Source organism: Solenopsis invicta, chromosome 3, assembly GCF_016802725.1.
Source record: "Solenopsis invicta isolate M01_SB chromosome 3, UNIL_Sinv_3.0, whole genome shotgun sequence".
NCBI classification, from domain to species: Eukaryota; Metazoa; Arthropoda; class Insecta; order Hymenoptera; family Formicidae; genus Solenopsis; species Solenopsis invicta.
The window spans coordinates 9,187,102-9,259,190 of record NC_052666.1 but is presented as its reverse complement, the minus strand read 5'-3'; the positions used below and the strand labels follow the sequence as shown (position 1 = coordinate 9,259,190).

The 72,089-nt window shown below is 37.5% G+C and overlaps 1 protein-coding gene and 1 pseudogene across 1 annotated transcript; one reads left to right on the top strand and one right to left on the bottom strand.

The window, feature by feature from the left end:
* Positions 1–26,404: 26,404 nt before the first annotated feature.
* LOC120357130 lies at positions 26,405–31,436 on the top strand. Its single transcript, XM_039446882.1, has 5 exons — positions 26,405–29,120; positions 29,215–29,341; positions 29,910–30,408; positions 30,506–30,619; positions 30,695–31,436. The coding sequence occupies exons 2-5, from the start codon at positions 29,248–29,250 to the stop codon at positions 30,960–30,962; spliced, it is 975 nt and encodes a 324-aa protein (XP_039302816.1). The 5' UTR covers positions 26,405–29,120; positions 29,215–29,247; the 3' UTR covers positions 30,963–31,436.
* Positions 31,437–32,447: 1,011 nt separating this feature from the next.
* LOC113002661 lies at positions 32,448–34,015 on the bottom strand (annotated as a pseudogene).
* Between the last annotated feature and the right edge of the window lie 38,074 nt (positions 34,016–72,089).

Here is a 72,089-nt window from a genome sequence, read left to right as displayed (position 1 = left end):
CCTATCGGGAAATGTCGCGCGCCGCATTCGTCAATTTGACAACTCCAGATCTAAAATCACATACAGCTGTTACTGTTGCTGTAACATGATTGCGAATCTCGAAATTCTTCAATGTAATTCTGGCGACGTCATTAAGAATCGGTTATTTTTCTGCAAGCTTTTAAGTAATGTATAATTTACTCGCACTAACTTAATACAGCAATTAAAACATGTTAATATATTTAACTCCACTCTTGGCCACCATGCGCGTTTTTTATTTATATGTAAAAATAAATATCTGTCAAGTTACAAAAAATTATGTTCACTTTTTTTAATGAAATAAATATCGACTATTACTGAAATTATTTTTTTCTATGTATTACCTGTTTCATTTATTTTATTTACACAAAACGTACATAGTGTTGCTCAACGGAAACCGCGAGAAGCTGGTGGTCTCTTCCGTCAGGAGGAAAATGTACAAAATTCTTATCTATTTGAAAGTAATAATCATAAGAATTGAAATTAATATTTAATCAGCTATGTTGTTTTACAATATTAACTAGTCACATAAGAAATGGAATTAGATAATATTGCAAAATAATGTAACTGATTAAATATCACTTTCAAAATAAATTTTTTACATTTTCCTCAGTGTGTGTGTGTGTGTGTGTGTGTGTGTGTGTGTGTTTGCGTGTTTAAATTTATCAATTTAAAACAAAAATGTTTTCACTCTTTTTGGGCGATGTCCTTACGGACCAAAATAAGAGGACAGTAATATATATTTTAATACTATTTATTTATTTATTTAATATATATATATAATTTATGTGTCCTCCATCCCTTCCTCTTCCTCCTTCTCCCCTTCCCCTTCCTTCTTCGCCCCTTCCTCTTCCTCGTACCCTGCCTCTTTCTCCTTCTCTTCTTGCTCCTCTTATTTCTCCTCTTCCTCTTCCACCTTCATCTCTTCCTCTTCCGCCTCTACCCCTGTATGGCTGGTACAGGCCTCTCTGCCTGTACCAGCGGGCACGCGCACGCCCATGCCCTAGTCCATTACGCCGGACTGAAAATAAATATAAATAAATATAAAAACATTTTATACATATATACATATATACATATATACATATAGACATAGATACATATAAATATTGTAATGAATATTATTGTTACTTTGCTGACGCTCCTGTTGCGGTTGCAACTGTTGCTCCTGCTGCTGCTGCAGTTGCTCCTGCTGCTGCTGCGGTTGCTCCTGCTGCTGCTGCTGCGGTTGCTCCTGCTGCTGCTGCGGTTGCTCCTGCTGCTGCTGCTGTTGCCCCTGCTGCTGCTGCAGCTGCAGGTGTTGCTGCATTTGCTGCCAGCCTTGCACCAGCATGTTTAAGGTCCCCTCCAATCGATCGAGTCTTTGCTGGACCGATGTTGGTCTTTGTCTGTTAAGACTCACGGGTTTTCTGTTTTGTTCATCTGAAAAATACGTAAATAATAATAATAATTAACGAATATATATAAATATATTATGTACTAATACTAAGAGCAAGGTTGGCGTAAAATATAAAAAATTTCGTTTAAATAATTTACTTATTATGCAAATAGATAATGCAAGCTATGTAAATTGTTATAAATTAAATAACAGTACAGAAAGTTATAACGGACTAAAATTATTAATATATCCCAGAGAGAAATGACTTGTCAAATCGATGTCGAATGGACATGGATTCAATATAAAAATCATCGTTTTAACGTTTATTTCATTAGTTCGCTGAGATTTTGATAGTGATGAAATAGAAATATATAACATGCCAAAGAACTCAAAAAGAATTAAAAAAATATATTTATGTCAATTTTCAGTTTATTTTACGATGTAAAAAGATTTTTGTTTTGGACTGCTTAGAAAAATAAATCTTTTTGCATTTCAGAATAAAGTCAGAAATGATGACATAAACTTGTTTTTTCTTAATTCTTTTTAAATTCACTGACAGAAGATTTGTATTTATTATATATAAAAATCACATTTCAGCAAGAAGAAACAATAAACTCGATGTCAAAACGAAAATTTGTACATCAAATCGATGTCCATTAGACATCGTTGAATTCCAGTTATTTCTCTCTGGCAAAATATTAATAACTTTAATTCGTCATAACTTTCTGTATTGTTATTCAATTTATAAAAATTTACATAACTTGATACTATCTATTTGTAAAAGATTTGTTTGACATGTACAGGTATACATAACCCCTCTTGATTTATTTTCCTATTCTTTAAATTATTGTACGGCACAACCTTGTCTACAAGAAGTACTTATCAATATAGATTGAACGTATCTAATTGTATTGATGTTCAATTGTTAAATAATATAATAAAATATTTATAACTAACCTGCCATATCGCTGTTTATTCTTGTCTGTCGTTGTCGCAGAAACTTAAACAATGATAGTGGAGACGCGGATCATCGATAAACGCGCGGTCCGCACGTGTTTTTACCAACGTAACAGTGAGACGCGGCCTAAATGTGGCATCATTGCTCTGAAATATTGTTCTTCAATTGTTTTTTTATGCGCGATGGTCATTCTTATCTGTTTGGTCGCAACATCTTGCTGTTGATCAGAGCTGTCTTCAGCTGGCAAATAGATATTTGCGGCCAAAAAGGTACTTTCGATTTTTACACAACACACACAACACACACTCCCTCATACACATACATATTCGGAAAGAGAAAAGGCTTTAGTCGATAAATACTGTGGGAGTGACGAACCACAGGATCCTGATCTCTTTCTGTGACATACACCTTCAATATTTATATATATTATTTTTTTATATATATTATTTATATATATTATTTATATATATTATTTATCTCTATTGGAAATGTCCGACAAATCGATCAAAAAAGGGAAGAGAAGCTTCTCAGAAGCTTGGCTTTCTGATGATCGATATAAATTTTGGATACGCGAAGTTCCGTCCGACAGTTCTCTCTACCATTGCACTATATGCAATAAAAATTTGTCATGCAATTCAGCACATGTTTCAAGACATGCAGATTCTGTGGGTCATAAAAATAAACTTAAAAGAAATTTATTAGATAATAATAATGATAAATTACAACTAACGTGTAGAACATTTCAGCCAAAATGGTTAGAAATTGATGAATATAAATGTTGGTTACGCGAAGTGGCACATGATAAAAGTTTATTTTTATGTTCAATTTGCGATACATATGGAAGTATATCAGGTGGATTATCGCATATTGAATGACACGCAGAATCAAAAACTCATTTAAATAAATGTAAAGATTTGGAAAAGAATAAATCCGATAAAGAATCATGTATATTAAATAATGAATTACCATTCGAACAACGTATAAAAGAAGCTGAAATGAAATATGCAGCATTAATCGCTAATCTAAATATTCCTTTTTCTAATGCAAAACACATTCTCGAATTTTTCCAAAAGTTATCAGATGATCCACATGTGTTGAAACAAATGACAATGGGTCGTACAAAATGCAAAAATGTTGTTACAAATGCACTATACCCAATGATGAGAGAACGTGTCGTGAACAGCATTCAGAATCAGAAATTTAGCATATACATAGATGAAACGTTTGACATTACAAATGAGAAATGGATGACTTTCCTCGTAAGATACGTAGATTTTGAGACATTAGATGTTCGTACGCAACTAGTAACATTAATTGATATAGATGCCAAAGATTCCAGCGCGGAAAAGTTAACTAACGCATTCAAATGTGAAATGTGGCGATTAAAAATACCATTTTTAAATATTGTTGCCTTGTCATGCGACAATGCGTCTGTCATGACTGGGAAACAGAAATCGTTCAAAACAAAATTGGAAGAATTGTGTCCAAATTTATTAACATTTTCGTGTCCTTGCCATTCCGCAGCGTTAGCAGCTCGTGCTGCATGTAAAATGATACCCGATTATTGCGACGATTTTATAAAAGGAATTGCTAAATATGTTAACAGCAGTCCAAAACGTACGGGTATTTTCCGCGAATTTTGTCTGAACTTTGAAAATAAATATATAAAATTAAAAAAATTATGTGAAACACGCTGGCTTTCCCATTATCAATGCGTAGATAGACTTTTGGAATCTTGGCATACAATTGAACTTTTCCTAGTTGAACAAATTTTCAGTGAGAAAAGTAAAACTGGAGAAGAATTATTAGCCATAATGGGCAAAGTAGATGCAAAAGCTTATTTTTTATTTTTAAAATATATTTTACATGAATTTAATGCTTTCAATGCATTCTTTCAAGCAGTAGAGACGCGAATACATGTATTGCAATCAAAATCGATCCAATTTCTTTTTAAAATATGTAAAAATTTTTTGAAAGATGAACTTATGAAATCTTTTACAGAAAACCTTATGAACATAATATTTTCTGAAAAAGAAAATCATAAAGTTTTTGATGAAATAACTTTTGGACCTGATTGCGATGAGTACCTTAACGAAATAACAATGCAGGGTCACGAAAACGATGTTGCAACAGTTCGTAAGAACTGTTTGTCGTTTTATGTGACTGCTGCAGAAGAAATTCGGAAAAGGTTACCAGTAAACAATATATTTTTATCAAAGTTAAATGTCTTCAGACCATATGTAACTTTATTTAATACAGAAAGAGAAACATCATTCAAAGATGTTTCTTTCATAGCAAAAACTATTGGTGGTTTTGAAGAAGATGGTTTAAAGAAAGAATGGATTGCATTATCATTAGATTTTACGAATGAGGAAAAACATACTCTTTCAACAGAAACATTTGACGAAATGTGGAAAAAAATTTTGCAATGTCAGGACTCGAACAATAAAGCTAAATATCCAAATTTAAAAAGTGTTCTGAATGCTGTTCGGTGTCTTCCAAATTCAAATGCCAATGCAGAGAGAATGTTTTCTTTTTTAACTGTCGTGAAAACGAATATTCGTAACAAACTTTCACCGGCAACCGTTAATGCCATTTGCGTTATTAAATCGGCATTAAAAGCAAGAAACGAAACTTGCATAAAAATGAATATAAAGGAAAGAGATTTATCTCTTATGTCGCCAGACAAATTATATGCAAGCAGCATTAAAAAAAACCAGAATACTTCATCATTACATGTAATGAATGTTAATGATAATGCTGGTCCATCGTGGGCAGATTGAAATTAAATGTAACAGTTAAAATATCAAAACTTTGATACTTTTAATTTCATATTTACGTAATTAAATTGCATATCATGTCCGTAAGGACATCGCTCGAAAAGAGTGCAAATATTTTTTTTTGGTCCGCAAGGACATCGCTCGAAAAGAGTGCAAATATTTTTTTTTGGTCCGCAAGGACATCGCTCGAAAAGAGTGCAAATACTTTTTTTTCGTCCGCAAGGACATCGCTCGAAAAGAGTGCAAATATTTTTTTTTGTCCGCAAGGACATCGCTCGAAAAGAGTGCAAATATTTTTTTTTGGTCCGCAAGGACATCGCTCGAAAAGAGTGCAAATATTTTTTTTTGTCCGCAAGGACATCGCTCGAAAAGAGTGCAAATATTTTTTTTTGGTCCGCAAGGACATCGCTCGAAAAGAGTGCAAATATTTTTTTTTGGTCCGCAAGGACATCGCTCGAAAAGAGTGCAAATATTTTTTTTTGGTCCGCAAGGACATCGCTCGAAAAGAGTGCAAATATTTTTTTGCACACACACACACACACACACACACTGAGGAAAATGTAAAAAATTCATTTTGAAAGTGATATTTAATCAGTTACATTATTTTGCAATATTATCTAATTCCATTTCTTATGTGACTAGTTAATATTGTAAAACAACATAGCTGATTAAATATTAATTTCAATTCTTATGATTATTACTTTCAAATAGATAAGAATTTTGTACATTTTCCTCCTGACGGAAGAGACCACCACCTTCTCGCGGTTTCCGTTGAGCAACACTATGTACGTTTTGTGTAAATAAAATAAATGAAACAGGTAATACATAGAAAAAAATAATTTCAGTAATAGTCGATATTTATTTCATTAAAAAAAGTGAACATAATTTTTTGTAACTTGACAGATATTTATTTTTACATATAAATAAAAAACGCGCATGGTGGCCAAGAGTGGAGTTAAATATATTAACATGTTTTAATTGCTGTATTAAGTTAGTGCGAGTAAATTATACATTACTTAAAAGCTTGCAGAAAAATAACCGATTCTTAATGACGTCGCCAGAATTACATTGAAGAATTTCGAGATTCGCAATCATGTTACAGCAACAGTAACAGCTGTATGTGATTTTAGATCTGGAGTTGTCAAATTGACGAATGCGGCGCGCGACATTTCCCGATAGGATAATATTTATTAAATTACAAGACGGAATCTTGCATAAATATTGTAATGAGCAATTATGTAGTTGACCTTTTATAAAATAGATAATTGTTCAATTAATTTCAAAACAGTACCTCTACATCTGTTTTTGTAAATGGACTTATATAATTGCTTATTAAAATTTTTATGCAAGATTTCGTCATATAATTTAATAAATGTGTTTTAATGAGATTTTCCTAATAACTTATATATATATTGTCACGTATTTTTATCCCACGCCGGAGAGCAGCGGCGGAATACGCGATCAAACACCGGAATTACGCGCGAGACACGCGTGAGCGACGATATAACCAATAGATACCACCAATCGCGAATTTGGGCGCCAGACGCGATTATACCGGTCGCGTCGCCGGGTACACTATTTAACGCTAGACGCGGATGCACACCACGCGATAGCTTCTCAGAACGAAACACGAAATCGTCGCTCGCACGCGGCCAGCTAGCTCCTCTAACCGGTAGAGGGGCGGGGTAGCGGAGACAGGGACGAAGCGGCTCTCTTACTGGAGGAGACGGGTAGGCGAGAAATCAAGCAAGATCAGGCCGATATAACAGACAGAAATAACATGTTTTGTAGCATATGACAGAGACAGAGTAGAGCCAAGCGCGAAGAAATTATCAGTCGAAGCAAGCGAAGAACGGAAAAGATGAAGAGAGTTGACGAAAACGAATAAGCGGAACGCGAAAATTTTCTTAAGTACTACAACGCTTACGCTAGCAGCGCGAACAACGGCGGTTGGTCCCGCGCGGAACGAGACAGCCAATCACGCGCGCTCGGAACAGCGCGGCGAAAACACACTCGTCGAACTTTCGCTAACGGACAGTAATTAACTCAAACGCAATACAATCAAAGATACCCGGTGACGGCAATACCGTCGTCGCGGTCACAATGCACAATTCTCTCGAAGACGCGCGACACGACAACGCACCGATAACGCGGACGGTCGTGTGATCACGGCCGTAACACGACTCGCGCACGTGCGCGAGGGCTTTGCGGCTTCCCGGGAAGCCGGTCGTCCGCGTGCTTCTACGGCGGGACAGCCAACGTACACGCGGCAGCCGACAGCTGGGTGCCTCTACAAGGTCTCACGCTTGAGGTGGAGGGCCGACCAAACACTAAAAAGCAAGGTGCGTTCAATCGCCACGCGGCGGACGCACTCGCACACAAACCTAAGGGCTCCACCTCAGAACGCGAGCCGGTCGACACCGACAGCTCGTGGCTTTACACGAAGGTTAAAGGGTCACCTCGACGCAGACTCTGGTCCTCCTCCGGGTCCCTCGGGTCCTTTGGGGGATCCTCCACGGGAGGCTCTCGCCAGGCCGGACACTCTCGCCAATCTTCCCGATAGCCACCGCCGATAGCTGTGGCCGATAGCTCGCACTCGCTCGCTCTCCAACGCAACGTACCGCAGGGATCGCCGGGTCGCACGCAAAAGCCGAGAGGATCGCGCTCGATGCGCGATCGATGAGCGCTACCCCTCCTACAGGGTGCGCGATATCCTTGCGCCTAGCGGCGCGGCCTATCAGCGGCCGCCCTTATCTAGCCGTGACGTCACGGCAGCGCAGTATCGGGTCTCCGCAGGTGTCGTGCGGTCCCCGTCGGCATCCGACATCCTCGTCGTTCTCGTCGTCCCTGCGGACGACAGCCGCAGAATTTTCCCAGCGACGACTCTTCGCCGCTACACTCCTTGATGGACAGCCGGCATTCGACGGCCCTCGTCCTGGCCGTTCGTCCGCCCCAGCCTGTCCACCAGCTGTGCCACTTGCGAGCCTCCCTTGCGTGGCGCTTAGCTGTCGCCACGTCTCATCTCCTCCTCTCCGTCGGCGTTTTCCGGTGCGCCGGCCCTGGACGATCGCCCTCTCCTTTCCCGGCCGCTGTCCGTCTCCCTCGCCGCGGCTGGTCCTTCGGCAGCGCTTGTCGAGATGCCCGCGGTTACATAAAAGAAGCCGCGAATAAATAAAGGAAATAACACGCAACGCAGTCCCGCCGGAGATTTCGCTCTCTCGATGAGTGCCCGACCCGGTCTTACGCGCCTCCTTGCGCTATGCTCAGGCGGAGGACGAAGTGGCGAGGCAGATAAAACTGCCACGTCACAACCCCCCCATGCCAAGCGGGACCGTGCCGGTCCAGATGCCCCTCTGCAGCCACGAGCTACCGAGGAAGGCGCCTCAGAGCGACCGAAATCTCCAGCATGTCGGCTGCGATATCACCAAAAAAAAAGAACAGACGGCACAACACCAAAAAAAATATTCTTACCGATTCACAAAGAAAAGAAAATGGTTAACCAACCCAAAACGGTCCAGATGACCATACCAAACAACAAAAAAGATCGTAACTGTTAGGACGCGACCAGGGAGACATGGTCATCCCCTGGCTACTCGCTCTCTCATCTCGCGTTCCCGCCGCTTCCGGTCCCGGACGATCGGCTCCCACGCGCTCCCAAGTCTAGCGTGCGCTTTCGCGTCGGCGACTGGATGGGATATGGGAAACGGAGACGGAGCAGGGCGCCTCTTCACCAAAACCCAAGACAGCAACGTATACAAAATAAGCGTTTATTAAGCCCCTCGCCAATCAACAAAACAAAAGAAAGGAACACCCATGGAAAGCAAAAACAACAAAACAAAAAAAAACTAATACCCACTTGGGTACGGGTGGCCGATAGCCGCGACAAGAGAATGGGAGGGGTCGGTCTTGCCTTCCCCCAAACACAAAAAGTTAGGCGCTACGGGTCCGGCATCCTACGGAGTCCTCCGCTTGGGCTCCCCGGGGGCTCCCCCGCTGTACCGGGGCGCTTCCCGCCCGTCGTGGCTCCCGTCCGGCCGTATCGGGCCCTGGGCCAGCCACCCCTCGCGGCAGCGGGGACACTCGTTGACGCCGGTCCCCGGCGTCCGCACCGGAAGCAATATCGGCGGCCCCGCGGTCTCGGGCACCGCCACGCAAAATGGTCGAGGGCGTCGCAGTTCCAGCACCTCTCCCGGTCTGGACTCGGCGCCCTCCGATGCGCCTCGGCGTTCCTCCGTTCGGCGTCCGGACTCCGCGACGTTGGGCGCGCGACCTCCCCGCACCCGCACAGGCGCACCTGCAGGCCGACGTTGCGCCGGTAAGGGTCGGTGCTGGTGCCGACGTCCCTCCGGCTCGGCCCCACTTGCAGGCCGATATCCCGGTGGTGTGGGCCCACCTGCAGTCCCACGTCGCGCTGCTGGGGTTCGACCTGGACCCCGATATCGCGTGGTGGCAGCAGTTGCCGCACCACAATGCCGCACGGCGTCGGACGCCGCCTGCGCTCCTCCACATAACGGGCCAGGTCCTCCCAAAATCCCGGGTGTTGGCGGGAGATCCAATCGAACAGCGGGGCCCACCGCCACTCGAAGTCCGCGTCCGCCTGCTCATCCATCCTCCTAGGCATCCAAAGGCTCATGGTAAGGCTTGAGGTCCCTTACGTGGACCTTGCCAACAATCCCACCCGTTAGATCAGCCAACTCGTAGACCACTGGTGAGAGAATTCTTCGAACAATGAACGGGCCATGGAACTTCTTGGCCAGCTTCGCTGAGAAGTGCTGTGCGCCGGCCGATAACACGTGGTACCTCTTGAGTACCTGTTCGCCTACATTAAATGTGACTTCGCGCCTGTGCCGATTATAATACTTAGATTGCCGCTCTTGCGCGGCTTCCAAGTTTTCAGCGACCCACTCCCGTAACGCTCCCATCTTTCCCATATGTTCGCGCCACTCGGCGGGGTTCGCTTCCTCTATCTCGACCCCGGCGTCGTCCGGTTCGCGATGCAAGCCGACCGGTAGCGGTTCTCGACCGTAATTAAGGAAGGCGGGAGTAGCTTGCAGTGACGTATGGTGTGCGGAACTGTACGCAAATCGAAACTCGTTAATGTGCTCGTCCCACTCGCGGTGATCTCGCTCCACAAAAGCGGTGATCATGGTTTTCAAAATGCGGTTCACCCGTTCGACTGGGTTCGCCTGCGGGTGATAAGGCGGCACCGTCGTATGGTAGATCCCATACTGTTCCGACATTGCGCGCAAATCCCGATTTAGGAACTCTGTCCCGTTGTCAGTTAGTAAAACGCGCGGCGCGCCCCAACGAAATATCACCATCTCCTCGATCGCCTCCCTAATCTTGCGACCGGTAGCTTTGCGAAGTGGACAGCACTCTATCCACTTCGTGAATAAATCCTGTACGACGAGCAAATACGCGTGACCGGACTTACTCGTCGGCAACGGTCCCATAATGTCCGCGGCGACCACCGTCCACGGCGACTCTATCACGCGCTGCCCCATCAATCCAGCCGGTACGTCCTGTTCAACCTTGACTCTCTGGCACACTCCGCAGCGCCTCACGTAATCCGCGATGTCCCTAAGCATGCGCGGCCAATAGTACCGTGTCGCGATACGCTGATAGGTTTTTTCTACCCCCAAGTGACCGGCATGCGGTGGATCGTGATTTTCCCGAATGACGGCGCGGCGCGATTCCCGAGGCAACACGCGTTTCCATCTATCTCGATCTTCCACGACCTCCGACATCAAGCGCGATTTTCTAAAGTACATTTCGCCGTTAAGTATTCGCCATTCCGGGTAACGTCGCGGGTGGCGCGTTATTTCCTCGACCCTCGAGTTATACCACGCGTCATTCGTCACGATAGCGGCGCAAAAGTCGGTGTCCTCATCCTCGTAAAGTCGTGACAGCGCGTCCGGTACATGGTGCATCGCACCCTTTCTATGTTCGATCACGTAATCATACTCGAGGAGCTCGAGTGCCCACCGCGCTAGACGACCAGTCGGGTTTTTTAAATTGTGTAGCCACCGGAGACTACTATGATCTGTTATAATCGTAAACCGATATCCTTCTAAATAGGGACGAAACTTTTTGACAGCCCACATGATAGCCAGACATTCCAATTCCGTGGTGGAATATTTTCTTTCCGCGTCCGATAATGCGCGGCTTGCGTAGGCAATTACATGTTCCGCGTCCCCGTTTTTCTGCGCCAATACCGCGCCTAATCCTACTGAACTTGCATCTGTTTGCAGCAAAAATGGTAAATCGAAATCCGGACACGATAGCGTGGGTGGGGTGGTCAAACAGAATTTAATTGACTCAAAAGCTTGCTTTTGAGTCTCCCCCTACACCCAAGAGCGATTCTTCTTCAAAAGACTCGTAAGCGGTTCCATCCGCGTCGCGCACTGCGGTATAAAGCGCCTATACCAGGACGCCATTCCTATGAAACGACGTAATTGTTTAACGTTTCGCGGCGGAGGATACTGAACAATAGCGGCGGTCTTCTCTGGATCGACCGTTAACCCTTCGCTTTGCACGAGAAAACCCAGATACTTTACTTGAGATCGACAGAATTTACTTTTCTCCGGGTTAATCGTGAGCCCCGCGTCTCTAATACGCGCAAATACTTTGCCCAACCACGTAAGATGTTCTTCAAAAGTCCGCGTCACGACAACGACATCGTCGAGATACGCGAAGGCGTGCGGTTCCATCTCCGGACCTATTAAACGATCTAAAAGCCTCTGAAACGTTGCGGGCGCTCCCGTTAGGCCATACGGCATCCGCGTAAATTGAAAAAGTCCCTTACCCGGTACCGTAAACGCGGTGTACTCTTTACTATCTTTCTCTAACGGAATCTGTAAGTAAGCTTGGCTAAGGTCGATGGTCGAAATGTAACCGGCCGGTCGAAGTTTATCCAAAATCGCGTTCATATATGGTAAGGGGTACGCGTCTTTCTTCGATACCTCGTTTAACCGGCGAAAATCCAAACAAAAGCGGTACGTGTTGTTCGGTTTCTTAATCATGACGATGGGCGTCGACCATGCGCTATTCGAGGGCTCGATAATACCGGACTCAAGCATCGAATCGACCTCCGCATAGATCGCTTCTTGTACCCTAGGCGACACGGTATAATAACGCTGTTTAATGGGCGCGTGCCCGCCGACATCTATACGGTGTTCCGTCAGCGACGTCGCTCCGAGTTTCGCGGGCACCCCCGGTATCTCCGACGCTAAAAATTCCGATAACCGCGCGCTCTCCTCGGCCGATAGCTCCTTCAAGCCGCCTGGCTGCGCTGTATCGGCGCGAACGGTTGGCGTCTCCCCCTCGCTTGAAGAGTGTCCAACGATATCGGTCGCTTCTTCAGGCGCCGAATCTCGCGAGCTCCCCTCTCGATCGGTGGGGTCCCCTTCCGTCCCCCGTCCTGGCACAGAGTCCCCGCGCGTGAGTGCGGCCGAGAGCGAACTCGTGGTTTCAATTTCCAGGGGATATTGTCGCGTGATATCATCCGCGAATCCCCAGGTACTTCCCGCAAAATTAACCATAATACCGAAAGCTGTCAAAAAGTCCATACCCAATATACACGGTAACGCTAACGTCTGCAACGCGTACACGCTCAAGGTACGCGTGCGGTTTTCAATTTCGAGAGGTACCTCGACCTCCCCCCTCACCCGCGTCGTCTGGCTGGTCGCAGTCGTCACGCGGCGGTCCCTAGCCCGACGAAACCGATATCCCAACGATTGCACTAATTCAATAGTGGCCGGACCTAAAAACGTACGACTCGACCCGGAATCCAATAGAGCGCGAATCTCATTACCCGATATCTTAACACGAATAAAGGAGAGGCATGATTCCCTCGCCCCGAACGAATTACAAACGAAATCTGCGCATACCGGTATCAATACATTATTGGGGGATGCATGGCCAGGAGTCGCGTTTTCCCCCTTCGCCGACTCCCTTAGGCGTTTCCCGCACAATCTGGGCACGTACGCAACGTCACTCCCGCCTTGCCGCACCGATAGCAATGAGTGCGCGGAGCGGATTTACAGTCACGCGCAAAGTGGCCCGTCTGATCGCAATTCCAGCATTTGCCGGGATTGCTACGGTGCACACTTGTAGACGGGGTGGCGGTCGAAGGACCCGCCACGGCGGTGGTCGACGGCGCGGTTGTCGCAGCGTCGCTGCGAGCCTTCGCCTTTTTCCCCCTCCCCGCGCGCGGCGCTCCCTCATTCTCACCTAAACCCGATATCTCTAATGCCGCGAGAGTGTCATTCAATTTTCCGCCGCGTCCCCCCTCCTTTGAAGGACGATAGGCTAGATCGGGGAATAGCGATCGCTCCGGCGGCGGAGGTGCTCGATAACTTAAGGCGGCCCGACAACAACTTTCCGCTCGCGCCGCCAATAACTCGAGCGACTCTAAATCGGTGACCGAATCGCGCGGCACAACATTTTCTTGTAAAATGCAAGGGAACGGAAATATTGGGGGGGTCCGATACTTTTGACTACCCTGTATATATACTACTGTGTCCAAAAAGTAAGGTGACATTGCATTTATTTCGAAAATTCTTTATTTATTCTTGCAAATCAATTTCGTCCCCTTCAAAGTAATCCCCCCCTGATATAATACACTTATTCCAACGGATTTTCCAATCTTCGAAACAGTTGTAATAATCGATTTCAGGAATGGCCTTTAGCTCCTTCTTCGCAGCGGCTTGAATCTCTTCTATCGACTCGAAACGGTGATTCGTGATTTTTTAACCAAAAACTCGACTAATATCGTTCCACAACCACCGTATTCACCTGATTTGGCTCCATGCGACTTCTGGCTATGGGGACACCGTTTCGAGCCGATAGAAGAGATTCAAGCCGCTGCGAAGAAGGAGCTAAAGGCCATTCCTGAAATCGATTATTACAACTGTTTCGAAGATTGGAAAATCCGTTGGAATAAGTGTATTATATTAGGGGGGGATTACTTTGAAGGGGACGAAATTGATTTGCAAAAATAAATAATTTTCGAAATAAATGCAATGTCACCTTACTTTTTGGACACAGTAGTATATATACAGGGTGTTTCAGACCACCCGTACACCCCTTTTCTCTTCGCAGGATTAGGACCAATCAAAAATATGTTTAGACGAAAGTTGTAGGGTTTCAAAAGATCTATTCAATGATCTTATCAGTTTGACCTTGGATGGCGTCGCCAAGGTCAGATCGAAATCACATTAAGTTTTTTAAATGGAACACCCTATTTTTGATTCCAGAATCTAATAGCTGGTGTCAAGACCTTTCCAAAACACTACAAGAATGTTTATTTTCGTTGACTACTTTCCGAGTTGTGCGGCTTGAAAGTTACACTACCGCCAGCATCAGCATTACTCAAGATGTACCATGTGGTGGTTACTTAGTCGGATTTAATCTTGTGTGTGGGTGTGTGCATACGTGCATGCGTATGTGTATGGGGGAGGAAAAGGGGAGTCAAAGTTTTATGTACTCTGCTTTTGTTTATTAACTGGATTGATTATGTTTGATGTTCAATCATGTCCAGATTGACTGTATGCATTTTCCCGTGCTTAGCATTATCCAGAATGAACGACGTGGACGTGACGAGAATTTCATCCCATTGGGGTGCTTGATTCACGTGAGTCCCCTTGCCTCTCACGTTTGGGGTGCTTGATTCACGTGAGTCCCCTTGCCTCTCACGTTTGGGGTGCTTGATTCACGTGAGTCCCCTTGCCTCTCACGTTCGGGAATGAATGAGTGTATGTTTTGTTAAGCGACTAAATGTTCAAAGTGAGCACCATTCTCTGCGATGCAAGCATCAACTCTATTTTGAAAATCATTGGTTGCTCGAAGAATTTCCTCGGCACGTAAGGATCGAATTGCTTCACTTATTCTACGAATCATATTATCCCTCGTAGTCGGACGTTCATGATAGACCAAGTTTTTTATCCTTCCCCAGAAATAATAATCAAGGACGGTGAGATCTGGTGATCGGGGTGGATAATTGATTGGACCGTATTTGCCTATCCACTTGTCGGGGAACATAGTATTTAATGCCGCACGAGCAACTCTCGATGTATGAGACGGACATGCATCTTGTTGGAACCACATGTTCAGGCGCAATTGCAGAGGAATATTTTCTAGTAAGACAGGAAGATCTGTCATTATCAAGGCGGAATATCTATCACCGTTTAAATTTTCGTCAAAGGAAACAGGACCTATGATTTGACTTCCAATAATTCCACACCAAACATTGACTTTCTAAATGGTTTGATGATCTACTTCTCTCAACCAGTGAGGATTATTTTGTGCCCAATAACGAGAGTTCCAAGTATTAACAGATCCATCACTTTTAAGTGTACATTCGTCAGAAAATAAAATTTTCAAGTGGAAATCAAGTGGTTGCTGTCTTATAAAGTTGCAAAATACAAGTCTCTGTCTAATATCGTTATAATTCAACGCTTGATGAACAGACATTCTGTAAGGGTGAAATTTGTTATTTTTTAGAATGCGCCAAACACTGATTTTACTAACACCAGAATCTTGTTCTCGTCGTCTTAAAGAATCATAAGGGTTCAATTCTGTCGATGCAAGAATTTCCACTGTTCTTTCATCCATAATCGGACGACGAATTTGTGTACCTTTGTTATGTTGAGGCTGAACGACACCTTTAATTTTGATTCGTTTAGCCAAACGTGAAAAAACATTTCGCGAGTGAGGAGTCCGATCAGGATAACGTTCCCGCCACAATCTTTCCGCTGCAATGAATGTACCTCGACACTCACCTAAAATTAGCAGCATATCATATGCTTCTTCATTGGAATAGGACATGGCTAAATAAACCTAGACTAATAAAGAGGGTCGGATTTTTGTTGCGCGATTGATACTGATATGACGGTTATTGAAGACGTAGGTGACAAGTTTGAGAGAGTTATTGTCACTCGTGTTGAGTTGAGTCACAATAGCGTTGTGGTGAATACATCTCTACTACATCCTATGCAAATAACAATATGTATAAAATCACGAGTTAGACATCGTTACGCAGAAAGCCGCGCTCGTTATTGCTCGTGTGCTACCGTTAAAGTAATAATGTAATTACATAATATTATGACATACATATGTATGTGACTATCTACGGTCGCGACAGCTAACTTTCACGATTTTTCATGATCTGTTTTAGTTGGCCCGGCTCGCGTGTTTTCTTTCTTTGTGTCGGCTGCACGGCTTTCTGCGTAACGCGTGATTTTATATTGTTATTTACATGGTGTTGGCGGTAGTGTAACTTTCAAGCCGCACAACTCGGAAAGTAGTCAACGTAAATAAACTTTCTTGTAGTGTTTTGGAAAGGTCTTGACACCAACTATTAGATTCTGGAATCAAAAATAGGGTGTTTCATTTAAAAAACTTAATGTGATTTCGATCTGACCTTGGCGACGCCATCCAAGGTCAAACTGATAAGATCATTGAATAGATCTTTTGAAACCCTACAACTTTCGTCGGAACATATTTTTGATTGGTCCTAATCCTGCGAAGAGAAAAGGGGTGTACGGGTGGTCTGAAACACTCGTATATGAAAAATATATATATGTATATATATGTATATATAAATGTGTATAATCGTAATTGTTAACCTCGAGCTTTGTATCACAAGTCTGCGGATTTTTTCGTTTTTTTTATTTTTTACTAAATTGTGTTCCTTAACAGCTCTAATCTGTAATAAATTACTTTTACATAGAATTAAATTCTTTTTTTTTCTCATATATATATATATTTATCTTTTTTTTTAAAAATAAATCGATGATTGTTTATAAGGAACTTGATTAATTTCTCAACCTGACTCATCATCCCTCGCTCTATTAAGCCAAGCACTAGGTCCGATCCCGAAAGCAATTAAATTTGCTGCCTCAAAACAGGACCGAGGGACGCGGAACACCCTGAATGTTTGTCATTGGGCCCCCCGCTGTGGACCCATTGACCCATATATTCTGGGTTGTCGACACAGCCTGCCTGTGCCTCGTGGGCACATTCTCAAGTTGTTACGTCTCTCCTTTCTCCCTCCATGTCTTACCTATCCTACTTCAACTCTGGACGTAACAGTGGAAAGAAAACATAATTCATTCTATAAAGAAAATAAAGGGTTACAATTTCAAATTAGAAATCTTCTCAGATGCTAGCAAAACTGGTTGGGGAGCTTTCTGTAACGATAAAAGAGCTCATGGAGTTTCGAAGAATCAAAGTTACATATTAATCAGTTAGAATTGAAAGCTGATTTTTTAGCAGTTAAATGCTTTATTAAGAATTTATCAGATTGTGAAATTCTTCTCAAAATAGACAATACTACAGAAATGGCTTATATAAATAAAATTGGCAGTGCAAAAATCGATGACTTATACACAGAAACTAAACGATTCTGGGTTTGGTACGAAAAAAGAAATCTTTGGGTACTTGCTAAGTATATCCCTTCTAAAGAAAATGTAGACGCAGATGCTCTGTCAAGAATATCAAATAGCAACATCGAATGGGATTTGGCAAATTATGCTTTTAGAAGAATCATAAGAGTTTTTGAAAGACCTGATATAAACTTATTTGCTTCAAGAATCAACAAAAAATGTGAAAAATACTGTTTATGGGAAAAAGATCCAGATGCAATGGCTATTAATGCTTTTACTATTAATTGGTCAGATAAAAATTTTTATGCATTTCCACCTTTTAGTGTAATTGCGAAGGTTCTTCAAAAAATAAAAATAGATAAAGCTGCGGGTATAGTAGTCGTACTTCTTTGGACTAGTCAGACGTGGTTTCCGGTTTTTAAAAACTTGCGTAGAGAGTCATATTTAGAATTCAAACCAGATATTAATTTATTAATCTCTTCTTGTAGAACACAACATCATCCCCTGGCTTCAAAACTTACCCTGGTTGCCGCCAGATTATCAGTAAAACGTTCAAACAAAGATGTGCATCGGAAAAGACAGTGGTGTAATGTTGAGAGCGTGGGAGGAGTCGACAATCAAACAATATAACAGCGCACTGAAACTATAGTGGAAATTTAATATTATCGAGAAGAGTGATCTTTTTGATGTGACAATCCCCAAAGTGCTGAATTTTTTAACAGAAAGATATCAAAATGGAGCTAAATTATGGAACCTTGAATTCAACAGGATTTGCATTGGCGATGATAGCTAATACGGACATCGCGAACAACGAATTAATCAAAAAATTTATTAAGGGAAGTGCAAAAACAAGGCCAAGTAAACCTAAATATGATTCAACCTGGGACGTCGACCCAGTCTTAAAGAAATTGGAAGAATTGTTCCCATTGGAATCGTTTAATTTGAAACAACTATCACAGAAGTTAGTATTACTATTAGCTCTTGGTACAGCACATAGACTCCAAACATTAGCCTCAATAAAAATTTCGAACATCAACAGATTCAGCCAAGGATTGGAAACAAATATTTCAGACAGAATCAAAACAACAAAAATAGGCAATAAACAACCAGTTCTAAAACTGCCTTTCTTCAGTAATAAATCTATCCTGTGCATCGCAGGAACATTATTACATTATTTGGAAGTCACTAAGAGCGTGAGAAATGGAGAAGATAAACTATTTATTTCCTTTCACAAATCATATAAAGTTGTAAAAGAAGATACCCTAGGCCGTTGGATAAGATCGAGTGTCATTTCTCTAGGAGTAGACAGAAGATTTATAGCGCACAGCACTAGACATGTATCAACAGCTTATGAGAAAGAAGTAAACATTGAAGAAATAAAGAGAGTAGCTGGATGGTCCTTGAATTCAAAAATGTTTGCGGATTTCTACAATAGATAACAATTTAACATCTTTGCAAAAAAAGTGTTATTATCTTCATCGCTAAAATAGAAAAGTCTTCCTGTCTTGAGGCTTTCGTGGCCGTTGATATCGTTAACCGAGAGGGTTTCCGGATGGATGCCACGTACGTGTTGGGCACTTTGCTGACGTTTCGCAAACATTGCAGCTTACATCATCAGGGCTGAGAGCTCCGATACTGAGCTCTCTTTGGTTGTGGTGGTCCTTATATGTCCCGTTGCGCCCGGTGGAGATGGGGGGGGGGGAGTTAATGGAGATCGGGTGGATTGATTGGTCAGCCAATCAGAGCGTTTTGATTGACCGGCCGGTCAATTAAAAAACCCAGGAAAACGATATGCCAAATAGGATTTACTTGAAGGCCTTTGTCGTGGTTGAGGTTGTCAGGATGTTTCAAAATTTCCAGACCTTCCCGATATTCTCTGGCGAAGTAGCCTTGTGACGGGGCCAATATGGTAGACTTATCATACTACACGGCATGTCCAGTCTCCATCCAATGTTCCGCCAATTCTATTGATTTTGTGAACAAAATTGCAAAGATCAAAACAAAACCTAATGACATCCTGGTGAATATTAATATGGTTTCATTGTTCACAAATGTCTAGGATACGTTGGATATTATCAAAAAGTCCGACAAACTTCCGGCTAACCTCTTCCCACTAATAGAACCTTACCTACCTTCCAGTTTCAAGGAGAGTTCTTTGAATAAACCTCTGAAGTAGCAATGGGATCCCCTGTTTCACCCATTATTGCGAATATCTTCATGAAACATCTCGAAAACAAAATTCTGAAGAACGCACCCCTCAAGCCTTCCACGTGGTTTCGAGACGTAGATGACACATTTGGGGTGACACCCGTTTGGACACGTAACAATTGGACACAGCATGATTGGACACGTAGTTTTGGACACGTAACGATTGGACACAGCACTTTTGGACACTGCACGATTAGACACAGCACGACTGGACACCCCACGATTGTAAGCACACACTACACGATTGGACACTGCCTTATTGGACACTGCACGATTGGTCACCGCATGATTAGAATGTGCACGATTGGCAACGTTTACTGCACAATTGTACACCGCAAGTTTTAGAACCGCGCGATTGGAAATCGTACGACTGGACACCGCAAGATTGAACACCGCCCGATTGGACACCGCACGATTGGGCACCACACAATTGGACACCGCCCGATTGGACACCACACTATTGGAAACCGCACGATTGGAAACCGCACGATTGAAAACCGCACGATTAGAAACCGCACGATTGGAAACCGCATGATTGGACATCGCACGGTTGGACACGGCTCGATTGGACATCGCACGATTGGACACCGCACGATTGCTTGTGGCTAATGATAAAGGCCATTATACATTAAAAAATTTGTTGTTTTTGTAAGTCTGTAGAAAAATTAGCTAATCAAAATTAAAAATTTTATTGCATACGTTCGATTACATTAACACTTTGACGTATATATTACACTTCTTTTTGGATAAAATGCTTTGATATTTATGTATAAGCATTTATGCATAAATGGGATAGTACAGCAAAAGTAAAATTATGTATATACGTTAACTGTTTGTTATTTTTACGACATCATTTACATTCAAAAATAGACTATTTTAACGATCCTTATTGCATCTATGTATTTTTAAATGATTAAATAATGTGTAGAGATATTTTAATTAAAGATAATTATGTCTTAGTGGCAGATAAGAAAAGTGATTCATATTTTCCTCAAAGTGACATACACATTCGAGGAAGGAGAGAAGATAAGAAGTGATTTAACTACTCGCATTAGGTCTAATTAGCTCTGTTTAATTATCATATTCATATACATTTCAGTCTAAACAGCTGGAAAATTTAAAGAGTAGAATCCATATGTGTTTAATATATGATATTAAACTTTTAGTACGTTCAAAACACGTGTTTTGTAAATGCTGACAGCGAGATATCATACATTAATCACATTTGGATTTTACTTTTCAAATTTTCCAACTGTTTAGATAAAAGTGTATATGAATATGGTCATGAAACAGAGCTAATTAGGCTTAATGCAAGTCATTATACCTGTTTTTATTTTCCCTCCTTCCTCGAATGTGTTTGTCATTTTTACTAGTGAAAATATGAATCGCTCTTTCTGATCTGCCACTAAATCATACTTATTTTGATCCTGTCGTTAATGCAATTTGAATTTTTAATGAATTAACGTTTGAAACAGGTATTTAATGAATAAATAAATATATACAAGAATATTTTTAACTTGTCACTTTTATAATTCAGCTTTTAAATCTAAACATATATACTATAGGCATTAAAAGTGTTCCTGTATATCCACTTATTCATTGAATACTTGTTTTATACATCAATTCATTAAAAATGTAAATTGCGTTATCGACAAAATCAAAATAAGTAAGATTTAGTGGCAGATGAGGAAAAGCAATCCATATTTTCACTAGTAAAAGTGACAAACACATTTGAGGAAGGAAGAAAGATAAAGACAGATATATTTACTTGCATTGATATTAATTAGCTCTGTTTCATGGTCACATTATTCATATACACTTCTATCAAAACAGTTGGAAAATTTAAAGAGCAGAATCCATATATGTTTAATGTATGATATCTCGCTTTCAGCATTTAAAAAACACGTGCATCATTAAAATAAGTAATTACTAAACATTCCAGTAACTCTCACATTCATTTTATATGGTCTTAATATTTTTTTCTTTAATTAAATCAAATGATATAATCTCATAACCTTACAACTGTCAAACTGCATGAGAATGAGCGAGTGTGAATTATTACATGAAAGTAATATAAATAAGCTGTCTGTTAATTACAAAATATTTACATTGCATTCAGCTAATGTCAATGTATGTATCATGCTCGCTCGTTCTCATGCAAATTGACAGATGTAAGGTTATAAAGTTATGTTCTTTGGTTTAATTAATGAAAATAATGTTAGAACCGCATAAAACGAATGTGGGAGTTATTGGAACGTTTAGCAATTATTTACTTTAACGATCTACGTGTTCTATACGATCTGCTAGTGAGATATATATTACACACTTAGACTATATAAATATGGACTGCCAAAAGCTAACTTCACGCGTGTACCTAAGATTTGCAGCGCCATCAGTACCCAAAATCTATAGGATGTACTACCTGAAGTTATGAGTGCTCATGTGCATATGTCGCTAAATTGCGTCAGAATAACAGTTTTTCTAACCTGAATGGTTATTAACTAACGAATAATATTTTCCTTTGCAGGACAGAGCGACGCTCATTTTTGTCAGATTCTTTAATTTCGTGTAAAAACGTGTTGAATATATAAATCTATTAGTGTTGTCAAAATTGGAAAAATTCTAAACTATATAATTAATAAAACAAAAATGCCTATTTATTGTTTTGTAGATAAATGTAATTCTACTAAATATCAAAGTAAAAACCGACCAGCATCAAGCAGCGAATATATTGCATTTTTCAGGCAAAAAATAAAACATTCTCTCTCCGTATCTGTATGTCTATTTACAAATTAAATATCATGAATTAAAACAAAATGTTGACAGAGACTGATGTGTTACCATACATTGTCTATTATAAAGGATTTCAGACTAGATATTTAGATTAGATTGGAATTAAACTAATTCAAAGAAAGAAAACCTGAAGTTTAGTTAAACTTTAATTGGTCAAATTCAAATCCAGTCACAATCTCAATCTCTAGTCTGATTACAGTTTAATGTAATGTGAATGTACAGGTTTCCAAAGAATATGGAAGATTTAAATAAATGGGTAAACATTTTATGTGAAAAAAATAATCAATACCTAGAACCATTACCCAAAAATGCAAGAATTTGCGAAAAACATTTCACTCGTGAGAATTTCTGCTAAAGTGGTATGTCTTCTCTACGTTTGATACCTGGAGCAGTACTATCAATTTTTCCAAATAATAAGGAAATACGGTATGTATATTTTTTATTAGTTTGTTATTTATTATTAATTTATTATTATAATAAAAAAAATATATATAAAATAGACAAAATAAGAAAATACATATATAAAGGTAGAATATATACATACTTATAAATGATATTTCAAAATAAAATTTAAAATAATAATATTAATGTTATTATACAGTGATACTATAAATAATAATAATAATGCAAACAATGATGCCTGGACCGAAAATGATGAAACAATGGATTTTGTGGACAGACATTCCTTATCTTATAGGTACAAAATAATAATGTAAACATTTATAAATAATAAAAATAAAATAAAACAAACAGAATATAATATAAAACGTAAAGTAAAAAATAATTATTAAATAAAATTTAATAATAACAGTTTAAAAAATAAATACGTTAATTTCAGCGATATAACCCAAGAAAGTATACCATCGATGCAGAAAATAGCAATGCATCAGATAATGTAGATTTATATGCTTTATCTGATAGGTAAGAAATAATATTTATTTTATTTGCAATAGAATATATTAGGGGTATAAATAAGTTTCCGCGTTTCACAAAAAATGGCACCACTAGTATGTTATGGTTGAAATTGTCTGTTGTAAAACGTTATATCGTAAGGTTGGACATCTGGCAACAACATCACCTTAAAATATTAGCGATTTTGTATCAGCACCATATATCTTTTTTCGTGCGAAAACGTCGAATTTTGAGCCGAATAAGCGTCATTTGCGGGAGTTTTTGATTTACTTCTTTAATTTGAAGAAATCTGCAGCCGAGGCGCATCGATTGCTTGTAAAAGCATATGGTGAGGCTGCCTTAAGTGAGAGAAGTTGCCGTGAGTGGTTTCACAAGTTTAAGAACGGTGAATTTGACGTCAAAGACAAAGAACGTAGCGGAAGGCCGAAAGTGTACAAAGACGCGGAATTGGAAACATTATTAAATGAAGATTCGTGCCAAACGCAAGAAGCACTTGCACTTACATTAGGAGTAACTCAACCAGCAATTTCACATCGCTTAAAATCATTGGGAATGATTCAAAAACAAGGAAACTGGGTTCCATATGAACTGAAGCCGAGAAACGTTGAACGCCGATTTTTCACATGTGAAATGCTGCTTGCCAGGCATAAACGAAAGGGTTTTTTGCATCGTATAGTCACTGGTGATGAAAAATGAATCCACTACGATAACCCAAAGAAGAAGAAATCATGGGGACCACCTGGCCATGCTTTAACATCGACAGCCAAGTCGAACATTCATGGAAAAAAGCTCATGTTGTGTATTTGATGGGATCAGCTTGGTGTCGTGTATTATGAGTTGCTCAGACCGAATGAAACCATTACTGGGGCTCTCTACCGAACACAATTGATGAGATTGAGCCGAGTACTCAAGGAAAAACGTGTCCACTACTACTCCAGACACGACGAAGTTATTCTTCTGCATGATAATGCTCGTCCACATGTTGCGGCGCCGGTCGAAACCTACCTGGAAACACTCAATTGGGAAGTTTTACCCCACCCGCCGTATTCACCAGACATTGCTCCTTCTGATTACTACCTGTTTCGATCGATGGTGCATGGCCTGTCTGAGCAACACTTCACATCATATGAAGATACAAAAAATTGGGTCGATTTGTGGATAGCTTCAAAAGATGAAACATTCTTCCGACGCGGTATCCGTATGCTGCCAGAAAGATGGGAAAAAGTAGTGGCTAGCGATGGACAATACTTCGAATAAAACATTAGGTACCGTTCTTTCACAATAAATGCCCAATTTTTGATAAAAAACGGCGGAAACTTATTTATACTCCTAATATTATATTATTGTTGTAGGAGAATACAATGGAGAAGTCATAAACATAAATTTACATAAACAAAATATAAATAAGTACATAAAATAAAATGCAATTATTAAAATTGTTTAATTTCAGAGAACATGTGCACATGAAAAAAGGGAATAAAAATAAAAAAATAAGAAAAGGAATTAGATATGCTGGTGATTTGTCCGATGACGAATTAAATGTAATGTCTCCAGAAAGTTTACGGAAATTTATTAAAAAAATAAAAGTTCAGTTATATAAAAGGAATAAAATTATTAAAAGTGTTCGTAGAAAGGAACGAAGACAGAAAAAAAAGATTGAATCTTTACAAAACTTAATAATAAATCTACGGAAGCAAGATTATATTTCCTCTAATTCAAAAAAAATATTAAAGGTAAGAAGATATAATATTACAACATGATTGCTAACAGCGAACAAAGAGTTGTGGGAATATCAACCATCACGATGCAATTGATCGCAGCTACTTAAAGCCTGTGGTATTTAATAAAAAAAATGTATATTAAATTAGCAACGTGGGTGTAAAAAACATAATTTTAGGTCAACTGTTGAAACTCTCGACTCTGAATTACTGTTACTAAAAACATAAGTTACATAAGTTACCTAGTTGTATTAACAAGGGAATCTCAGGAAGTGTCAAATTCAGATTTTAATGTAACTTTATATACGTATAGATTAAACAAATACAAAGTATCAGTAGCTGCTCAAAAATTATGTAACACTTACTGTAACTTACATGTAAACAAAGTTTCATTAAAATAAGAATTCGACTCTTTGCAAAATTACTTTGAGAGTAATGTAGTAAATTTGCAGTTTCAATGAAAACATGTATATATAATAATTATAATGAAATTGAACAAAAAGCAATAATTAGTAAAGATATGTCAATAAGATTGTAAATATAAAAGATAAGTATACGGAATGAAACCCAATAAACGGAAATGCATTTTAATAGATAGAAAATTTGGATTAAAAATAATCTATTTTAAGTTATTTAAGTACATTTTGAATTGAAAGAATAGCAATGTCATTTCAATCTTATGTCATACATTAAAATGCATTGCGTGACCCGCGAAAACTTCTTTTGGGTTGAAATAATAGAAATCTTGTAGTTTAAATCTTATTTTAAAATTGATTCAGACTACGGAATTCTTAAGCTTTAATAGGATTGAAATGAATTCAGAGAATCAAGAATTTGAATTCAACAATAGCTACACAAATCCATTTCTATCCAGCTCCGTTTGCTTGATAGACATAATATATATTATGTCTATCAAGTCTGTCATGTCTATCTATAATAAGTATATACTTATTAAACAAAATGGTGTAATAAGTAAATTAAATATCACATAGTTAATTTAGTAATTATAAGAGATAGATGGGATGGATGGATCCATAAAGTGTGACTACGATAAAAAATTATAAGCCAAGTCCTTCTTGGTATTAAACTGAATAAATAAATTATTTTCCTTAAATTCTTATTTCATTTATATACATACCATTTCTATTTATCTCATTAAATAGAAATTTAATTCTGCAATTATATTAATTAATATTTACAGACAATAATAGACGATGATGAAAGCTTACTAAAAAGTATTCAGCTTGGAAAAAAAAAGGAAAGTACCCTGCACAATTAAGAGCATTTGCGCTTGAATTTTTATAGTCCGAAAGCGTACGCGTATGTACGAAGAAATTTAAAATTTAAAATATTTTACCATTTAAAAATAATTTACCATCACCCTCAACAATGCGTGCGTGGTACAGTCATACCGATGGGCGACCGGGATTGGCTAAAGAGGCTTTAGAAGCTTTGAAAACAAAAAGTAAAGCGGCAAATGGGAAACAATTGTATGCTTGTCTCATGATGGATAAGATATATGTATATACGAAAGCAATTAGATTTGGTTCAAAAGGAAAACCGTTATATTGGTCATATAGATTTTGGAGCAGTTATTTCTGAACCATAAAAATTTACCTATGGCAAAGGAAGCTTTAGTTTATTTATTAAATGGCATAAATGAAAAATGGAAAATTCCAATCGCTTATTTTTTAACCAACGGTTTGACAACATTAGAAAAAGCAACCATTACCAAACGTGTTCTTCAATTTATAACACAATCAGGTGTACAAGTTATTGCATTTACATTTAATGGACATCCACCAAATATAACTTTGTGTAAAAAATTATCAAGCGATAGTCCTACTGATTTTACTCTACGATGAAATTTCAACTGAATTTCAACATCCCTCAGAAAATCGTAAAGTACGTATTTTTTTAGATGCCGCTCATATGATAAATCTAATACGAAATTGTTTAAGTTAAGTGCTAAAAAGGTACTATATGATGGAAACGGTAATGAAATTAAGTGGGAATACATAGAAAAATTAATACGGTTACAAGAAAAAGGTCATTTTCATTTAGCTAATAAATTAACCAGAAAACATATTGAGTTTCAACAAAACAAGATGAAAGTCAAACTTGCCGCACAAACATTTAGCAATAGTGTTGCTATTGCGTTAGAGCAACTTTTACATGACGAACATAAAGATTTTTTAGGATGTGCTCCAACCATTGCTTTTATAAAAATTGTTAACGATACTTTCGATTACTTAAATTGTAGAACTTTATATACACATGGATGCAAAAGAGCATTAATGCCAGATACAGCACACGACATTTTTCAATTCTTTTCTAAATCTATCACATATTTATCTGAACTTACACTTAATGGCAAACGTATTATACATACGAAATCGAAGACTGGATTTTTAGGCTTTATCATAAATATGCAAAATTTATAGAAAGTATATACAGCGTATGTTGCTACTAATAAATTGAATTATATTCTACCATACAAGTTCTCACAGGATCATTTGGAATTATTTTTCTCATGCATTAGATCTATGGGCGGATTTAATAACAATCCAACGGCCGATCAATTTTCAGCAGCATATAAAAAATTATTGCATCATAACGAAGTAAAATCATTTGCCGAAGCAAACTGTTTGGAATTGGAAAGAGTTAATATGTTAACTGTATCTTCAAGACGCAAAAATAAAGAAAAAGATGATAAAGAAGATGAAAGACCTTTAAATATTAATGATATTAATATAGATGATGACATTCCGTTAAACTATGTTAATTCAACAGCTGATCATGTCATAAAATATATAGCCGGATTTGTCAAAAGAAGTGTATATAAAAAATTGAAGTGTGAAGAATGCATAAGCATTTTTTCACAATTACCAAGAGAAGAAGCATCTTTTATTTCACGCAAATCGAAAGGATTTTTAATACACCCTAATCAAGACACATATAAAATAATATGCACAGCAGAGAAAGTTTTTAATTTTAATAGACTAAACAATACATTACATAAAAAACATATTTTGACCCGCTTAATTTTGCAAACTATTAGAAATCTTGATACATCTAATATTTTTCTTCAATTTGAAGAACATACGAAAGCATGCGAAATTATGGAAAATCATACTTATTTTTTAATCAAATTAATCATTGAGATATTTTTAATAGTTAAACTTCATTATTATAGTAAAACGTTTAATCTAAACTTACATTCATCGTTTGTAAGATATACACTAACAAAAACTGTTCATTTCAAAGGTCAATAAAACAATATACATATAATTACACTGTCCAAAATTTAATTTTTTTTTGCAACTAAATGTAAATAGTCATTTCTAACGTATTTTTACTTGTTGACCAACCGTTATCAAAATTTGATTATTGTCACAATTTTTACTGATATAATGTTAAAGAGCTAAAAATAAATAAATCCGCAAAATCATTGTTTTTCTTAAAATTATGACGTGATAGCTAAATTTTTACAGTGGATTCGTGTTCAGCAGGCAAAAATAATTATCGGAAATATAATTATTCATACTCGTATTACAAAATACTGTTGGATAGCGTCATTTGAACTTCGCGCGTTTTTGGGTACTGGGATGTTGGAACATGTTGGCTCACAGTCGTGCTATAGTTTATGCAGACCATTAGCAGTCCATATTTATATAGTCTAAGATTACACACATATGAATGCTACAGTTCAAATTTTCCACATGTTTTAATGGAAGTGTAGTACAATAAGGTGCATTAATAGGTTTGTTCGTGTTGCATGCACTTTTTGTACTTTTACACTAAGTGTACACTAACTGGTTTCTGTTGCCGGACATGATGTCATAACCGCTGTTCGTTTTACCAGTGCAGTTACAATTCTGGCAATAATTTTTGTACTTGGTCTTGAGGAAGAGTAAAACGTGCAAAGATGGCTGAAGACTAGTAAGGAGGGAAAATATAAATAAAAAAGTAATACATAACCTAATAACCTAATAATCTGTTTCATACGTAAATAAAATTATATGTAATCTTTTATACATAATTTTTTATAACTTGTTTTCAGAATTACATATTTGTAGGGACAAATCAAAATACAATGAGTACATCAGTATTACGTGGCTTTTTACAGCTGGATTCTTTAGGAAACATTAAAATAGATTCAAATGGATGTGTGAATTGCATAATTGAAGGTATTACAAGTATTTTTTAAATTGTTTATATAACTTTATTATACAGCCATTGACAAAATTATTAGGCACCCTATTTATTTAACAATGTCTTCAATTTATAAAAAAATACATAACACTATCTTTATAAATGTTATCATTTATTTCTTAAGTAATCACATAAACTAATATTTGCTTGGTCCACCATTATTTTTTATGACTTATTTTTTTAGCTTACGCACATACAGTTATAAGAAATTTAGAAAAAGCAAGGGTGCCTAATAATTTTGTCAATGGCTGTATATATAATAATAATAATAATAACAGGATGTTTAATTCAATTTTCTGTTTTTATATCTTTAAAAATTAACAAAAAATTAACACATTATTTTGAATGGTCTAATTAAATAAAACATCTTGAAAATAGCTTTAAATTGTCTTATTTTAGACGCGTTTATAAAGATGTTAGCTCATTTTTTTATTATCTTTGTTGTTCAATAGAAAAAGATTAGAATGACAAAAAAGCGTGTTGACATTTTTATAAGCGAGTTTTTAAAATGGACCTATTTATTTTCTAACATTTTTTGTCTAGATGGAAGACAGTTAAAATTTCTAAAAAAGGAAATAAATTTTTCTTCTGATACTATAAATTTTATTTTTGATGGAACTCAAATTTGCATAGACCTTCCTAAAACAAGAAAAGAAACATATAACAATGAACAACAAAATCAAAATAATGAATATGTTCAAAATCATCAAAATGATGAAGATAATGAAATTAACCAAAATGATGAAATTGATCAAAATGATTTAAATGGAACTGCTACAACTTCATCATTCTTTTGGAATGATGCATCAACAAAATTGTTGTTAAACATTTACAAGGACATGAAAGATCTTGTATCTACAAGGAAAATAAAAACTTATAAAATATTATGGAAACATATTGCACAAAAAATGAATCTTAATGATTACCTTGTTACTTCGTTAGAAGTGGAAAATAAAATAAAATCGTTGGAACGTTCCTACAAAAATATGATAAGCAATAATAAAATGACAGGCAGAGCACGAAAAACTTGTAAATATGAAGCGTAAGTACTTATAGTTAAAAGTACATAATATTTTATACATTATAAGAAAGTAAATGTATAATGTTACAAATAATACTAATATTCTTTTTAATTACAGGGAGTTAACAGATTTATTAGGAGAAAAACACAGTATTCAGCCACTTGCCATATCAGGAAGAAATGGTTTAATACTTAAAGAACAATTGCATTTCATTAAGGAAAATAATACCGCGTAAGTACAATATAGCTTACACAAACTATGAAAAAATATAGGTACAATATATGATATTGTCATTTTTTTATATAGAATGAACAACGCAATTGATAATGAAGACTTTGAAAATAATCCCGGTGTATCAAATAATCTTGAGTCTGCTGAAAATGTACAAACTGTACGAACAGAAGAATTACAAACACATCAAACTAGAATACGACAAAATACTACCAGTTCATATATAAATAAATGTCAAACAGTTTTAGATACATACATTTCTGAAAGGAGTAATGAAAAACAACGCAATGAAAATATACAAATACAGATTCTACAAGAATTTAAAAATATTGCAAAAACTTAAGAAGATTTTGTTAACTCCGCAAAAATACAATGGGCCATATCAAATGCTAAAAAAGATGAAAATATTAAAGTTCTTAAAGAAATTGCAAAAAATATTGAACAAATTGTTACATTTCCGTTCAGAACAACTGTTTAATTTTTATTAGTAGTATATGTACAATAATATTTATCCATTAACGTATCCATAACACTTTGAAAGAAGTTAAAATGCTATTCCCATATTTCTATATATTTTTGGTTTTTTGTATATTTTATTAAGTACATTATTTGCCACAGTTTAATATAAAGTCTGAGTTAATGGCTGCGTTTAGCAGAAAAAGCTGCTTTGTAACTGTTGAAAATTCTTTAATCTGATTAATTTGCGCACTTAGATCCGGCAGGAACCAAGAGCAAAAACTAATAGTATTAAATAATTTTATAACAGTTGCAAAGCTGCTTTTTCTGCTGAAAGCAGTCAATATGTATATTATTTAAGGAATCTGTTTAATTATGTTGAATTTTAATAACAAACTTTAATCTCTAAAAAATGTTTATAACATTTTAAAGAATTTTTAGTAAATATCAAATTTTTTATTTTTAATACTACCAAAAATATTTTAGTATTACTTTGTTTAAAAAGTTTATGTTTGATACTAAAGTAAAATATTTAGTTTTTGTTATGAAAAATAATATATATAACACAAGTGATAATGTTCCTATAAAGTTCCTATTAAAATTAAGTTAAAATATAACTTTTAGTTAAAATACAATTAAATTTTTTTAAAGAGATTTGTTCTTTTTTATAAGAAAAATTACATATGTATGCGAAATGTAAATTTAAATTTGTAGGTGCCGTGGCTAGTACGCACTTCCGAATCGATAAATCAACACAAGATAAAAATTCATATATTAATAGGAAACATACTTTTTAATTCATATGCAAGGTGTAGTGAATTACAAACTAAGAAATTTTTAGATGTGTTTATTGTATAATACACTAGTACTTGTGTACTTTTCAGCGTTTTGATTAATTATATGTTATAAAACCTCAATTTTATAATATAAAGTAAATAAATATGCAAAAAACAAAGTATTTTTATTTCAAAGTTTTACATGCTAGTATACAAGTAAATATACAGGGTGATTCAGAACGACCCATATGTCCCTGTAAAGACGTATTCTTGAATAAATTCTGAGACGATTTTTCCTGTACGAAAATTTTGTCCGACGCTTACTTTTTGAATAATAAGAGGATAAATTTAGCGAATCACGGGCCGTGTATACATGGTAGACAAAAGCGCCGCAACTCATCGTCCAGGGTAAGCGCCCGCGTCGGACGATGAGTTGCGGCGCTTTTGTCTACCATGTGTACACGGCCCGTGATTTGCTAACTTTATCCTCTTATTATTCAGAAAGTAAGCGTCGGACAAAATTTTCGTACAGGAAAAATCGTCTCAGAATTTATTCAAGAATACGTCTTTACAGGAACACATGGGTCGTTCTGAATCACCCTGTATATGTATAATGTTAAATAGAAAGATATGCAAAAATAAAATATAATATAATTATAATAACTTTTCTGTTTGTCATGCGAATTAACCGTAAATACTTATACGTCTTGAGCAATTAATTGACGACACAACTCATCTCGTAAAATGCGGCCATGTTCATTCCCAGGTATGATCTCATCATTATTATTTCTAATAATCTCGGCTTCTGGATCTGGATAATTATCTTCAAGAGGAGGTTCAAAGAATTCTACATCGCCTGCGCTTGCTAAATTATGTAAGACACAACAAGTGTATTATTTGCACCATACGCACAATATTTCTAAGTTTGAAATGATATAATTGTCTGAATCTTTGTTTTAAAATGCCGAAAGCATTTTCAACTACTACACGGCATGAACTTAATCGACTATTAAAATTTCTCTGCGCTCGTGTTAAATGTCCGTTGTCTCTGTATGAAACCATTAAATATTCCAAACAAGAATAAGCACTGTCTCCAACTATATAAGAGCCTCCTAAATTATTATAAATATTTTATTTACGTAAATATTTGGAACAATTTTTTTTATATAAGTACTTAAAATAAGTGAAATAATTACATATTTGATAGTGTATTACTAACTTAAACAAATATCCTGAAGACATTCGTATAAATGAGATTCCCGAAAGACCCTTGCATCGTGCACAGATCCGGGATATCCAATAAACACGTCTAAAAATTTCAGTTTGTGATTCACTACACCTTGCATATGAATTGAAAAGTATTGTTTCCTATTAATATATGAATCTTTATCTTGTGTTGGTTTATCGATTCTGATGTGCGTACCATCCACAGCACCTATAAATTTAAATTTAAATTTGGCATATATATACGTAACGTTTGCACAAAAAAATTACATAAAATAAAAATAGATCATACCAATAATTCCAGGAAATTGTTTTTTTCCAAGAAAATATGCCTTTGTTTCTTCTTTTTCTTGTAGTGTAGGAAATCTTATAATATGTGGAGCAAATTGCATTAAAAAGTTTGTTACCCTTGTTAAAAGTGTATACAATGTACTAATTGTAATATTAAACCGATCAGCTATATCTCTATATCCTGCGCTTTCGTGACCAAGAAACCACAAGTAACATAAAATGTGTTTTTCTGGTGAAATTGGTGCATATCCTGCATGTTCTACAATAATGGATAGATTTAAATAAATGTAACTACCAAATTTAACATATTAATAAGAACTAATTTAAATTGCAATCTGTATTAAATAATCAATAGTGAACATTGCAATGTATAATAAATTTCTAACTTTGTAAATTATTAACAGTTATTTTTCCTTCTATTTAAATAGTACATCATGTACAACTATAAAGTATGTATTATGTATACATACCTTGTAAAGACGTAAAAATTGGAGATATCGTCAACCGAGCGATAAGATCGTAAGCAACTTCTCGTGAAAGACGAAAATGCATTATAAAATCTTTTTCAATATAGTTTCGAACAACAGTTTCTATATAATTATTAACTTTAATATGTTGATTTCGTTGTATAATTATTAATCCTAATTGTAACATTTGTAGTATTTCGTCATCTAATATATAAACAAAAAGACAAAAATTGTAATTTAATCAAAATCAATTCAATAAATATGTATAATATATTAATATATATTGAAAAGATACATTCCAAAACATTTCCGAGGGGAAAATTTTACTCGAAAATATATAATGTATATAATATATTTACGTTAAAAATCAGTAATGTTTCTGTCATCGAGATACATATTTAGAAATTTTTGAAGATATTTAAGAAGCAAGTTTAAATTTTAAAAAATTTAAGAAGTTGAAAATTGTCAATTTTTAAATGAAATTATTAACAATAAGTGACTATAACTTCATATTTTTTTGTTACATCTTTCCAACATTATTTACCTCAAATTTTTTCAGATTTTTTAAAAATAGGCGTCAATGTTAAAATATTAAAAATATAATTTTTTTATTATTTTAATATTGACACTTATTTTTTAAAAACTTAAAAAATTTTGAGGTAAATAATGCTAAAAAGATGTAATAAAAAAAATATGAAGTTAGTTACTTAATAATTTCATTTGAAAATTAACACTTTTAAACTTCTTGAATTTTTTTAAATTCGAACTTTTATCTTACAAATTTCTCGATTTGTATTTTAATGACTAAAATATATATCATTAATTTTTTTATAATTTTTTATGAATCAAAAGTATAAAAAAAATATATAATTAAATAATTGTGTATTTATTTGTCAATATCACAATAGCAAAGGACAGCGGGTTTAAAACTTGATGAAAATTGTTCTTTTATTGAGGGCTAAAGATTAATGTATGATAAAAATCTATTTTGGGATGGGGGCATATATTTCATATATAAATCCGGCTATACCCTTTATAGTATAATACATACATACATACATACATATATATATATATATATATATAATTTTATAAATTTCTACATACCGTCATGATCGTATAATATAAATGGAGGTATTGGAGCTAATGGCAAAATAATTTCATCATCGAGTATATCCATTATTATTATATTTATTTCTGTTATGTTGTAATTAGTGCACACTTTAACGTTCGAGTTGTTTCGTACAAATAACTAAATAAATCAGTACACTTTTCATATTACTAGTGAACTCACTAGAATTTAAGTGCAAAAAGAGTATGCAACACGAACAAACCTAATGAGATCCTTTTTTGGTGGAGCTAGTGCAAAAATCACAAACTTAGTCAATCAGACAAACTCACTAAGCCAATGGCAACACATGATTGGTTAAATTGCTGAAGTTCTTACACCGAAAAAGGATCTCATTAATGCACCTCATTGTACATAAATATGGACATGAAATAATGCTAATTAGGCCGAATGCGCATAATTAAACATGTTTTTATCTTCCCTCCTTTCTCGAATGTGTCACTTTAGTGGAAGTATGTATCGCTTTCTCTGATTTGCCAATAAGTCATAATTATCTTGATTCTGTCGTTAATGCAAATTAAATTTTTAATGAATTGACGTTTGAAACTAGTATTTAATAAATAAATGTATATACGAGAATACTTCAAATGCCTGTAATATGATTAAATTTAAAAGTTGAGTTATAGAAATCGCAGCTTAGAAGTATTCTCGTATATTTATTTATTTATTAAATACTTGTTTCAAACGTTAATTCCTTAAAAATTCAAAGTGCATTAACAACAGAATCAAAATAAGTATGACTTACAAGGGGAGGATCAGGTGAGTCACCCTGGGATTTTGATCCCAATTTTTTTAGTTATCCTGGAGACGAAAAAAAAGTTTACGTCTCCCGGCGTTTGATCGAATAGGCCTTAGTTTTGGAATAATAAATTTATGAAAATTGGCCATACCGCGGCGCACCATATGAGTCTTCTCGGTAAGTGTTCTTCCAACCAGTGTAGTCGACTCCATGCGTTAGGTGCTTGCTTCACAATCGTAAGATCCGGGTTCGCTCCCGGATGTGTGCAACATTTTTTTATTTTTTTTTTTTTATAAGTGTATTTATTTATCTTGATGATATTGATATAGTATGCAAATTTATAAAATAAAAAACTTAATTTAATATCACTTTCTAAACATAAATTTAAATTTTATTTGAAGGATATTTAAATTCAAGTAATAATATTTGAAATAATAAATAGGTAGTAATAATAATAATATATAAGTTATTTAAAATGGATAACATAAAGGCAACGTATCTAAATTTTCAAATTGTTTAAATTTAACACTGGTATTCTTCTACGATTAATTATTTTAAAAACTAGAATTTTAAAATACTGTTAATATTATTTCCAATTAAATTTTAAATTAAACAATTTGAAAATTTAGATACGTTCTTTTTATATGTTATCCATTTCAAATAACTTATATATTATTATTATTATTATTACCTATTTATTATTTCAAGTATTATTACTTGAATTTAAATTAAATTTAAATTAATGTTTAGAAAGTGATATTAAATTAAATTTTCTATTTTAAAAATTTGCATACAAGATCAATATCATCAAGATAAATACACTTATCAAAGAAAAAAAAAAATATTGCACACATCCGGGAGCGAAACCGGATCTTACGATTGTGAAGCAAGCATCTAACGCACGGAGCCGACTGCACTGGTTGGGAAATCACTTACCGGGAAGGCTCATATGGTGCGCCGCGGTATGGCCAATTTTCACAAATTTATTATTTCGAAACTAAGGCCTATTCGATCAAACGCCAGGAGAGGTAAACTTTTTTTTCGTCTCCAGAGTAACTAAAAAAATTGGGATCAAAATCCTAGGGTGACTCACCTGATCCTCCCCTTGTTAGTAACACATCAGGAAAAGCGATTCATATTTTTACTAGTATAAATAACATACACATTCGAGGAAGAAGGGAAGATAAAACAGGTTTAATTATTTCCATGGGGCCTAATTAGCTTTCTGTTTCATGACCATATTCATATATACTTTAATCTAAACAGTTGGAAAATTTGAAGAGTAGAATCCATATGTGTGTAATGTATGATATGTCACTTTCAGCACGTACGGAACACATGGATCGTTAAAGCAAATAATTACTAAACATTCCAGTAATTCTCATATTCATTTTATATGAACGAGCGTGAAATATTATATGAAAGCAATATAAATAAGATGTCTGTTAATTACAGCATATTTACGTTGCATTCAGGCCTTGTCAATGTATATATCATGCTCGCTCGTTCTCATGCTGTTTAACAGATGTAAGTTTATGAAGTTATGTCTCTTGGTACAATTAATGAAAATAATATTAAAAACATATAAAATGAATATGAGAGTTACCGGAACATTAAATATTTACTTACTTTATTAATCCTCGTGTTTTGTAAATGCTGAAAGCGAGATATCATACATATAAATTTTACTTTTCAAATTTTCCAACTGTTTAGACAAAAGTATATATAAATATGGTCATGAGCTAATTAGGCTCAATGCGAGTCATTGTACCTGTTTTTATTTTCCCTCCTTCCTCAAACGTGTTTGTCACTTTACTAAAGAAAATATGTCACTTATACTAGTAAAATATAATCGTTTTTCCTGATCTGCCACTAAATCATACTTATTTTGATTTTGTCGTTAATGCAATTTGAATTTTTAATGAATTAATGTTTAAAACAAGTATTTAATGAATAAATGAATATACGAGAATACTTCTAAGCTGTCACTTCTATAACTCAGCTTGTAGAACTAATCATATATAATAAAAGCATTAGAAGTTTTCTATATTTAGTTAAAAATTGTGTATATTTAATTAAAATTCAAAGAATTTGTTGCATATAAATATTAAATGTAATTGTTTGAACTTCTAATACATGTCTTCTTGATTATTTTACTTCCTCTTTTTACAAAGGTATACAGGCGCAATGATATTTTGCAAAAATGAGAATAGGGAGAGAATTTACACTGAGACGCTCTAAAAACAATAATATAACTTATTACAGGAAAATACAATAGGAAAGGTTAAAAATGTAATACGTTATGCAAGAAATAGTATAATTTTTAATTATTTAAATGTAACATACAAACACTAAGTAAACACTAGAAATATGCTTGCTTAGAAGATTGTTTGCACATATTCTTTTTATTAAAGTTACAATACATCAATTTGTCACTGCGAGCTTCGTAACGATCACGACTATTATGTATCACATTACTAATTATTGCAACGCAATATACTGTTGTACAATAAACGTATATGTTATGAAATATTTAAACCAACGTGTGTAATAACTAATTTTGCACCTTATATTGCAATATAATTATTATCACATATCAAATTACAACGCAATATAAAATAAATTGCAACGAGTTTTAATAAAAACTGTTGAAAAACTAATTAAACTTAAAACAATAACATCCAGCAAATTAATATTCCTATTAAAAAGCGTGAAAAATATTGTACTTTGAATATGTTATAAAGTATTAAACCAACATACTTAACAAGTATTTTGCAACTAATTTTTCACTTTATATCGCAATATGATTAGAACTAGTGTGTGTACTACATTACACATTACTACGCAACATGAAACAAAACAACGTGTAATAATAAGAAAAAGCTAACGAAGAACTTATAAAATTGAAATCTATCTAATTAATACTTTTTTTAAACAAATCTATCACGTTAAATGTTTTATCAAATAATTAAATCTTTTAGCTTAAAGAACAGGTTTTATAACAATAATACATCTTTATATTGGAAAGTTTTTGGCTCGTGTTTTTAATATTAATCTATTTCAAATATTTCCTTATTCCTTTTGTTTAAACGAAAATTGATATATCTAAAAATTATAAATGTTTATACATAAATTAAGTTTTATTCTTATATTTTTGTTTTTGTTTAGCAACTACAGATACATAACTGTCCTGTAACATGTAACTTACATATATATTCTAATTGCCATATAATTGTAATATGCGTATTAGTTATATTAGTTATATGGGCAATTATATATTTATGCTGGTATATATCATTAATGTACGTTTTATAAGTATATATTTAAGAAATATAAGTCATACTTGACAGTCATATTATGGTGTTATTATAGGAATGTGTTTACTATATGGAGTGTTGCACGCAGGATATTTTTCTTGTAACAACTTTTGTATGCAGTCTTTGCAACAACATAAATGACCACATGGTATAAAAGCTATCTTAAATTTTTCACTTAAGCATATAATACATCTTCCTCCTTCATATAAATTGTTTGTAGTCACAGTTGATTTTATATTCTTAATAGATAGAAATGGTATTTCTTGTTTGTCTTCCTCTATGTTCTCATCGTTAATCCAATAGCCATAATCATCATAAGGAACGTTATAAATTTGTTCTACAAAAATAATTATTTTATTTTACTTACACACACACACACACGCATACGCACACGCACACGCACCCGCACCCGCACCCGCACACACAAATACACACACACACACACACACACGCACACACACACACACGCACACACACACACACACACACACACACATATATGCATTGTATTTTATATATACTTATTTAATTACCCTCATTATCATCAGTACTTTCTTCGATATCTTTATTTCCGTCAACTTCTGCAGCTTCTGCTATTAATAAATATATATTAATATATACATATACTTGATAATGACATATATATATGTACACATGTATATATATATATACTTTTACGCTTATTTTCTGCTGCCTCCATTCTTGTCATTAATTTCTTATATTATTTTGTTATATTGTATGATTACAACAATACAGTATAAAAATATAAAAAATCTAAGAATATATAATATAAGAATATACAAAATCTAAAACTACTATAATTAATAATTTGTGTTATAATAAAAACAATTTAATAGTAACATATAAGTGATTTATGTTCGTACTCATAGCTTGTTCCCATATTTAAAATCGTTTTTAAGCGATCTTAAAGTGCTATATGATCATTTATTTTATTGGTTGGATGAGATTTTAAGATGATTAAAAGCCGCACTTAAAGTGATATTAAATATACAAACAAACTATAAATATAAGTTTATATTATAAAACTAATTTAAAAAATCTACTATAAATCAATCTCTATACTATTACGAATCTAAACAAAGCAAATAATATTGTTACCTTCGAGTTCATTGGAATTATATGTGCATCTCCGAGTTCGTTTTCGATGCCGGATATTTCGTTGTGTAATTTTAATGTTGTTAATTGGCATTAATTAAAAGAAAAATATTTTATTTTTTATATATAAATAATTATAGAAAACTTTATTTTTCAGTCGACAAACATTATTTATCATTAACTAGTAATTATTTCTAAAGTTTACTTTCATCTATAGCTGCTTCTGTATGTAAATCAGCACAAATTTCGTCATCGTCATTATCGTCTATAAAATTTAACATGAAAAGTTGAAATAATAAAGTAATATGAAATTATGCAAAATAATTATTCATAGAAATTGTACAAAATATTTAGACACACGCGCATACACATATTATATATAATACACACCATATATATAATATATAGTTTATATAATTTTAAATAAATTTTATTATTTGCAGCAAAAAAGTAATTGGTGCATATGTATATTAAATGCATAAAATTTTACGTTATTTTATCAGTTTACGCAATTTTAAAAGTCCAAATGTTCCCACCTTTTTAGAACAGCTTATAGAAGTAAACATACACACACAAACAACATGCACGCACGCACGCACGCACGCACGCACGCACTCTCTCTCTCTCTCTCTCTCTCTCTCTCTCTCTCTCTCTCCACCCTGTTTAAAAAAATTTTAAACATCCTAAAATGCACAACTAAAATAAACGTTTCGGCATTTTTGTAATAATGTATCAATTTAGTGTGAATTAATTAATTGTTTATTTTATTACATTTACAATACATGTTCGAAGTGTGCTCCTTCTACTTCGATACACATTCTTGCTCTTTTTCGTACATTTTTCGTAGCTCTTCGAACTTGATCATGGTCAATTCTTTCAATAGTGCGGTATACTAATTCCGTCATCTCGTCAGCTGTCTCGATGTTGGTGCGCATAAATGTTTTTTTTATTTCTTCCCAAAAACAAAAAATATCATGGATTGTAATCCGGAGATCGAGCAGGCCATGGAGTTATTAAATCTCTTCCGAAACATTAGGTGAAAGTTTCATCGAGATAACGGCGAACTATGCTTTTAAATAAGATTTATTGAAGTTAATATTAAAAGTAGTTTAGTTTGGATAACTACATTTGAATGTAAAGTTTGTTTTAAACAAACAATATGTTTTCAATATTAATTATAATTAATCTAATTAACAAGAAATTATTGTATAAAAGCAAGTCATTCTATGTATGTACACTGTAAAAAAAATTTTCGTGGTTTAAGTAAATATGTTATTAGAATAATTTAAGCAAATTATTTACTTTACATAAATAAATCTTACTTGTAGAAAATATTATTTCTTTGAAGTATTACTTACTTTTTTGAAGTAATATTTACTTGCGTAAAGAATAGTTCTAATAACATATTTACTTGAATCGCGAAAATTTTTTTCCTTGTAACAATACGCCCCTCCACCGTGCCGCCACTCCAGACCGACCAACCGTCGAACGCACCGCAGCCGAGCACGTGTATCTTACGTAAGACCCACGCGCGTGCAATCGGCTTACGTAAGACCACCGCATGCTACCGCGCGCGACCGACGCGCTACGCGCCGCGTTCCGAAAGCGCTCCCACTCTAGCCGGCCCGTCCGCGCGCGCTGATTGGTCCGTCCAGCCGCGCGGAACGATATATAAGCCGGCAGTGGGCAACGCAAAAGAGATCCGTCCGAACATCCGATCTCATCGGATCCTTTCCCGCGCTGGGCATACTCGGCGCCTCCTAGCTCGGGGATTCTCGAGCACCTCCTCGGGAACGGGCATTCTCGTTCCAACCTTCCCGCGACGAGTAAAACCGTCGTCCCCGAGGCCGGGTATGCTCGGCCAATCCGATCCGCTCAGCCGCGCGACGGGCATTCTCGTCGCGCAGGCCATCCAATCCGACCAGCCGTGTGACGGGCATTCTTGTCACGCGGCCAATCCGGACCGTCCGGCCGGACGACGGGCATTCTCGTACGTCCGGCTAAATCCGATCCGCATCCGTTGCGCCGTACGGCGGGTATTCTCCCCGCACGGCAATTCCGTTTCCGTACAGCTGGACGACGGGCATTCTCGTCGTCCGGCCACTCCGACCAGACCGTTCCGAGTGTCCCCGGGAATTCTCGGGGACCGTCCGCGCCGACACCGTTCCAGTGTCCGCCACCGTACCTCCCGGGCTAACCCCGCGAGATGAGGCCGAATCGGCTGACCCCGTCGACAGCCCGCGCACAGCGCGAGGGCGTCGAGTACCGAGACCGTAACCGGTCAACCGCACGGGCCAATCGGGCCCCGAGCACGGCATTAGAGTGGACCGTCGCGCGGCCATTCTAATAAACGGATACCGTACGCATAGAGCGTAAACCGAAGCCGTCCGTAGATCACGACTCATCCGAGTCGTTACATTGCGATAACCGCGAGTCCGTTCCGACATCGCACGTTCCGCCGCGAACTATGTATATAGATATATGTTGTCGAACCGAGCAACCCCGCTTGCTACTTACGAGCGCAAAGCGCCTAGTCACCGTCCGTCCGTTTCCGAATTGTTAAGTCCGTTTCCTAGTTTTCTAAAATCCTTTCCGTTTAGATATTAAGTACCGCGCGAATACGTTGCGACTGTTCTCTTAATTTCCCGCGGGCCGACGACCGCGCAAATAAGTGCCGCGACACTATTCGAATACCACGTGATCGTTCTCTTAATTTCCCGACGACCGCGCAATTGAGGGCCGTAATGTGTACAAGGAGCTCAGTATTATCCGATAACGATATCGGAACTGTATAATTTCATTTTGTACTAAAGTATAGCTAAATATATTTGACCTCTTTCATTTTTACTACCAAAATACGGCGTTATCATTTCGACACGAACCCGGACATCCGGCGAACACATCCGAGCATCCGATCCTGAACCTAAAATCCCGTAACCGACACCGAGAAAGTACCAGCGTTACATGCCGTACGGCGCAACGGATGCGGATCGGATTTAGCCGGACGTACGAGAATGCCCGTCGTCCGGCCGGACGGTCCGGATTGGCCGCGTGACAAGAATGCCCGTCACACGGCTGATCGGATTGGATGGTCTGCGCGACGAGAATGCCCGTCGCGCGGCTGAGCGGATCGGATTGGCCGAGCATACCCGGCCTCGGGGACGACGGTTTTACTCGTCGCGGGAAGGTTGGAACGAGAATGCCCGTTCCCGAGGAGGTGCTCGAGAATCCCCGAGCTAGGAGGCGCCGAGTATGCCCAGCGCGGGAAAGGATCCGATGAGATCGGATGTTCGGACGGATCTCTTTTGCGTTGCCCACTGCCGGCTTATATATCGTTCCGCGCGGCTGGACGGACCAATCAGCGCGCGCGGACGGGCCGGCTAGAGTGGGAGCGCTTTCGGAACGCGGCGCGTAGCGCGTCGGTCGCGCGCGGTAGCATGCGGTGGTCTTACGTAAGCCGATTGCACGCGCGTGGGTCTTACGTAAGATACACGTGCTCGGCTGCGGTGCGTTCGACGGTTGGTCGGTCTGGAGTGGCGGCACGGTGGAGGGGCGTATTGTTACACCACCTCCCCCGTTTAAAGTGGCGAAGTTAGGCCACTACGCCGGGAATTCCCGCACGTAGTGGCACTGTCCGTCACGGTCAAAGCGGAGGGTGTATCGCATCCCTCCGATGCGCGCCTTATACTTTCGTGCGATGTGCGCTGCGTGGTACGGTACGCTGATGCTAAGGTCGTCGCGCACTGGTACGGATATGGGTGGATGCGTCGGTCGGTTGGTGGCGGTGCTTCCCCCGGTGGTAGCTGTAGGTGGCGGTAGTGCGGTCTCGCTGGTGGTCGTGCCCTGGTCTGGCGATACAGTGGCGACCGCGTTGGGTCGCTGGTTGCTGCCGGATATTTCGTCCAGGTCGGACAGGTCACCGAACAGGTCGCGTAGCTTGTCCCTAGTCTTTTTGGATGTTGTAGGCATGATCACTGGACCGTCCGACTGCTTTGGTGCCAGTGTCCGCGGTGGCTTGACCTTTGTTTGGCCATGCGCTTGTCGGCGGTTCGGTTGTTTTGGTGGTGATGGCAACACCTCCAAGAGACTCTGCCACTTGCGGGCCGTGGTAGCGGACGATCGTTGTACGGCACAGCCTACTGCTGGGGGCGGACGCTTGCCTGTTGCGGGTGGCCGCGGTCGCGTCGGTTTTCGCATGACGGTATCCTCAGCTGGAGGACGGTCGGTGCTCCCTCGGATGAGGCTGTGGCTAGGGGCGCGAATCAGCGGAACCCTCTGTCGTCTCCTTGACGGTGCGGTCATCAAACTCCGCAGGCGGTCGGGGGTCATCGATGCTGCTGCGGTCTTCGGGCACGGCGGTGCCAGTACGGGCGGTCGTGGTGTCTCCTGGTCGGAGCGCGCCCCAGGTGTTATTGGGCCGGTTGCTTGTTGTTGGCTGGTAGTGGTGACCGCTAGTTTTTCGGCGGGGAACAGGTGCGCCTGCTTCGTTGCTGTGGTCATTGCTTGCGCCCACAGCAGCTCGAATTCCGCGTCGTCGGCCGGTGCGGTGAGTAACGCGTCCAGTGTCTCCATATCGAGTTGTCACTTTCTGCAATTTCTGGTCCTGCGGAAGGCTCCTTATATACTCGTCCTGGACCGGGAGAGGTAACCCCTTCCCCTGGGGGTGCCATGTCCAGGACGCGTGTTGCTCACGAGGTCCGTTTTTTAGTGGTGTCGATGCCCTGGTTAAAATCTGCCGCTTCATCCTTCGCGGCACGAGCGTCGTCTGCTGGCGTCTTCTGCTCTGATGACGTCAGAGTCGGACCTGGTTAGATCGGAATGGTACCCCAGGTGCGCTTGGACTCGGTCGAGTATCCTCGGTGCGTTCGGGTCGGCGGTTTCGGTGCGGCGGTCGCGGTTTACCGGTGAAAACAGTCTCGGTCGGTCGGTAAAGACGGTAACCGCTTAGCGCGGAACAAGACCTAAAACGGGGCCGGTCACGGTTCGCCAGGAGACTTCGAGAGGGACAAACGGTTTCGGCTTAAGGCCACCATCCAGCGAGCAGGGAAATGCATGGACGTGAGCGGTCGGCGGGAACGGTTTTCGGGGATGATCATCGGACTGGGTCCCTGCTTCTCGGGAGGGGATGCAATTAGCATGAAACGGTCGCGGTAGACCCAGTCGGCGGAAAACGATCGCGGATTTAGGGGACAACGGTTGGTCCAAAAAGAAAAAAAAACAGTCAAGGTCGGCGGACGCGGTTCCGCTTTATTAAAGGACAATTGAAACGAAAAATTGTTCGGAGATAAAGAAAAACCCGTATGGCACGGGACGGTTAGCGGAAAATGGTCGGCGGAACTGGTCATCAGGCAGGATCGGACTGTAAGAACCGGTGGCGGTTGGACACCCAAGATGCAAAAAAAAATTTGGTGACGATTTATTGCGAACAATACGCACGGAGGGGATTGGTCACGAAAAACAAAAAAAAGACACGGTCTATCGGTAGGAATGGTAACGGTTTATCGAAGAAAAGAAAAAAAATCCACATACGGAAACGAGCGGTCATCGGACAAACGGTCCCTGTTCGGACGCCATGTAACGCTGGTACTTTCTCGGTGTCGGTTACAGGATTTTAGGTTCAGGATCGGATGCTCGGATGTGCTCGCCGGATGTCCGGGTTCGTGTCGAAATGATAACGCCGTATTTTGGTAGTAAAAATGAAAGAGGTCAAATATATTTAGCTATACTTTAGTACAAAATGAAATTATACAGTTCCGATATCGTTATCGGATAATACTGAGCTCCTTGTACACATTACGGCCCTCAATTGCGCGGTCGTCGGGAAATTAAGAGAACGATCACGTGGTATTCGAATAGTGTCGCGGCACTTATTTGCGCGGTCGTCGGCCCGCGGGAAATTAAGAGAACAGTCGCAACGTATTCGCGCGGTACTTAATATCTAAACGGAAAGGACTTTAGAAAACTAGGAAACGGACTTAACAATTCGGAAACGGACGGACGGTGACTAGGCGCTTTGCGCTCGTAAGTAGCAAGCGGGGTTGCTCGGTTCGACAACATATATCTATATACATAGTTTGCGGCGGAACGTGCGATGTCGGAACGGACTCGCGGTTATCGCAATGTAACGACTCGGATGAGTCGTGATCTACGGACGGCTTCGGTTTACGCTCTATGCGTACGGTATCCGTTTATTAGAATGGCCGCGCGACGGTCCACTCTAATGCCGTGCTCGGGGCCCGATTGGCCCGTGCGGTTGACCGGTTACGGTCTCGGTACTCGACGCCCTCGCGCTGTGCGCGGGCTGTCGACGGGGTCAGCCGATTCGGCCTCATCTCGCGGGGTTAGCCCGGGAGGTACGGTGGCGGACACTGGAACGGTGTCGGCGCGGACGGTCCCCGAGAATTCCCGGGGACACTCGGAACGGTCTGGTCGGAGTGGCCGGACGACGAGAATGCCCGTCGTCCAGCTGTACGGAAACGGAATTGCCGTGCGGGGAGAATACCCGCCGTACGGCGCAACGGATGCGGATCGGATTTAGCCGGACGTACGAGAATGCCCGTCGTCCGGCCGGACGGTCCGGATTGGCCGCGTGACAAGAATGCCCGTCACACGGCTGGTCGGATTGGATGGCCTGCGCGACGAGAATGCCCGTCTCGCGGCTGAGCGGATCGGATTGGCCGAGCATATCCGGCCTCGGGGACGACGGTTTTACTCGTCGCGGGAAGGTTGGAACGAGAATGCCCGTTCCCGAGGAGGTGCTCGAGAATCCCCGAGCTAGGAGGCGCCGAGTATGCCCAGCGCGGGAAAGGATCCGATGAGATCGGATGTTCGGACGGATCTCTTTTGCGTTGCCCACTGCCGGCTTATATATCGTTCCGCGCGGCTGGACGGACCAATCAGCGCGCGCGGACGGGCCGGCTAGAGTGGGAGCGCTTTCGGAACGCGGCGCGTAGCGCGTCGGTCGCGCGCGGTAGCATGCGGTGGTCTTACGTAAGCCGATTGCACGCGCGTGGGTCTTACGTAAGATACACGTGCTCGGCTGCGGTGCGTTCGACGGTTGGTCGGTCTGGAGTGGCGGCACGGTGGAGGGGCGTATTGTTACATCCTATTGTAATAATGACTATTGTTAGTAAAATTTTTATAATATAAAAATTAATTTTTGAACGTGTACGATAGTGTCGTAACTGAGAAAGCGATCTTCAACTAATTTCAATAGATTTTAAATTTTATTAGTAATAAACATTTTTATAACAAAAAAGATATCTTACCTGCAGAATGGGCAGGTATGCCATCGTGCATAAATATTGTAGCTCGTCTATTTTCGCCTGTTATACTGCTAGAACGGTTAAATTCTCAAGAATATCTTAATTTTTTTTAAAACAATCTGCCAAATTTACTAGTCCCAATGGAAAATAATTTAGACAATGTAGCGTTAAATATGTACAAAAAAGAGCAAGAATATGTATCGAAGTAGAAGGAGCACACTTCGAACATGTATTGTAACTATAATGAAATAAACCATTAATTAATTCGCACTAAATTGATAAATTATTACAAAAACGCCGAAACGTTTATTTTAGTGCATTTTAGGATGTTTAAAATTTTTTTAAACACAAAGTGAAGAAAGAGAGAGAGAGAGAGAGAGAGAGAGTGCGTGTGCGTGTGCGTGTGCGTGTGCGCGCGTGTGCGGGCGCGCGCGCGCGCGTGTGTGTGCGTGCGTGTGCGTGTGTGTATGTGCAGCCGTTTCGCTGTTCATCGTTGTTCTTTCGCCGCGTAATTTGTCAGCTTCGCTCCGCCCGCGCGCCCGTCTATCCGTCCCTGTTTATCTTAGCTGGTTGAAGTTTGGAACGTTCCTGGAGCAATTTTTAAAAATTATTTTTCATGATTCTACTTTATTAAACAATGACTGTTAAGTGCTAGAAACTAGAAAACAAAACGCATCGTACGAATACCAACGTCGGAAAGCACCCTTACGCTCGAAAAACCACCCTTCGAAGCACTCTAAAAATTCTCCCGATTCTAAAATTAATTTGTACCATTTGCCCCTCCGCTAAGAGGGAGTACTAAGTACCAGCTAACGAATAAAAAATACCCGAACCGAATACGTGCGCCGGAAGGCATCCTGACACTTGAAAAACCGCTCTTCGAAACACTCTAAAAATTCTCCCGACTCTAAAATTAATTTGTACCATTTGCCCCTCCGCTAAGAGGGAGTACTAAGTACCAGCTAACGAATAAAAAATACCCGAACCAAATACGTGCGTCGGAAGGCACCCTTACGCTCGAAAAACCGCCCTTCGAAATACTCTAAAAATTCTCCCGACTCTAAAATTAATTTGTACCATTTGCCCCTCCGCTAAGAGGGAGTACTAAGTACCAGCTAACGAATAAAAAATACCTGAACCAAATACGTGCGTCGGAAGGCACCCTTACGCTCGAAAAACCGCCCTTCGAAACACTCTAAAAATTCTCCCGACTCTAAAATTAATTTGTACCATTTGCCCCTCCGCTAAGAGGCAGTACTAAGTACCAGCTAACGAATAAAAAATACCCGAACCGAATACGTGCGTCGGAAGGCACCCTTACACTTGAAAAACCGCCCTTCGAAACACTCTAAAAATTCTCCCGACTCTAAAATTGATTTGTACACTTATAAATATTCGATCATTAGAGGTATTGATTTTTACAGGTGTTAAATGATGAGTGCGGAACACTTCTCCGTTTAGTCACACGGCTGCCAATTTAAAAATAAATAAGCCAAACTAACAATGATCGGAATATACCTTCTGTTAAGTCTGCATAACAATATCCCTAGCTGGTGATATTATCGTTAAAAGTTACAGAGTATGCCTACCGATAGCATTAGCGTTGGTAGCGCGGGAGTGAGTTATCCGAACGCACCGCGCGCTTGCATTTGTTCGGACGATTGACTTTCGTTTGTCCTCTGCCTTTACCTCTCTTCACTTCAGTGTTTTTCTGCACGTAGTGAACGCATTGTTGACAACAGAAGTTGCTTGCATCTTGCATTCCATTTTCGATTTTCGATAACAGCACACACAATCTTTTTACACATTTTATTATAGAACACAATAGAAATGAATTCAGAAAACCTTAGTGTAATAGAAATACAAAAGTTGACGAAAATCATTTGTGAGGTCGCTACTAATTATGCAGACATAGAGTTCAGTTCTCGTGGAAAGGGATCATTTTGCATGAGAGTAAGTACGAAAATATTCTTTCTAAATATTATGATTCTGTAATAAAGAAAAGGATGTAATTATTGTAATAACTCGTTTGCATTTTAAACACAATTACTTTGTCAATAATTAATATGGAAAAGTAATTGAGTACTTAACAGTTATATTTACCAAACAGTTCTTCAATAGATTCTAAATTCAGTTTTATGACATATTTATTATATTAAATATTATTTATGAAAATGTCGTAATACTATAAAATAAAAATATAAAAATACCATAATGCGTAGGACTAATAAGAGTGCAGCGCGGTTGATTTTGCGCGGAAATAAATAGTCATTTATAGACTGAGAATCATTTAATCAATCGACAATCAATCAACTGTAAAATAAGTCAAAATGTTTAATATTATTTTGTTGTCAAGTAATTTAATATTGACTTTACTTCAAACTATTATTATCAAAATGAATAGCAATCATGAATTATTTTGTGCTAAATTTTTCATAACATATACTTTTTATCAAATGTGCATTTCTTACTGTTACTATGTTTATATTTTGTTTTGTTGCAGATATTTCAAAAGCAGAAAAAAAGTTTGATATAAAGAAATTCATGTGCTATAGTAGAATATGGAATTCTAATTATTTAGACATTCAAAACATTGTTCAAGGCATATTAAATGTTCAGACTAGTACTATTATCAATATTGAAAAAACACAGCTTCTTAATGAGGAAAAGAATGTTGCAGAATATGAAGAAGATAATTATTGTTCGAATATAAAGTTGCATGTAGATAATAAAACTGTGGACGATAAAACTTCATGTAATATTTTTGCAACGTCACATAAATATGAAGCACAAGAAAATGAAATACATTTAATAAATGATGTCGATTATATCCCTAGCAGTAATAGTAACAGTAGTCTCAGTAGAGACAGTAGTGATAGTTCAATAAAGCATCATCATCAACAATCGAAATTATCAATCCAAAAGAAATTTAATATTTTACAAGGAAGATTTTATGTTCAACGAACTATTATTTTTGATCAGTATCAAAATGTAGATAAAAATAAAATAAGAGACGAAATACAAAGAAATATGGTTGATAAATTAAATTTTCCTTGTCCATTAAAATTCTATGGTGGAATACGGCGTAATGCAAACTGCTTAGTTACATATGCAAATTGCAGATACAGTAGCCATGTGCAACAATTTAAATTCGATATTTCAAATATAGATGATGCTATTATTAATATATTTGTCTCCAGTACAAAATGTGACGAAATATTACATGAAGGTCGACCTATTATGTGTACTTTAAAAGGTGAAGCGCGAGAAAAAGCTAAATTAGAGATGCGTCATATGTCTCCTAGAATGTTACAACTAAAGACATTGAAAAATATAGATTCTGAGCTTGCCCAGGATATTTTCAAGAATTACGTATGCTTAGTACATAGCAGAAGGCAAAATCAGAAGAAAATAATAAAAATGATTTGCATCTTTGTTCGCATGATTTATCTGATCTATTTCAACAATATATTATAGATCAACAGTCTAATGATCCATACATACAAAGTACAGGTTTGCCATTTTATGTACATATGTATTCAGAAGAACAACTTAATGTTCTTGATAAAAATGACATTATAGTATATTTTGATGCTACTGGTTCTGTCGTTCGCAAACCTAAAGATATAAAGTGCAAACGTATTTTATATTATGCAATAGTTGTTAATAAAAACAATATTGTACTTCCAATAGCTGAAATGGTTACTTCGGTACATAATACTACTGCTATAAGTATATTCTTGAAAACATTCCGACATTTTTTACAATCTAAACATTTTACGTGGCCACTATTTTCAGTTATAGTTGTCGACTGGAGCTTGGCATTAATAAATGCTGTAATGAGTGAATGGAATATGACAACATTATCAGTATATTTGGAACAAGTTTACGTTGCTCTAAGTAAGAAAGAAAATTTACGTTCTGATCTTATTATTGTGCATAACTGCTGCGCACATTTTCAAAAAAGAGTATCATCTGCTATACATAAAAAGTTTCCCAAATACTTAAAAAATAAAAATCTTATATTAGAATGCATGGGTATACTGATTCACTGTGATACATTAGATGATTTAGATTATTGTTATGAACAATTTATGACCATACTATTGACATCTTGTATGACAGAAGCCCATAATTGTATTACTAATATTAATAAATATCATGTTAGAAAACCTAAATATGATGAAAATATATTTGATGTAAACTCTGCTACTGAAAGTAATGTTGATTTATCCACAGATGAAAATTATAAACTAGAAGGTCGAATTTTTATTGATTCGCCATTTTTCAAAAGATATCATTCCATATTGCACGACATGAAAAGTAAATTACAAGATAATAGTATAGAAAACACTAATACATATTATGCTCCAACAATGGCTGAATTTATTACAAATCACTACATGCCCTTTGTTCCTATGTGGTCGGCGTTATTACTGAAAATAGTTGCACCGAGTACACTTAGATTAAGCAATGCCAATGTTGAAGGTTATTTTAATAATGTCAAAAAATATGTTTTAAATGGCGAAGTAAATTTGAAAGTCGGACGTTTCGTTAAAAAAATGAAAGATTATAACAAGCAACTTTGCGCAGAATTAAAATTAAATATTCCTTTCAAACGCAAAAGACGTAATATTCAGTGTCGTAATGTACAAAATGTAAATAATATATTAACAGAAGAAACATGGCAAAGAAAGCGGAAACCTTTATATAGTCATTTTGAAGGATGATTATTAGGACGCATAGCTAAAAAGTACAAATTAGGTACGAGTACGCCTAAATCAAGCAAAAATTCAACAATGTTAGATTTATCAGAATTAAATTTAAGTGATAGTTCAACTCATGCAAATGCACTTGCCAATGGTTTATTTCTAGACATCAATTATTACATGCAATCATCTGATCCAACATTAACAATTGGGCGATACGGATCATTTACAAATGCACCAGTAACAGGATTCGACATATATGATCTTAGTGGAGAAGAATTTTACACCTTAAAAGATAATAACTGGATTGATGGTAAAATTATTGATTGTTTTACAATATCTCTATTAAATAATACTAGTCATAATTTTATATATGTTCCTACAAATTATACATACAACATGATAGGAGACTTCTACAAACGATCTAAGAATCCACAATGGCGTATGTATAACATAACAAATCCTATTAGCGGAACAATGTTACTTCCATATTTGTATGAATCACATTGGTACCTTTTAATTATTGATTTTGACAAACAAACAATTCTCCACTTAGATCCAAAATTTTTAGTAAGTCCTGATAAGGAACGAGCAACTACAGCGTTTAAAAATTACTTAAAAGAAAGCTCCTTGTTAGATACAAATAGTAAACACGTAAGCGATAAAACATGGCGCGAAATAATTCATAATGACAGATCGCTACAAAATGACGGGTATAACTGCGGCATATATGTAATATATTATATTATGAGCATTATACGCAATGAACCATTTGACTTAAATTTTAAACCAGCCGAATACAGAATTTTTGCAGCCGAATTCTTATTAAAGTTATCGAATAGTATGAAAGATATTTGTCAATACTGCTTCAGTGATCGTAAAATACCATTAGTTATGTGCAATACATGTCGACGCTGGGTACATCAAGCATGTCTCAAAAAAAAATTCAACATTACGACAAATTGGGAAAACCCTGACAAAAAATACAGATGTATGTTGTGTAGCAAAGGTTTCCGTAAATGGATGAGATATGAAAAATAAATCTGTAAAAAATTAAAACAAAACTTTTACTACTATACTTTTAATACCTCCCAAACTTATTGTTAGATAGCATGAATGCAAAAAAATAAATTAGTTACGGCGAAATGTTATTGTAAAAATGAATCTTGTAAGGGGATCCTAAAGTAAGGCAAATTGCCAACATTCCTTTTCTTACTATCCAAAAGATAAATTAAGATAATTTTAAATATTACACAAATAAATTAAGGGAAAAATAAAACGAGTGAAAATCCACAAATTTGACATAACTTAATTTTGAAATAGTCAGCTGACAATTATATTTGCTACATCATAAAATATAAAATGATGCAGAAAGTAGATTTTCAAGCATAAGGATGCCTTCCGACGCACGTATTTGGTTCGGGTATTTTTTATTCGTTAGCTGGTACTTAGTACTCCCTCTTAGCGGAGGGGCAAATGGTACAAATTAATTTTAGAGTCGGGAGAATTTTTAGAGTGTTTCGAAGGGCGGTTCTTCGAGCGTAAGGGTGCCTTCCGACGCACGTATTTGGTTCGGGTATTTTTTATTCGTTAGCTGGTACTTAGTACTCCCTCTTAGCGGAGGGGCAAATGGTACAAATTAATTTTAGAGTCGGGAGAATTTTTAGAGTGTTTCGAAGGGCGGTTTTTCGAGCGTAAGGGTGCCTTCCGACGCACGTATTTGGTTCGGGTATTTTTTATTCGTTAGCTGGTACTTAGTACTCCCTCTTAGCGGAGGGGCAAATGGTACAAATTAATTTTAGAGTCGGGAGAATTTTTAGAGTGTTTCGAAGGGCGGTTTTTCGAGCGTAAGGGTGCCTTCCGACGCACGTATTTGGTTCGGGTATTTTTTATTCGTTAGCTGGTACTTAGTACTCCCTCTTAGCGGAGGGGCAAATGGTACAAATTAATTTTAGAATCGGGAGAATTTTTAGAGTGCTTCGAAGGGTGGTTTTTCGAGCGTAAGGGTGCTTTCCGACGTTCGTATTCGTACGATGCGTTTTGTTTTCTAGTTTCTAGCACTTAACAGTCATTGTTTAATAAAGTAGAATCATGAAAAATAATTTTTAAAAAATTGCTCCAGGAATGTTTCAAACTTCAACCAGCTCTTATCTTATATAGACGAGCGGTGATACGTTAACTTTAACATCGTATGACGCCTAATAGAAGGCTCAGATCAAAAAATAATTCAAGACTTTTTGACTTGGATTCATGTCCTCTATCCCATGGTATACTTCAGGTGCGATAGTTTTGTTACACCCTGTAGAGCAACTCAAGTGCTCGTCTGACACACATGCGCACGTCACGGTCTTATTATTTGGTTTGTTAACGCTAGAAACAGAACTTACATTAGTATTTGAATGAGATAATAATTCGAGGAATGCGCTGCGCTTATTCAAAAATTTGAATTCATCTAACGTGGAAAATACATTTATTGTGACTTTTTTTAATTCCCACTCTTTTTTGTGATCTTATCTAGTTTAGGCGTAAGAATGTGAATAAGGATCGTGTTCCACTGTTCAACCGGTTGCCCTAATTTAATTAATGGCTGAAGTGTTGAGAAATATCGTCTATAAATTGCTTTAGCATAGTATGCAATTTCTCTGTTAGGGACGTTAGATCAAGCAATTCTTGTACGTGGTGTTGCACTATTAATTTTTTATTCTCATATCGTTGTTTTAGTAAATTCTATGCAATTTCATAATTAGCATTGGAAAGCTCCAATGACTATATTATCTTGAAAACTTTGTTTATTAAGGCAAGTTTTAAATAATGTAATTTCTGTATCGCCGGCAAGGACATATTAACATCTATCAGAGACTCGAATAATTTACAAAATGATATCCATTTGTTGTAGTTTCCGTCGAACTTTGGCAAATCTATGTGAGGCAATTTTACAGTAGTAGGCTTTGCTGCCTGCGTAAATTATATCAAAGTACTGTTTGCTGCGCGACGTCAAAGGGGAAGCAATTGTAGGATTTGATCGAATTGCTTGAGCTTGACGTAACTGAAGCGCTTTGGCTGAGATTATAATCGTGTGATATGAATTCTCAAAATTGTCTCTCTCGGTGCCTCTGTATCGTCTAAATTCTCAATTTGATTTTAAAAGACATCAAGTTTTTACCAAAACCCCTCAGCTTTCTTTAACCTGCTAGGCAATTCCGCAAATTTGTCGGAATCGATGGCCGCTTTTTCAAAAAACGTATTAAACGTTATTAATTTTGCTTTAATTCTGCCCGGTGCGCTAACTAATTTAGTTATTTCCGTTTTTGACATTTTGCTCGCCACGAGTGATACGTTACAACTTAGAATAAATTAAATATAGAATTATTTAATAATGTATAATGTCCGTAGACTATTTGCGCTCGTTGACTTTCTCGTGGCTAAATCGTCGATTCAACTCGCCAACAGTTCAGCTTCCGTTCACAAGGTAGATGGCAGCAGTGATTCCGTCACTGAGCGGGAGGAAGAGACAGAAAACGAATTCTTCCGCGTGCCCGTTGATCGACGTTTCTGTCCTTGGAGCGGGGGAAGGGTGAGGTGGTCTCCTCAATAAGCGCGAGAGAGCGCGTTGTCAAAATGCTCGCTGATCACTAACCTTAAAATCGCAATAATGTCAGCAGATCTGCTTCTGTTCTCCAGAGAGAGGGCGGCGATGGTTTCGTCACTGACTGACAAGGAAACACAGGGAAGTGTCCGCCTCAGATTAAAACAAGTTTTTAATATGTTGTAGTACAGATAAAAATAAGGGACACGTATTTTTTTATACGTGCCCATACGCACTTTAGGGGGGGGAACGCCCCTTTGAAGAAAATCGGTTTTTTTCTTTCGAAGCGTATGACGTCAAAACTATAAGAGATAGAAAAAAATGTTTTAAATAAAAGTTGAATGGCTTAAAGAGTAATTTATAACAGTGAAAAAAAAATTTCTTTAAAAAAATTTTTTTTAATACTTTCCCCCAACACTTACCTATTTTTTTTAAATTTTTATTTTTTTTATAAGCAAAATAAAGCTTATTTTATTACAAATTCAACGGTATATGATAAAGTTACGATACAACATTCCCATTTTCCAAAAATAATTAAAAACCTCTCTATACGCACGGTACGCGCACCCGTCCGCGCGTTCGTGCGCTACGGAAGTGACTTCTTCCGATTTCGACGTACCTTTAATATGTTGTACAGATTAAAATAAGGGACACGTATTTTTTACACGTGTCCTAATACACTTTTAAGGGTGAAACACCCCTTTGAAGAAAATCGGGTTTTTTCTTTCGAAACGTGTATCGTCGAAACTATAAGAGATAAAGAAAAATGTTCTCAATGAAAGCATGTTTTTCTTGCATAAGATGACAAAAACATTTTGAGGACGGTCTGTGTTTAACATGAAAACGCAGACATTGAGAAAAACGTTTACTACAAAATAAAACAACACTACACTAAAGAATAACAACAATTACGGTGTTGTAAGACATTAATTTCTTGTTTAGAAAATAATATGTAATTAATATAAGTTAAACATTTATTTACTGGTCTACATGATTGGAAAAGAATTGTTGTTTTCTTCAACATTTTACAGATAAGGAGACTTGGATTACAAAAAATTATTACTTACACATTCCATATCTTTACTATCTAACGCCAGCTCATCAACTAACAAGAGAACAAACATAAAACTAATTAAAAAATTAGTTAGAAATTTTATCTTTTATACTGCATTTATACAATTCAATTAAAGTGTTTATTAAATTCCATTAATGTAGAAATATGCATAACCACGCTACTGGTGCGTGCACTTAGGGTCATTTCCTATCTTGAAATAGAATGTTTACGTCTCAGCAGTATTGACATGTATAGATTCAAGAGTAACGTATGTAAGGAAATGACCCAAAGTGCACGCGCCAGTAGCGTGGTTATGCATATTTTTACACTAATGAAATTTAATAAACACTTTAATTGAATTGTATAAATGCAGTATAAAAGATGAAATTTCTAACTAATTTTTTAATTAGTTTTATGTTAGTTCTCTTGTTAGTTGATGAGCTGGCGTTAGATAGTAAAGATATGGAATGTGTAAGTAATAATTTTTTGTAATCCAAGTCTCCTTATCTGCAAAATGTTGAAGAAAACAACTATTCTAGTCGAATCATGTAGACCAGTAAATGAATGTTTAACTTATATTAATTACATATTATTTTCTAAACAAGAAATTAATGTCTTACAACACCGTAATTGTTGTTATTCTTTAGTGTAGTGTCGTTTTATTTTGTAGTAAATGTTTTTCTCAATGTCTGCGTTTTCATATTAGACACAGACTGTCCTCAAAATGTTTTTGTCATCTTATGCAAGAAAAACATGCATTCGACTTTCATTGAGAACATTTTTCTTTATCTCTTATAGTTTCGACGATACACGCTTCAAAAGAAAAAACCCGATTTTCTTCAAAGGGGTGTTTCACCCTTAAAAGTGTATTAGGACACGTGTAAAAAATACGTGTCCCTTATTTTAATCTGTACAACATATTAAAGGCACGTCGAAATCAGAGGGAGTCACTTCCGTAGCGCACGAACGCGCGGACGGATGCGCGTACCGTGCGTATATAGAGGTTTTTAATTATTTTTGGAAAATGGGAATGTTGTATCATAACTTTATCATATACCGTTGAATTCGTAATAAAATAAGCTTTATTTTGCTTATAAAAAAAATAAAAATTTTGAAAAAAAATAGGTAATTGGTGGGGGAAAGTATTAAAAAAAAAAAAAAAAAATTTTTCGCTGTTATAAATTACTCTTCGAGCCATTCAACTTTCATTTAAAACATTTTTTTCTATCTCTTATAGTTTCGACGGCATACGCTTCGAAAGAAAAAAACCGATTTTCTTCAAAGAGGTGTTTCACCCCCTTAAAGAGCGTATGGGCACGTATAAAAAAATACGTGTCCCTTATTTTTATCTGTACTACAACATATTAAAAACTCGTTTTAATCTGAGGCGGACACTTCCCTGTGTTTCCTTGGTGGAAGAGACAGAAAACAAAATCTTCCATGTGCCCGCCAATCATCGTCTCAGAGAAGAGAGGGGGGGGGGTGGTCTTTTCACTAAGCGCGAGAAAGTGCGTTACCAAAATGCTTCTCGATCATTAATTTTGATCTCGGAATCGCGTTAATGACCTCTCGCTGTGTACAAAGGCCGTGCGCCAAAAAACGTTCTATTCACAATCCATTCTGGCTAAGATCAGCACATCTCTCTTTGTCCCTCAGAGATGCATACGTTGACCAGTCGTGTTTGCTGCGAATACTGTTTCGTGGCTAATCTCCTTCCTCGGTGTTCATCCGACTCGAAGGACCAATGTTTTGGGTATACTTTACTGCTACCCGATAAATGCTGTTCAAAATAATAACTCAGATTTTTGGACTGACACCATTTATTGCAGAGAATAAGGCAAGCACGTTCTTGTTGCCATTACGTGTTAAACAAAAGAGAGCGCCGCTTTCCGGTCGCGCGTTGCCGTATTTCACAAACCGAACTATAATAGTCGCTAGCGCTACCGCTTGAGCGGTAAAAATAAAAGTGACGCAAACAACTTGTATGTTCTTTGAATTACCATAGCATTAAAATTAGTCTTTGTTATAATAAAAGTAAATGATAATACATCATTGACACTATTTACATTAATATCAAAAATATTTAACGAAGAATTACTTATTGTCGAATTATTTCTAGAAACAGTACAATTGTTCGATACCTTTTGAACATGATGTTCGACATTCATTGACTGATGAGGAGCGACAGAGGGACAATCAGTTAATTTATCCCTTACGCCATATCTATTGCAAAAAACAAGATACATAAAGAAATTAGTGTCAGCCGATTATCTAATTTTTTTGTTATTGTTATCCAAATAGCATCGGTTTTCGAAATAACTTTCTGATCGTACGATATCATGCGATCTTTTATTAATTCATTAATACATTAATTAGAGTATACTTATCTATACTTGTTGGTCTTCCACGTGTATGATAGTAAATTCTAAAATGGTAGTTCTTGACACATGTTATAAAATAAATCAATCACATACAAGACGTTTTAAAAAACTGTAACGGTATACGATTTCAGTGTAACGGTGCGGGAATTTTGGGATCGGTCCGGATAAGGTTTGTCGGTTGGTCAAGTGTTCGAAATGACCATATCCAGTTGGTTAAGGTAAAAAACAAAACGTAGAATGATTTATTCAAAATAAAATATCCGTGGACAGATAACAAAGTAAACGGAGCGCATAATTCGCGTTTAGAACGTCGCAAATGAAAAACGTGCAGAGTGTTGTACTCAAACTAAAAAAAAGAAAGCAGCTTGCTATCTTGAAACTATGCGGAAACAATAACAGAGAATACACAAGAATAACTTGCACTTAAGTAAAAAATAATAACGCATAATCAAAATAATCGGTAATAATAACTCGCAGATTGACTAAAAAGAACATACTTAAATACTGAGATTAGTTAAAAACAGAATAATTCGCGGTTAAACTGACTAACGAAATACTGATAGGATATATGTGTTACGTTATTGTGGGTTATTGGTATGTACAGTTGAGGGGATCGCGAAACGTGGCGTGATTGGTGTCAACGCAGTCGCGTGAGCGTGCCCGTTTTTTTGTGTGTCCGATTGTCATTTTTCCGTTTCTTAGTGTGTCCGATTGCTATCACCGTGTGTTCGTTTCCTACTGTGTCCGATTGTTAATGCGTCCGATTGCAACCACTGTATGTCTGTTTCTTACTGTGTCCGATTGTCACTGTGTCTGTTTCATTCAACTTGCTGTGTCCGATTTATTCTGTGCGCAACTGTGACTCATATTTTCCTGTTTCATTACAATTTTTGAATTTTTCACTGTTTTGTCGATTAAAATACTTTAAAAGCATGCTTGATCAAATCAAAATAAAAATTAAACAAATTTTACTGACAACGGAACAAACTTCATTTCCGTGAGATTCAAATCGAACACTTTAAGCTGTAACCGAGCGAACATCCGCCTCAGAAGATTATACGAACCTTTGCGAGCTCTATGATACTCAAACTCGTATTGATCAATCAGATCACACTTTTAGATTTTGACGTGACTCTAATGTCAAGCGACTAATCACGGAAATTCTTCAGATTTTCGAACAAATCAAATTCATATCGATTGGACGGTTATCACCGTTACAAGATTAAACAAATATGATCAAAATAACTATCTAGAACCTCGATATCATTTTGTAATTACGCAACCAATCAATAAACTTCGTAAGAACTTGACATTCCACAGTAATATCTAATAAAAAACCAATTAAATATCTTTAACGTCACGTAAAGCTTAGGACTAATAAGCATTCAGACGTACATAACTTTTTATTATTTAAACATATTATTATTACTTAACCGTTTTACCATATAATTTTCATTACTTAATCTCTATTATATTTAAGACGGCAACACTTATAACCTTTTGAATAATCTTTTCTTTATTATCATCTTGTAACAAACCACCTTTCCGCTCCCCGTCGGACCGTCCATCGCTTCATGCTGTCCGGCCAAACACCCACCGGACAACAGATAACAGGCGCATAGCGCCAATAAGAATTCCAAACCAGCGTGGCGCGCAAACACGCATCCGCGCGTCGAGATACTTTTTGCGCGCACGCGCCGTATGAGCGAACGAAGTGGCGGTTGCTGCCGATCGTGAATGGCGGGAATTCTCTCTCTGATACTGTACCGTTCGCTTCCCGCACAACCCTTTCTCTCGAGATCTGGCTATATAAGCACCGCCACTTCAACGAATAAGGCTTCTTCTTCTCTGAACCATCCGTCCGCAAAAAAAACGCATACCTTCCGCTCCAAACCAAAATCAAGTGAGCTTGGTTTCTATCAAGAACTCTTGGCGACAAGCTTCCTAACCGCTTCCGATTTTGCGGGCTCAAGCGCCTTGGGCTCAACCGAGCGATCTTGGTGAACCGGAGAAACATCCTATCGCCTCTCCGTCCGCACCGACTCACGACCTGGGATGTGGAGATCTTGGATGAGAGATCGTGAGTGGTTGCAATCGCTGCAACAACGCGGTATTAACCGTTGCCTGTCGCGATTCCCGAATCGTTCCGCCGTACCATCAAGTACAGCTGTAACGCGCGCGAGCTACATTGCTGCCATGCCCGCGCGCTTGTGGCCGTAGCCGCGGCCTTCGGTAAGGCCGCGCCAAACGCGTAAACAGGGATTCCGAATTCGAAAAATTTCGTCTCGGAATCACCTGCGTTGTAAATAGCTGCGATCTTTTCCGTGTATCCGTTTCCATCCGTCCGAGCGTTTGCGTTTCGTTTTTGCATCCGTCCGTCCGAGCGTAATCATAGATTTTCTGTTGCGTCCGTTCGAGCGTCATCTCCATCTTGTTCGTCCGCGCACCGTTTCTGTAAATATCTAATTCCTTTTTCACAATAAACTGATTTATTTTGTCATTTACAAATACCCGTCTAGTTCTCTCGGCAACCTATCAGCGTCCTCGTCCACCAGCACAACACTGCCCGTATGGGAAGTCAGGTCGTTACAATCTTTGCAACCGTAACGCATATAACCAATCAAGTTACGATCACAACTGCTAGAATTATAAGTTAGCATTAAGAAACTTAAGATTAATTTTTACAACCATGATGAAAATATTAAAGAGATCTTTTATTAGATAGCGCTAGCCTATTTTCCTTGCTCTTCTTCCCGCACGCAAACACGAGTCACTCAACTCTTTATCGAAAAAAAATCTGCAATACCGACATCAAGTGAGTTCCACTGTTACTGCAACATTGCTTTAAGATCCAGCTTTATTAGTAGAAAATTTGCCATATTTTGCGGAATGCCAAGATTGCGGTATAAGTTCCTTCCAATAAATTGTCTGTACGATTTTATCTTGGATTGATGGAATTTCATCCTTGCAATCATCACTTTTCTGTAGGGCCAGTTTTTTACAAAGCAAATCACAAAACACAAGCGCAAAGAAGTACAAAAGCTCCACTACACTGATGAAACTGAACCCGACAAAGACACCACATATACCACCAACATCACCTGCAAAATAATAATACATATATTTTAGAATATACATAAGACAACAAAATTATTGCAACACTCATTTATACCAAAATTTTGCACAACTTTGAATAATCACAACTTTGTTAAAAATTATCGTATTTGAAAGTTTCTTTTTGTTTTAAAACTTAAAGTCTCTACTTTAAGATGCAATTGGCCGATTTTGAGTATCTTCTTTCCTCCTTCCGCCGTTTCTTTAAAAGTAAAGACATGTTTTATTTCTAAACTTTGCATAATTTGACGGACTTCACGGAATAAGATAAATTTTTTTCACAAACGTCACGATAGTCATCACAAAATTTGAACTTTTCCCTGCAAATTAACAAAAAACAGGTTTGTACAATGTTTTGGCGGAATTGCGATGTATCAAAGTAATGTATGCATTTTTGTCAGTTATCGTCAGTATTAGCATTACCCGATGTGCACCACGGAGAGGTTGCTTATCGGATTTTGCACATCGTGTGTGCGTGCGTGCGTGCGCACGCACGCACGCACACAGCAGAGAAGATTTGGAATCATAAAATGCTACGGAAGTGACGCACCGTGGGGCTCTCATCTTTGCTGTAACACAAACACACACAATGTGCAAAATCCGATCAGCTAATTTTCCATAGTGCATATTGAGTAATGCTAATACTAGCGGTAACTGACAAAAATGCATACATAACTTTGATACATCGTAATTTTGCAAAAAAGAGATTGTACAAACCTGTTTATTTTTAATTTGCAGAAAAAAATCCAAATTTTACGATAACTACTGACATTTGCAAAAAAAATTTATCCTATCCCGTAGAGTGCGTCAAACTGTGCAAAAGTTTAGAAACAAAACACGTCTTTACTTTTAAAGAAACGGCGGAAGGAGGAAAGAAGGTATTCAAAATCGGCAAATTGCATCTTAAAGTAGAAACTTTAAGCTTTAAAATAAAAAAAATTTTCAAATATGTTGTGCGGCGAATGAACAAGGCGAGCCTAAGCTTGCAGACACCAACGATCTCAAGGTCCGGTGGAGGGTTAAGAATGAAGAAGTTCAATGACTTCGAATCATAAATATAACTATCTCACGATCACAGTTACAGCGTAGTTGCACGTAAATATAGCTTCGAGTATGACGAGACACACTGTTGCACGAACGACTTCACTGATTACTCTCCGCCGCTTGATCGCTTTGTCGCGTCGGTGCTTTTGTACAGGGATGATTGCACTAAGCCGTTGCTTGATGCAATTGTTTGTCAGTATTTTTGTGGCACGGTTAGTCCAAGTAGTCCGCGGGTTTTCGGGATTTCGGGTTTCGTGTTGCAAAAATGCTTTACATTCGTTACATGGTAACGTCATTTGGTTATCAGGTCTCGCGTTATTGCTTAATTATAACATTTTTGTGGCCTGGTAACCTTATTCGATTATCTTGCCTTGCGTTATTGCTTAGCTATAACATCCTTCCCTCCGTGGAAGAAGGGAGTCGAGCGGCGTGAGACTTCCGCTATATCCTTTCTTATTTTGGCTTGTGGTTTCTTATTCTTATTTTTGTGCGTATTATATTATGGTTATATTTTTTGTTATATATATATAAATATATATATATATATATATATATATATATATATATATATATATATATATATATGGGGCATTCTCCGTCAAAAAGGCCACCCCTGCTGCCCATTTCAATTTTTGAGATAAAATGTTCGAAAAGGGCTTAAAATTTTCGTTGAAATGTCTATTTTTCGATGCCGTTTGGCCTTTTGGAAAATTCAAAATGGCGGACCTAATATCACGGCTAGAATGAAAACAACCTTTGAAAAAATACATAATAACATGAATAAATGTGCAAGATATGACGTAGCAAAGGTCTAATCCTTATGTGTAAGTGTGTGAGTGTGTGTGAGTGTGTGTGTGGGGGGAGGTGGGGGAAGGGGGGACACGTGCGCTCATACGCGTGCGTGTATAAATGAATCACGTAAAAATCCTTGCTAAACATGGTCTGGCTATCAAGACATTTGCATACAAAATTTCGAATCATTTCATTATCCTTGTCCTGAAAAAGTACGTCACAAAAAACCTACAGAAAATATTGTTCTTTAAAAAACATTTTCTCCACAGAATAATAGTAAGATTACTTAAAATTACTTTGAAACTTATATTATCCCTCATAACATTTTTTACAATTGCAAATGTTGGCAACAGATTAGTTAATAGAAAAACCGCAAACAGAAAACATACTTTGTTATAGTCAATTATGGTAGCACACTTTTGTTATGCAATAATCTTGGTAAAATATATGACAGAGTGGTTAACAGTAAGCAAATGTTGAACATATTGATGACAGACTGTTAACAAACGCCAAGCAGTTTTTTTATTGCAAATAGTGTTAGCAAACATCACGTAAAAATGCAGCAGCATCTGTTGATCAAAATACATAAGATTGACAGTCGATAGCGAACAAGTCAATCGAATATATTGACGACATATTCACTGCATAAACCCAAAAGATCTATCTTTAAAGTCGTACACCTGCGAGTAGTACGCGGTATCGCCGCTAGATGGATGTGGCAGTACTTATATCTCGTACATAAAAAACTACACATATGGAATAAAAGGCACAGCAATATTTTTTCATTTTTCAAATTTTCTCGTCTTGTTTTGGATTAGAGAACCTCATCACATTTATTAGTCACAGAATTTATCGAGTTAATTAATTATAGTTTGCAATTCAGTCAATCAATAAGTTTTTTTATGTTAAATAGAATATTCAACTCACGTTTTTGTCTCTTCTTTATCAACTTTTACTTTTTCTATAATTATTCCAATTATCTCTTACCTGTACCACATCCAAAATAAAAAATGTTGGCTGAATCTCGTACAGATAGATGTATGAATCCATTCAAGAAACTTGGTGAAAAAGGACATTGTGGTAAAGATTTACGAGTGATACCAAAATTCATTCGGGACAAATTTCCTGAGATACCAATTCTAAAATTTGTTGTGCATGTAGGAAAAAAGTAGGACTGAATATGTTGATATGTTTTTAGATGAATCTAATGATTGTGTCACAAATATGGAATGTGATGGAAGCTCATTAACAACGGATATTGATAACTCAGAGATTTCTTATAATGAAGATAACATTCGATCACCTAGAGAAATTGAACTGGAAGAAATGCTTGATGGTCTTAAACAAAAATTTTCCACCTTGAAACACAATGATCCTTTAAGGGTGCGAATTCTCACTATTGCTCCGTCGTCTTGGAGTGTGAGAAAAATAGTAAAAGAATTTGGTGCATCACGATATTTAGCAAAAAAATCTAAGGAATTGAAATTCAACCATGGCGTATTAGCTGATACTACTAAAAGAGTTGGAAAAGTTTTACCGCAAACTACTGTTGAAAAAGTAATTGAGTTTTATAATAGTGATATAAACAGCAGGATAATGCCTGGAATGAAGAATGCCATTTCCTTAATAAATAATAATAAACGGATAATAGTGCAAAAACGTTTTTTACTATTAAATTTAAAAGAACTGCATGCCTTATTTAAAGAATCCAACCCAAAATATGATGTTAGCTTTAGTACATTTGCTAAACTTAGACCTAGAAATTGCATACTCCCTGGGGCTTCTGGAACACATTCCGTTTGTGTTTGCACAATCCATGAAAATGTCAAGTTAATGATTGATGCAATTGATGTACGGAAACTAACAGAAAATATAGACAAGCCACTTTCCAATGATAAAGATTGTTTGAATGAAATTATATGTAAGGAATCGAATCCTGATTGCTATCTTGATAAATGTGATCAATGCCCAGGTACTACCGAGCTTTCTACAAAGCTTTCTAAACTATTGGACGATTCATGCATTTCCCATGTTCAATGTTCTTTATGGACCAGAACTGATCGATCAACTCTATTAACGCAACAGTTAAAAGTTGATGAGTTCATAAACGAGTTATGCAACAAATTACAAATTCTGAAATCTCATTCATTTATCGTCAAACAACAAATGCTTTTCATTTCAGAAAAAAAAGAGAATCTGTGTGAAGATGAAGTAATTGTCATGTTTGATTTTTCTGAAAACTATTCATATGTTTGTCAAAATACCTCACAAGCATTTCACTTCAACAATGATCAGTGTACTGTGTTTCCTGTTATTTACTATTATAAAGAAAATTCTGAATTGAAGCACAAGAGTAATGTATTTTTATTACAGAGTTTGAAACACGATACCGCTGCCGTTTACACTGTACAAACATTATTAATTCCAGAGATTTTAAAAAATGTCAAAAATCTTAAAAGAGTATTATACATGACGGATGGGGCGAAACAGCATTTTAAAAATAAATTTCAGATTGCTAACTTAGTGCATCATAAACATGATTTCAATATTCAAGCAGAATGGCATTACAGTGCGACTGCTCACGGTAAAAGTGCTTATGATGGCATTGGTGCTACTTTCAAAAGAGAGGCATATAAAGCAAGTCTGGTTGCTAAACCATAGGATGCAATACTAACATCTCAAGTTCTTTTTAATTGGGCTAAAAATCATTTCAAGAACATAAAGATTTTTTATTTAAAAAAGTGACCATGAGAAGGTAAAAAGAAAACTTAAGAAGAGATTTGAAACTGCACCGCCTGTACCGCAAATTCTTAAAAATCATGGGTTTATAGTTGTGGACGAGAATAAAGTAATCAAAAGGTATTCCAATGATACAAATGGAATACTATGGCAGTTATGAGAACAAAAGTAAGAAATATAGGATAAAAATAAAAAAATATTTCATGAAACATCTATTTACATATACAGACACACGTACACATACACGCACACACGTACACACGTGAGAGGCAAGGGAACTCACGTAAATCAAGCACCCCAAATGTGAGAGGCAAGGGGACTCACGTAAATCAAGCACCTCGAATGTGAGAGGCAAGGGGACTCACGTCAATCAAGCACCCCGAATGTGAGAGGCAAGGGGACTCACGTAAATCAAGCACTCCGAATGTGAGAGGCAAGAGGACTCACGTAAATCAAGCATCCCGAATGTGAGAGGCTAAGGGATTCGCGTAAATCAAGCATTTCAAACATAAGAATTAAAGTGACTAATATAGATCAACTATCTCAAAAAGAGGAATATAAGTATAGTATAAGTTTCAAAGTAATTTTAAGTAATCTTACTATTATTCTGTGGAGAAAATGTTTTTTAAAGAACAATATTTTCTATACCGTAGGTTTTTTGTGACGTACTTTTTCAGGACAAGGATAATGAAATGATTCGAAATTTTGTATGCAAATGTCTTGATGCAAATGTCTTGATTGAGTCAGACCATGTTGAGCAAGGATTTTTATGTGATTCATTTATACACGCACGCGTATGAGCGCGCGTATCCCCCCTCCCCCCACCTCCCCCCCACACACACTCACACACACTTACACACTTACACATAAGGATTAGACCTCTGCTACGTCATATCTTGCACATTTATTCACGTTATTATGTATTTTTTCAAAGGCTTTTTTCATTCTAGCCGTGATATTAGGTCCGCCATTTTGAATTTTCCAAAAGGCCAAACGGCATCGAAAAATAGACATTTCAACGAAAATTTTAAGCCCTTTTCGAACATTTTATCTCAAAAATTGAAATGGGCAGCAGGGGTGGCCTTTTTGACGGAGAATGCCCCATATATATATATATATATATATATATATATATATATATATATATATATATACATAAAGGGTGTCCCAGAGCAATGTAAAAAGATTATCACCATGGGGTAGAAGGGATCGAGAAATGAAAAAGTCTAATCATTTTGCGATACTTGCAATAATTTTTGAATAATAAAATATTAAGGTCAGCCGAACAGAAGCGCGCGGAGAGACAAGCGTTTGCTCGTCTGAGCCGTAGGACCGCCCACTGCACCTGATTGTTGGCGACGGTAAGTGGCGCGCGGCGAGGGACAGGATAGCTTGGCACCGCACCGCGTCGAGCCGGGCGGTCTTATGGCTCAGGCGACCAATCGTTTGCCTTTCCGCGCGCTCTTATTCGGCTGAATTTAATATTTTATTACACGAAAATTATTGCAAACATCGCAAACTGTTATTAGACTTTTTGATTAACCTCGATCCTTTCTACCTCTACGATGAGGTAGAAAGGATCGAGGTTAATCAAAAAGTCTAATAACAGTTTGCGATGTTTGCAATAATTTTCGTGTAATAAAATATTAAATTCAGCCGAATAAGAGCGCGCGGAAAGGCAAACGATTGGTCGCCTGAGCCATATATACATATACCGGGTGTCCCAGACCACCTGTCCCACCCGATTTTTTCGTAAACGCGACATTTTAAAGAAAAATGTTTCAGACAAAAGTTGTAGGGTCTTAAAAGATCTATTTACTGATTTTATCAGTTTGACCTTGGATGGCGTCGCCAAGGTCAGATCAAAATAACATTAACTTTTTTAAATAGGACACCTCATTTTTGGTTCCAGAATCTAATAGCTGGTGTCAAGACCTTTCCAAAACACTATAAGAAAGTTTATTTTTGTTGAGTACTTTCCGAGTTGTGAGGCTTGAAAGTTACGGTGTACTGTTACCTTCAAGCGTCATAACTCGGAAAGTCCTTAACCAAAATAAACTTATTTATAGTGTTTTGGAAAGCTCTCGAAATCGACTACAAGAAAATGCAATGAAAAATATACCTGTTTCAGACCACCCGTCCCACCCTTTTAAAACGTAGGGATGTGCTTGTACAAAAAAATGGCTCAGACAAAATTTGCATGATTTCGAGGGATCAACCTGATGATGATCTTGAATTCGACCTTGAGATCGATCTTGGGCATAAAGGTATAAGTCAAAGTAACATTTTTAAAATGTAAAAACGAAATAATCGGTGCCGCCTGTAGGTATTAGCGTTACCTAAGGTGTACCACGTGTAGGTAACAAGATCGTACTTACACCTTATCGGGGTGCTTTTTTAAGGTGGTTCCCCTCGCCGTCACCTTTGTCGGGGTGCTTTCATAAGGTGGTTCCCCTTGCCGTCACCTTTGTCGGGGTGCTTTCATAAGGTGGTTCCCCTTGCCGTCACCTTTGTCGGGGTGCTTTTTTAAGGTGGTTCCCCTCGCCGTCACCTTTGTCGGGGTGCTTTCATAAGGTGGTTCCCCTTGCCGTTACCTTTGTCGGGGTGCTTTCATAAGGTGGTTCCCCTTGCCGTCACCTTTGTCGGGGTGCTTTTTTAAGGTGGTTCCCCTCGCCGTCACCTTTGTCGGGGTGCTTTCATAAGGTGATTCCTCTTGCCGTCACCTTTGTGCATACGCATGTTGTTCAGTCTCGATGTTCAAAATGTCCACCACGTGCATTTATACTGGCTGTTACCCTACTTTGGAAATCATCCGTCGCCCGACGAATTTCGTCAGTATCTAGAGACTGAATGACTTGTCGAATTCTGTTTTTCATATCTTCTGCAGTCGTAGGTCGTTCGCGGTATACAAGGTCTTTTATTCGTCCCCACGAATAATAATCTAAAATTGTAAGGTCCGGTGATCGTGGTGGCCAATTATGTGGACCATGTTTACCTATCCATCGGCCGCGAAATATGCGGTTCAGTTGATGACGAGCAATGACAGACGTGTGGGCGGGACATCCATCCTGTTGAAACCACATATTTAGACGTAATTGGAGTGGAATATCTTCAAGTAAACGTGGAAGTTCGTTTTCGAGTAAATCGGCGTATAAAAAACGGTTTAAATTCTCTTGAAAGAAAAATGGTCCCACGATATGCGTATCAACAATTCCGCACCAAACATTGACTTTCCAGATACGTTGATGATCCATTTCTCGATACCAATGTGGATTCTCTTGTGCCCAATAACGAAAATTATGTGTGTTTATTTCGCCGTCACTTTTAAAGGTGCACTCATCAGAAAATAAAATACTTCTATGGAAATTAGGTAATTGTTGAGTAATCCAATTACAGAATATCAGTCTTTGTCTATGATCGTTCAATGTCATGGCCTGGTGAAGTGACATTCGATATGGATGGAATGAATTTTCACGAAAAATTCGACTGATCGTGCTTCGACTTATTCCACTATCTCTTGCTCGTCGCTTTAAAGAATCATTCGGGGTTACAAAGGCAGATGCAATTACATCAGGTGCTCTTACTGAACGAACTGATCGATGAATTTGCCTTCCCTTATTATGATCCGGCTGAACAATATCTTTTACAATTATTCGACGTTGTAAGCGACTGAAAACTTTGCGCGAATGTGGTGTATGATCGGGATATTCATTTCGCCACATTATTTCAGCTGCTCGAAAACTTCCAGCTCTACCCAAAACTGACATCATTAACGCAGCTTCTTCGTTCGGGTAAGGCATAACTACAAATTACGCTTACGACCGGGTTGTTTATTAGAAAACGTGAATTGGTGACGAGTTGCGTAATATTATGAATTCTAAGCAATGACTTTTAGGAGTGGTATGTAAGGGTGCTTTTTCGTGAAAATTACTTTATTGCTACAATAATCAACATTAAATGAAGATTAATATTAATAAATCAAGAATAAACGGCATCATAGAGCTGTACCGAATGTTAGAGATCTCGGTAATTAGGTATCTTCAAAACTCTACGCGTAGGACTATAGGTACACGCACCGGCAGAAATGGTGTCTCTCGACGCTAGCGCTCGGCTGCCGCACACACGCGGAGCCGCGCTCGTACGTGTGTCTAGGCTGCGCGGCGACGATCGGGGTGCGGGCGGAAAGTGGTGGGGGGCTTTACGATAGTGCATCCTCCTCGGTCGACGCTGGGTCGAGAGAGAAAGCATTATTCGACGTGATACCATGGGCGAAGTCGGTGTCCTCTGCTTATATTTTTCATTGCATTTTCTTGTAGTCGATTTCGAGAGCTTTCCAAAACACTATAAATAAGTTTATTTTGGTTAAGGACTTTCCGAGTTATGACGCTTGAAGGTACACCGTAACTTTCAAGCCTCACAACTCGGAAAGTACTCAACAAAAATAAACTTTCTTATAGTGTTTTGGAAAGGTCTTGACACCAGCTATTAGATTCTGGAACCAAAAATGAGATGTCCTATTTAAAAAAGTTAATGTTATTTTGATCTGACCTTGGCGACGCCATCCAAGGTCAAACTGATAAAATCAGTAAATAGATCTTTTAAAACCCTACAACTTTTGTCTGAAACATTTTTCTTTAAAATGTCGCGTTTACGAAAAAATCGGGTGGGACGGGTGGTCTGGGACACCCGGTATATATATATATATATATTACAAATGTGTGTATGCACACATACATGCATGAACAACGCGTGACAGATACGCGCGATTTAAGAAGTAATGAAAAAAGATACATTTCCATATTTAGATATTGTATTAAAAAATTTTATTTTTATAAGAAAACGAGGGAACGAGCAGCTCATAGCAACGATCCAGCACCGCTCGCCGCTCGCGAGTACTCATTGCTACTTCTCCCTCCTTGCCGCGCCGCTCGCAGGCCGCAGCTACTGCTGCTTTTCCCTCCTCACCGCACAGCGCCGCGCCTACAACCGCGCCTACGTCTCGGCGACGGGCGGGTGATCTTTGCGCGCGGTGATACGCGCTTATTCGCAGAATTTATTAATTTTTTTTTTGTTAACTATGGCAAATATTAAAAAATGGTAAAGGACTTTTCTGCTCAGTTTTATTTGATCTATCAATTCATGAAACCACGGGCGGTAGTTACCTAACACCCTGTATATATATATACTACTAAAAAAAATAGGGAACACTTTCCAGACACCAAAAATTAAGTTATTTTCAAATGACTGTAACTCGGTGAAAAATCATCGTAG

Coding starts and splice junctions, on each gene's coding strand:
- LOC120357130 (XM_039446882.1), top strand. CDS start 29,248: ATGAGTACATCAGTATTACGTGGCTTTTTACAGCTGGATTCTTTAGGA. Junction 29,342..29,909: donor TGTGAATTGCATAATTGAAG/GTATTACAAGTA, acceptor TTTTTTGTCTAG/ATGGAAGACAGTTAAAATTT. Junction 30,409..30,505: donor AAAACTTGTAAATATGAAGC/GTAAGTACTTAT, acceptor TTTTAATTACAG/GGAGTTAACAGATTTATTAG.